The sequence below is a fragment of the Podarcis cretensis genome (genome assembly GCF_951804945.1).
Source record: "Podarcis cretensis genome assembly, chromosome: 16".
Lineage (NCBI taxonomy): Eukaryota > Metazoa > Chordata > Lepidosauria > Squamata > Lacertidae > Podarcis > Podarcis cretensis.
The window spans coordinates 2,418,139-2,490,227 of record NC_137186.1 but is presented as its reverse complement, the minus strand read 5'-3'; the positions used below and the strand labels follow the sequence as shown (position 1 = coordinate 2,490,227).

Here is a 72,089-nt window from a genome sequence, read left to right as displayed (position 1 = left end):
TAGCAGCCAGATCCTCCATAACAGCTGTAACCACTGTACCCTCCATATCTGCATGGATCATAGCACCCAGTACGACACGTTGTTGAGCCATACCAGTGCCCATAGCCGCCGCCATAGCAGCAAGGATCATAGCAGCTGGTGCTACAGGAGGAGTAGCCATAGGGCCTGCAGTAGCCACCGTAGTAAGTCATGGTCTTCGCTTGAGTTAGATCTGCGGACACAAGAGTTGAAAGCGTCATTCCTTCAAGAAATCATTTATTTCAAAGTGACATCAGAATCATGGGATCATAGCATTGTAGAGTTGTAAGGGACCTCAAGAGTCATCTAGTCTAACACCCTGTGATGCAGGAATCACAGCTAAAGAATCTCCAACAGATGACCCCCATCCTCTGTTATAAACCTCCAGTGAAGAAGACCACCCCCTCCAAGTTAGTCCATTCTGCTGTCAAACAGCTCTTGCCACCAGAGTTCTCTGCAATGTTTAACTGATTAGGGAAAAGAGAAGACTGCAACACACCTAAAAATACTCGGTTGCGGCCAATGCTAGTTTTACTCAGAGCAGACCCGTTGAAATCAATGGACCAAAGTTAGTAATGTCCATATTAGTACAACCATGAGAAAGAGGACTTCCGGGTTAGCGCCTCTGGCAATGGCGGAATTCCTCTGATCGGGAGGAATTTACTCCATGGAAACAGGGTCTGGCCGCCACGGCGAAGGCGGAGACCCAGTAAAAATCACAGGCGGGAGAAGCCTGTGAACCTGGGATTCGGCTGGCACCTTTTGCGCCTCCCCTACTCATGGGGAGACCCAGTTTCGGGGATCCGGAGCAACATGGGGTGAGCGGCGCGGTGCTTCGAATTGATTGCTTCTTTCACGGAGTGAAGCCGCATTGCTGTTGCTGGAGAGCGCTGACTTTTTCCTGTGGACAATTCGATTTTAAACAACTACCCGTGAGTAGAACGGAAAATTGGATCTATAAATGTCTTAATTTGGCACCGAAATGGGAAGGTTTTAAACAGGAAGTCCGCCTTCCCCTTTTGTAAATAGATTGAAGCAAAGACGCTGCAAGCTAAGGTCTTGGAATGTCTTCTGCAAAGGATTAAACTTCCATTGATTAAAACTTTTAAACCCCCTTGGAAGCAGGAGAAGAGGGGGGAAATTTTGGATCGCGCAAGCCTGCAGGAGAGAGTGATGAAAATTAAATCACCACCGCTCTGAACCTGCAAAGGGGCTGCCAGTAAGATTGAAGTTTTGAAGTTCATTGGCTGTGAATAGAATGTATCTTGACAGTTAGCTAAATAAGAGAAATATATTGTTTCAATTGTCCTCTTCTGCATTTAAAAAGGAGGAAAAGTAACTGAAAATTGAAACTATATTTACTGTTTGAACTGTGCTTAAAAGGATTGACACAAATAGAAACTGTTTCCCTTTAGAGGGAGCCTTTGAAACTGTTATAAGAGCTGAGCTGGGGGAACCAGCTGCAAGATAAGAGACTGTGAGAATCAGGGATTGACCTTGGACTATTTGAGAATGTCGACAGAAGAAGCTTTAGTGATTGCATTATGCAAGATAAGTCACTCGTTGGAACAACTCCACAAGAAGACAGATGTCATGAATACTAAAATTGATAACTTGGGACAAAAAGTGACTAACTTGGGACAAAAAGTGAACATCAATACAGAAATTATTCAGGATCTGATACAGGAATCTACTTTGACAGGGCAAATTGTCGAGAAGGCGAAGGAGAAAGTTGCTGTTGTTGAACCTAAAGTAATACAAGTGGGAACCCCAGCCTTACAGAGGCAAATTGAGGACTATAAGTTGAGGCCTTTCATGACTGAATTTAGAAAAAGTCAGATTTTGAGGATGGGAGCCCTGCCTGGACTGGAGAAGGAAAGTTGGATAGATCCCTTCATGCAGGGATTTACTGACTTTGGGGATTTGGACTTGGGTCGTGAGGAGATTGGAGCTGTGGGGGCCTTTGGATTTGGAGGAATTTTGAAACATGTCCTGAAATACCTTATGGATTTTAGATTTAACCATGGAGATTTGGTTGACCTGTCGAGAAGGAATAAAAGCATTGCTAGGTCGGAGCTTCCCTGAGATCTGCTCTTCAGTATCAAAGGAAGGAAAATAAGAACAAGATCAGTAGAAGACAAAGTAAAGTGCATGTATAAATATGAAGAAGACCTGCAGAAGGGACTTGGAAAAGAGTTAAGAACCTTGGACAGAAGATCACCAGGTTGATGGACTATTTGGAATTGACGAATGACTGGCAGAATCCAAGACCAGGGAGAAGAGATGGTGGAAGAAGACTGGAAAAAGTTTTAAAGTTTATTTTCAGAAATAGAAATATTGTAAAATTACTGAGTGTTAGAAAAATGTTGAAATGAAATCTTATGGCTTTAGTAGAAATGTTATAAGGAGTTAAGCATAAATAAGCATTATAGTATTAATGGAAAATAAGGGTAAAAATAAGTTAAGATATTTATCTGACAGAAAATAGAGAAAGATGGAAAGAAATTGCTGAAACAATTAATAGAAGTGGAATACAAAAAGGGAGGTGAGAGGAGGTCGATGAAATAAGGGTATGAAAGATAGACTACTGAAATGGTATGATGTATGTTTTTAAATTGTTTTTGTTTTGTTTTGTTTAGGTTAATGTTGTGTTTTGTATTGTTTATATATTGTTTGTATTGTTTTTTCCCTTTCTTGTTGTTTTTTTTCTTTTTGTCTTTTTTCTTCTCTTTCCTTTTTGTAAGTTTTAAAAGTAATAAATATTATTTTTTTTAAAAAAAAAAGACAAAGCATCTCTTTAAAAAATAATAATCATGTGATCTGCTAAGAGACCAGCATCACAACACTACTATAATCTAAAATGCTAAAATGATCCATTTCCACTTGTTTCTTGCTTATAAGAAAAAATAATTTATTATTATTATTATTATTATTATTATTATTATTATTATTATTATTATTATTATCGCACAAAACCAGGAATGGAAAAGATGAAGAAGAGTCAATCTTACCGTGATCTTGAAGCAGCTGGAACGAAGAAGTGTTTTGTTTTGTGATCAGCAATCCGCATTCTGGTTCCTTTTATACTTTGTCTCTGGCGCATAATAATAGTAATAATAATAATAGTTTTATTATTTATACCCCGCCCATCTGGTTGGGTTTCCCCAGCCACTCATGATTTGTGCCTCAAATCCCCTTTTGATGTTCTAATTAGTTACCATCCAGTTTGGACCTTGTTCATCAGGAAATATCCCTCCCAAAGAGCTGTCATTATTTCTTGCACTGTGGGTCATAATGAGTGCACCCTCCCGTGGGTTCCTTTTAATTTAAAACTTTATGGATCTCCTTTGTTCCGGTAATGTACCAAGAAGCCAGCATCTCTCCTCCTGCCTCTCATGCAGGGGTGTGGAACATCATTCTAAGACCATATAACGCAACTGCTGAATTAGGACAACGGCCCATCGAGTCTGGCATCCTGTCCACTAGACCATCCAAGTGTCCCTATTTTCCAGGGAAGTCCCTGATTTAGAGAAGCTGTCCTGGTTTCTGATTTGATCCTGGAATGTCCCCTTTCCTTTGTTGTTGTTTAGTCATTTAGTCATGTCCGCCTCTTTGTGACCCGATGGACCAGAGCACGCCAGGCCCTCCTGTCTTCCACTGCCTCCTGCAGTTTGGTCAAGCTCATGCTGGTAGCTTCGAGAACACTGTCCCACCATCTTGTCCTCTGTCATCCCCATCTCCTTGTGCCCTCCATCTTTCCCAACATCAGGGTCTTTTCCAGGGAGTCTTCTCTTCTCATGAGGTGGCCAGAGTCTCGGAGCCTCAGCTTCAGGATCTGTCCTTCCCTTTTCCTTAAAAAGGTAAAGGTAAAGGGACCCCTGACCATTAGGTCCAGTCGTGGCTGACTCTGGGGTTGCGGCACTCATCTCACTCTATAGGCTGAAAGAGCCGACGTACAGCTTCCGGGTCATGTGGCCAGCATGACTAAGCCGCTTCTGGCGAACCAGAGCAGCGCACAGAAACACCGTTTACCTTCCCGCAGGAGGCGGTACCTATTTATCTACTTGCACTTTGAGGTGCTTTCGAACTGCTAGGTTGGCAAGAGCAGGGACCGAGTAACGGGAGCTCACCCCATTGTGGGGATTTGAACCACCAACCTTCTGATTTGCAAGTCCTAGGCTCTGTGGTTTAACCCACAGTGCTGTCCGCGTCCCTTCCCTTTTCCTTGGCGTGTCTCTATTTTCATTGGAGAAATGTTGGAGGGTATGGAATTATCTGACTCCTGAGCCGTCTGAAAGCAATCCTGTATAGTGAAGGTTTTTTTTTAATGTTTAATGCTTTATTGTGTTTCTATATTTGTTGGAAGCTGCCTAGAGTGGCTGGGGCAACCCGTTAAGAAGTGCGGGGTATAAATAGTAGAATTATCATTATGGAATGGGACCTCTCTATTTCCATTGGAGAAATGTTGGAGGATATTGTTCACACCACGACTAACCAGATGCATCTGGGAAGCCTGAAACCTGGACATGAGCAAAACAGCACTGTCCCGACCCACAATTCCTTGCAACTGACATTCAGAAGAATACTGTATTTGGCAGAGGATGTGGAGCACAGCCATTGTGGCTATCAATTACTGATCTCCTTCTCCTCCATGAATTTGTCTCATCCTCTTTTAAAGCCATTCAAGTTGGTGGCAATTGCAGTCTTCTGGGGGATTGAGTTCCAGAGTTTAACTGTGCACTACATGAAGAAGGTCGTGAATCTTCCAGATTTTGGATGCCCATGTCTTCCAGTGCTATGAGAAAGGGAGAGAAAAACTTTCCTCTACCCACTACCTTCATGCTATGCATAGTTTTATAAACTTCTATCATGTCTGTAAACTTAACTTGGCTTTTCTCTTAAGGTCCCAAATGCTGAAACGTTTCCTCACAGGGGTCCTTAGGCCTTCAAGTGCCAACATGGCAAAACCACAGTAATTAACCGCTGTGGTTAATTAGGAAGGGGACCCCAGGGCAATTTCGACAGGCATCTCATCACACGTCTGCACATTCCAGCCAAATTGCCCTTGTAAAGTTGCACACGAGCTTCATCGCCACCTAGAAGTTTATACAAGCAGGTCAGCTATTGCAACCTTTTCATTATTAGTTATAGGGATGCTAACATTTCTCAAGGGAACCTATAAATGCAAGCAACGAAAATTAGTCATGTAATGGTGTATGGAGTTTTGTGCAACTCCAGTGTTAAGAGGTATTTGGTCATGTGCTTTGATTCAAACTGCGAACAAAGGAGATTCCACCATGTTCATTACAATAATGGGTGTTCGGTTCATGTCCCCAGATTGTGATGGAGCTGGCCACATCTGGAACACCAATGCTCAGTAAACCATTCTAGGCTTGAGGGAAGGATAAGGGCTGCCATTTCACAGCATAGGACCCACATCCCACATCAAACATTTAATACAAATTCAGTTTTGCTATAAGTGTTCATGTGATTCCTTTGTAAATTAATACAAGTTAACTTTGAACCTGGTGGAGTACCTTTAACGATGGAGTCTCTCATGTTGCTGGGCAGCAGTCTGGACACAGCATTCTTCATCAGCTGGAGCTTTCAAATGACAATCGAGGGCAGCCCCAAACAGAGCACATTTCACTCATCAAGCCTCAAGGGTGCCAGCATGTGGGCTACAGTAGTCAAGTGTTGTTGGACTACAACTCCCATCAGCCTTGCTGCTTGCTGGGGCTGATGTGATAGGTAGTTTAGCAACAGTTAAAGGGTCAAACATACCCCCATGTCAGGGCTACAGGTCAGGACAAAAGACGCAAGGCTTCATTGTCCATGAAATTAAATCTTTATTCAAGGAAATGGCATACTCAGCAACCCTTCCCAGCAGGTATTCCCTTATGAATAATACTAATACTAATACTAATACTAATACTAATACTAATACTAATACTAATAATAATAATAATAATAATAATAATAATTTATTTATACCCCCGCCCACCTGGCTGCGTTTCCCCAGCCACTGTGGGCGGCTTCCAACAAAATATTAAAAACACAATAAAACATCAAACATTAGAAACTTCCCTAAACAGGGCTGCCTTCAGATGTCTTCTAAAAGTCAGATAGTTGTTTATTTCCTTGGCATCTGAAGTGAAGGTGTTCCACAGGGCAGGCACCACTGCCGAGAAGACCCTCTGCCTGGTTCTCTGTAACCTCACTTCTCACAGGGAGGGAACTGCCAGAAGGCCCTCGGAGCTGGACCTCAGTGTCCGGGTAGAATGATGGGGGTGGAGATGCTTCTTCAGATATACTGGACTGAGGCCGTTTAGGGCTTTAAAAGTCAGCACCAACACTTTGAATTGTGCTCGGAAACGTACTAGGACCTAATGTAGGTCTTTCAAGACCGGTGTTATGTGGTCTCGGCGGCCGCTCCCAGTCACCAGTCTAGCTGCCGCATTCTGGATTAGTTGTAGTTTCTGGGTCACCTTCAAAGGTAGACCCACTTAGAGCACATTGCAGTAGTCCAAGCAGGAGATAACTAGAGCATGCACCACTCTAGCGAGACAGTGGAGCACTTGCCAGGACTGAAGGTCTCTGCCTTCCACCCTCTCTAAGCCTCCTCCTCTCCCAGATATTTCCCAAGCAGTCTCAAACTGTGCCTGCATGACTCTGGTCTCTATTCCACTCTTCTCATTACCCTGCGCATTCTTGGAGACCAGGGGGAGGTGAGCTTGTCACAGCAGGAGAGGGAAGACTCCCTGGATTTTTCGGCAGTCTCTTGACTCCCTTCCTCTGCTTCAGCCTCATTGTCTGAACTGCTCCCTGTTACTAGCTCTTCCTGCTCACTAAACCCTGTTGCCCCTTCATCATCCAGCCCCTCTACCCAGTCCTCTTCCTCTGACCTCTCCTCAATGTCCAACCACCAAACTCCTGGCTCTGAGCCTTCCTCATCTCAGGGTTTCCCTTTGGGGTTCCCCAGCTGGTGCCTCCCCTCTTCATCCAGTTAGTCTTTGACACCCCACTCCTGCTGTAGATAATCCTCAGCTAGATAGAGCTTTGCTTTGACGCATTATCAAGCAGCTTCACATGCTCCTATACACATTGTTGTTGTTGAGTCGTTTAGTCGTGTCCGACTCTTTGTGACCCCCTGGACCAGAACCCGCCAGCCACTCCTGTCTTCCACTGCCTCCCACCGTTTGGTCAAACTTATGCTGGTAGCTTCGAGAACACTGTCCAACCATCTCGTCCTCTGTCGTCCCCTTCTCCTTGTGCTCTCCATCTTTCCCAGCATCAGGGTATTTTCCAGGGAGTCTTCTCTTCTCATGAGGTGGCCAAAGTCTTGGAGCCTCAGCTTCAGGATCTGTCCTTCCGGTGTTTCCTGGCTTCCTGACATTTAAGTCATGCTACTGAGATGACCCAAGAGGAACTCAACAAATGGGTTGTGTTAGGAAACCATTGATGCCAGTAGAATGGTCCCATGAAATGCAGCGGTTCCCCGAAATGCTTGAGCAGCAAAGGAACTATTAATGATATCCCAAGATGCTGCATTAATAACATGGAGTGTTTTTTAATCATAAAGAACAGCTGTAACAATTAGGAATGGATGGAAAGATATTGCATACAACCTGAGGTGCTAATTAGCCATCGGATAATTAGGACAGTCTATTGCATTCCAAGGTGTTGTTCCTGGGCACAAAGAGGCCATCAGTTGGTATAAAAGCCATTGCCAGTCAGCCTTCTCCCAACTCCTGCTGACTTCTCATTTTTCTCAAGGAAGCAGGTAAGTTAAATTCTACTCACCTTCCCCGGACTAGCTGTGGGCAGGCTTCAGGCTCAGTGGCGTAGCGTGGGGGGTGCAGGGGGGGCCGGCCACACCAGGCACAACATCTGGGGGTTAGGGTTAGGGGGCGCAAATCCACGGGTTAGGGGGCACAAATCCACAGGATAGGGGGCGCAATTTACTTGCCTTGCCCCGGGTGCTGACAACCCACGCTACGCCACTGTTCAGGCTTGAACTTAGAAAGCTGCCTATGCTAAATCAGACCATCAAACCATCTTGGTAAATATTCTTTTCTGGAAGTGATTCTGTAAGATTAGAAATAGGGGTCTTGTTCTTGGGAGCTCTTGCCTGTCAGTGTAGACAATATTGAACTAGATCAACCAATGGTGTGACTTGGGGAGAGGCAGTTTTCTCTGTTCCGATTTAAATCAGCCCATTCTGCAGAATCCTTAGGACTAGAAACTGATTCCATGTTTAGTGAAAAGGCTGAAGTTTGGGTAAAGAACATCTACTTTGCAGGCGCAAGGTTCCAGATTCAATCTCTAGCAACTCTTTGTAGGGTTGTGGCAGACTTTGGTCTGAAACACTGCACAGTGGCAACCAGTCAGTCTGGAAAATGTGGAGCTGCTTCTTACTCAGTATACTCCTGTCCTCCTTTTCCACATCTGGGAGAAGTAGACTTCTTTACTGGAACTTCCTGCATTCCTGATCACACCATTGGAAGCAATGCAGAGAAACAAGGAGTGTAGAGACAGAAGAAAATTGTGGGCAGGGACAATGGCTAGATGGGATTGCTAAAGCACATGGTTTAAGGAGACAAGTCAAATCTTTGAGTCTCTTTAGCGTATTTTCCTACTCATTCATATTCTGGGTAAACCATGCTATTAACTCCCTAACTCTTCATTCCAGACCCTCCGGTGTTCCAGCCAAGATGACTTACTCCTGCAGTGTTGCCTGTAGACCATGGAGACACCAGTCTTGCTATGAGCCATGCGGTTATGGTTATGGTTACGGCGGCTGGTGCAGTTCCCGGTATTGCGCCCCCAGATGTTATGAGCCATGTGGGTATGGCTATGGCGGCTACGGTGGCTATGGTTGCTATAGCGGCTACGGCGACTGGTGTGGCTCAAGGTGGGGCTACCCCTACTCCCGCTGGGGGCGTGGTTGGTGAACACAACAATGTCAGCTGGATCACCTGCAGGAAAAGGAATCGCCGGACCTTCAACTGAGCTTGCCTAGTGATAGTCTTGTGAGAAGCTGATCGCCCAGAATGCCAACCAAAGTCAAAAGTAGCTGCAGCTTCTCAGCACCTCTAAAGTTTTCCATTAGTTGCATCTTCTGTGTATAATTCCGTCATGCTTAAGCAAACTTTTTCTGTGATTTCATCTGTATCTTTGCAAATCGGCATTATATCTTCACCTGTGTGAACTGCAGAACTATCCTCATTAATAAAAAAGCTATTGCATTTTGAGAATTGATCTCTGGTTGTCCTTTTTTGCCACCTGATCCTTGTAACGCTTGATGACAGGAGTCCATGCATCAATGATGGTGGAAACACTTGTCACCTTATTTCATAAACAGTATCAAGGGAGTCCTTTGTACAGCTAAAAAGTATCAAAAGAGATTTAGCCAGCTGACTCCTACTCAACACAAACCCATTGAAAACAATACACCTAAGTTAGCCATGTCTATTGAATAAGTCTACTCTGAGTAGAAGTAGCATTCCTAGGACCCTGTCCATGTGACTCCTCTAAGGGAGGTGAGGAGATTGGTGACACAAGTACAGGCCTCCTCAGTGGTGGCTCCCTCTTTATGGAACGCTCTCCACAGGGCCACACACAGCACTATCACTCTGGCCAAAAATATTCACCACTTCTGCAGGTCTGTCTAGCCTCCTGAACCCCTTTGCTGGTTTTTTCTGGACCACAATACCTCAAGGACTGCCTGTTTCCCTATGAACCTACCTGGACCCTGAGATCATCTTCTGAAGCCCTTCTTAGTGTTGCTCCTCCTGGAGAGGTTCGGAGGGTGGCAACACGAGAACGGGCCTTCTCTGCAGTGGCTCCCCATCTGCGGAATGCTCTCCCAAGGGAAGTTTGCCTGGTGCCTTCATTATACACCTTTAGGTGCTAGGCGAAAAGGTCCCTTTTTAACCAGGCCTTTTGTTGATTTGATTGACATCCCATGTCCTTTTAAAATGTGATTCTTTTTTGGGAGGGGAGTGCTATTGGGTTGTTGTTTTTATTTTGATTATATATATTGTGGTTTTATATGTTGATCTTGTTTTGTGAACTGCCCTGAGATCTCCAGGTTTAGGGTGCTATATAAATTCTAATTATCATCATAATGGCTGATGGGAATCACCTGAGAGGTGGGAAAGAAGGCAGAATAATATAATAAGGTTTATCTTGGATAGCCTGAAATGTTTCCCTCGGGAAAAGCATGCACCCCAATAACTGTTTCCCATGCCTTGTTGTGTTTTAGCAAACCATTCTTATCCTTGCAGCATCAAGAGCTGTAACACCAATCCCTGGGCTAATCACAGACCTATTTGCATGTCTAACAAACCATAAATCCTACACCAGAGATGCCATTTTGATTGAGGGGGCCCAACATGACGTCCTGATGTCACACACATGACATTGCGAGAAAACGGGGTGGAGCTGAACGGTCTCTGAATATTGAGGGGCCCCAGCCCCCTCAGAAAATACATTAAGTGGGTGAAACTGCCTCAGCCCCTAGGAGTTGGTGCAGGTCTTCCACAGCAAGTTAATAATCCAGGAAGCAAAGTGGTATGGAAAGGTGAACAGCCATCTTATCAGTTATAACAACTGAGGTGCAACGCAGGTTGAGAAACCAGTTTGAAGAACTTGATAGATAGAAAGTTTGGAGAACTTGATAGATAACAAATTAAGATGATGGCAGAGAAGGGCTAAGATATGCATGGAGAAACCTGTGGTGACACAGTTTTGGTATACTGTATATTGAAACAGAAATAAATAGTTGTGTGGCGATACCCGCCCCCTCCCGCAGGTGGAATAAATAAAGACACATGGACACCAGAATTTAGGTTAATGGGTGAAAAATGGCCACAACTTTATTGATTACAGGTAAGTGCGGTATTGGCTTTAGGCATTGGTCCTATCAGACTAACAGGCATAGAACCGGGAAGGTTAAGCACCAACAGGGGGAGCCCCTGAGATGCACATCTCTAGGCGCTCCCCGAGGGGTTACCGCTCAGGAGCGCACTTTAAGCCCTAGCCTCCATAGGTTTCGGATGAGGCGACACCCCTGGAGTCCTTTAACGAACTACCCGTCATCATTTGGGGGAGGTGATGGCGTTCCTCCCCCCCCAACTCATTTGCATAATAATACCCCTGCCAATGCCTAACCACCAAAACCAAAAGTGTTGTGACGTTTTGCTAGGAGGTAGGCGAAAAAACCAAGTAGCTTCCAAAATAACGCCAATTAGCCAAGTGGAAAAAACTCCTACCAGGCCCCTTGCAGCGACCAGCCGAAGCCCATAGCAAAGTCCAAATGACAACCTAGAGGGTGGGTGGGAAACCACAGCTGGCTGTAAGAAAAGAAAGGGGCGAGCACGGGCTGCCCTGACCTTAAATGAACACCTCTAAGCCTGCCCTCTGCCGCCAGCTGATTGGCTGCCACAGAAAATGATGAATAATAACTAATCCCGGGATTCCCAAGTCCCGCGGGGCTGCAGCCAGCCCTGAGAGGATGCAGGAGAGGCATGAGCCCGCAACCCCCCCCTCCTTATGTCGGGAGTGGCTTTAGGTAAGACAGATGGTTGAAAGAATAAAGAACCCATTAATGTTAGAATGTGCTAAGATAAATGATAGGGCAGAAAATTGAGGAAGATGGAAAGGATTTGCGGAAATAATTAATCGAGGTGGAATACAAAAAAGGGAGGTGTGAGGAGGTCGCTGAAACAAGTAAATGAAAGTTAACAACACTGAAAGTATTGGATGTGTTTTTTAAATTGTTTTTGTTTTGTTTTTGTTATGTATATGTAGTATTTTTGTTTTTTGTATTGTATTGTATTGTTCTGTTCTGTTTAATTCTTTTTCTTTTCTTTTTGTAACTTTTAAATTTTTAATAAATATTATTCTTTTTAAAAAAAGAAAGAATAAAGAACCCAGGTGCTTTTGGAAGAAACTGGTTTTCTGGATCCATTTCAATCGAGGTTTTGGCCTGGTTTTGGCACAGAAACTGCTTTGGTCACCCTGTATGATGACCTCTGTCGAGAGAGAGGCAAGGGAAACATGTCCCTGCTAATTCCTCTTGACCACTCAGTGGCTTTTGATACCATTGGCCATGGTATCCTTCTGGAGCGACTGACTAAACTAGCGGTGGGTGGCACCTCATTGTGGTGGTTCCAGTCCTACTTGGATGGTCGTTCCCAGAGGGTGTTGCTTAGGGAATGCTTTCCAGCCCCATGGAACCTTCAATGTGGGGTTCTGCATGGCTCAATCCTATCCCCCACATTGTTTAACATCCACATGAAACCATTGGGTGGGGTTATCCAGAGGCTTGGAGTACATGGTCAGCAGTATGCTGATGACACTCAGCTCTATTTCTCCATTACATCTGCAGGTGAGGCAGTGGAAGTGCTGGACCAGTGTCTTGCCTCAGTCATGGACTGGATGTGTTACCTCTTGTTACGTTTGCTTCATGGTATGTTTTTTCAGGTTGCGTCCCGCAGCGACCCGTAAGTACCAGAAAGGGTTACGTCCAGGTTTCGCCACTCGTGCATGCGCAGATGTGCAAAATAACATCACGTGCATGCGCAGAAGTGGTGAATTGCAACCTGCGCATGCACAGATGTGGGTTGTGTTCCTTTCAGGTTGCAAACGGGGCTCTGGAACAGATCCAGAGGTACCACTGTATTGTGGTTAACAGACAAAGGATCTACCATAAGGACAGAAGCTGAGCCAGCTGGATCAAGCCAGGGAACCATCTAATCCAGGATCCTGCTCTCACAATGGCCAACCAGATGACTGCAGGAAACCCACAAGCATGATTAGAACACAATAACAGTACCTCCTCTTGTGGTGTCCAGAAACATTACTATCTCTGACCATGGAGGCAAAGCATAGCCAGCTTGGCTAGTAGCCATTGATAGTCTTCTCTGTGAATTTGTCCAGTGACCTTTCAAAGCCATCTGTAGAAATAATAATACAATGAATCAAATATGTTTGTTTTGCTTTGTTTTCTTCCTCCTCTTTTCTTCTTTCCCCTTCCTTTTACCCCCCTCCCCCCCTCTTTTTCTCTCTTCCCTTTTGTGTTTCCTTTCTTGGTCTTTCTCTTTTTGATATATTAAGAAAAAGATAAAGAGATAAAAGTGTATTATGAAAACCTCAGTAAGTTAAAAGTGATGCTATGTAATTTCTTTATTAGTATTTATAAAATGTTAACACTGGATCATTGTAATGATTTGATGTAGCAACTACTGTGGGGTTTTTTCCCCTTTGTTGTTGTTGAATTCTAAATAAAGTTTTATTCTGCTGGGGGGAAAACAAAACAAAGCCATCTAGATTGTTGACCATTTGTCCCTCCTGTTGCAGTGAGTTCCATAGTCTTACTATGCACTGTGCGAATAAGTCCTTACTTTTATCTGCCTGGAATCTTCCAACATTCCATTCCATTTCACTGTCCATGTGTTCTAGCATCATGAGAGAAGGGGGAAAACACATTTTGTCTATCCATTTTCTCCACGGGAAAGTGCATAATTTGATCAACGTCTATCACCCCACCTCTTACTTGTCTTTTCTTTAAACTGAAAAGTCCCATATGCTCTCCTGGGCAGGGGTAGGCTGGCACAGATGAATTCTACACCAACTGGACCTTTCAACAGGGCCTCTATGTTTAAATGTGCCAGATAATGCAGTTTTTTTAATAAAAAAAATACTATTGCTCAGCAGGATAACTCAGTTGGTTAGAGCATGGTGCTGATAATGCCAAGGTAGCAGATTCAGTCCCCGTAAAAGGTAGCTGAATATCCCTGCATTGCAGCTGTCCAACTTCCAAGAGACTGTGATCTGCAACCAATATAAAAACGCTGGTGGTGATCTTTTTAGGGGACAGCTACACCACTTTTTGGGGGAGGGGAGGATCCCATGGTTGACCAGTTCTTGATGGCCCTGGATTAGATGGTCCTCAGGGTCACTTCGAACTCTATGATTTGATTCAATTGAATTCAATTCTAGCAAGCAGCTAGGAAGCATCAGTGGTTCAGGCTTGGGTGTAAATTGTTTGGGTGGATGGGATGATCAAGAAAGGGAATGGAGTGGGAAGATATTGAAACTCAGCCCAGTTACCTATTAGAGCTCATTGATACATGGGATTCTGTCATCAACTGTAACCAAGATCAGATGGTTAAAAATGACAACCTGTACTTCTGAGGTCTGTACTTGTGTCACCAATCTCCTCATCTCCCTTAGAGGAGTCACATGGACAAGGTCCTAGGAATGCTACTTCTACTCAGAGTAGACTTATTCAATAGACATGGCTAACTTAGGTGTATTATTTTCAATGGGTCTGTGTTGAGTAGGAGTCAGCTGGCTAAATCATACTTTTTTAGCTGTACAAAGGACTCCCTTGATACTGTTTATGAAATAAGTGTTTCCACCATCATTGATGCATGGACTCCTGTCATCAAGCGTTACAAGGATCAGATGGCAAAACAGGACAACCAGAGGTCAATTCTCATAATGCAGTAGCTTTATTATTAATGAGGATAGTTCTGCAGTTCACACAGGTGAAGATATAATGCCGATTTGCAAAGATGTAGAAGAAATCACAGAAAGAGAGAGATTGCTTAAGCATGATGGAATTATACACAGAAGATGCAACTAATGGAAAGCTTTAGAGGTTCTAAGAAGTCTAAGCTACTTTTGACTTTGGTTGGCATTCTGGGTGCTCAGCTTCTCTCAAGACTATGACTAGGCAAGCTCAGCTGAAGGTCCGGCGATTCCTTTTCCCTGCGGGTGACATTCCCTGCAGATGACATTGTTGTGTTCACCAACCACACCCCCAGCGGGAGTAGGGGTAGCCCCACCTTGAGCCACACCAGTCACCGTAGCCGCCATAGCAACCATAGCCACCGTAGCTGCCATAGCCATACCCACATGGCTCATAACATCTGGGGGCACAATAGCGAGAACTGCACCAGCCGCCGTAACCATAACCATAACCGCATGGCTCATAGCAAGACTGGTGTCTCCATGGTCTACAGGCAACACTGCAGGAGTAAGTCATCTTGGCTGGAACACCGGAGGGTCTGGAATGAAGAGTTAGGGAGTTAATAGCATGGTTTACCCTGAATATGAATAAGTAGGAAAATACGCTAAAGAGACTCAAAGATATGACTTGTTTCCTTAAACCATGTGCTTTAGTAATCCCATCTAGCCATTGTCCCTGCCCCCAGTTTTCTTCTGTCTCCACACTCCTTGTTGCTCTGCATTGCATCCAAGTGTAAGGAATTCTGCTTCCTTTAGATGCAGTGCAGAAGTACAGGAAGATAGGAAGCTGCCCTTATACCGAGTAGCATTCTTGATTCATCTAGTTCCATATTTTCTACACTGCACGGATCATATCAGCAATGCTGAGATGACGGTCTTATCATCTGGGCAAGCCAGGACCTCCATACGCACTGTCCAGGTTTGTGCCCCAGAGAGGTCACTTTGAAGAAGAAGAGTTTGGATTTGATATCCCGCTTTATCACTACCCTAAGGAGTCTCAAAGTGGCTAACATTCTCCTTTCCCTTCCTCCCCCACAACAAACACTCTGTGAGGTGAGTGGATCTGAGAGACCTCAAAGAAGTGTGACTAGCCCAAGGTCACCCAGCAGCTGCATGTGGAAGAGCGGGGAATCAAACCCAGTTCACCAGATTACGAGTCTACCGCTCTTAATCACTTACACCACACTGGCTATCTTTGGTGCTGCTAACACAGCGGTTTGACTTCACCCCTCATCAACAACAACAACAGAATGACCAGTGGACTGACTTGGTATAAGCAGGTTCCTACATTCAGATCTGAAGCTTGCCTATAACTGGTATGGAAAAGGTGAGTAGAATTCAACTTACCTGCTTCCTTGAGAAGGAGAAGTCAGTAGAAGTTGTTGGAATAAGGTTGAGTGGCAAGAGCTTTTATACTGGCTGATGACCTCTTTTTGCCCAGGAACCACTCCTTAGAATGCAACAGATAGTCCTAATTAGCCGACGCCCAATTAGCTCCTCAAGTTGTATGCAATATCTTTTTGTCCATTCCTAATTTTCACAACTGTTTTTGATAATTAAAGAACACTTCATGTTATTAGTGCAGCATCTTGGGATAATCATTTATATTTCCCCCTTGCAACTCAAGCATTTCTCAAGCAAAACAGTTGTATTTCATGGTACCTTTCTGCTGATGTCACTAGCGTCCTAACTCCACCCATTTGTTGAGTTCCTCTTGGGTCATCTGGGCAGTATAACTTGCATGTTAGGAAGCCAGGAAGCTTTTCAGTGAGTATGGCTAGAAAAATATGAAGTTGCCTTCAGTTTTTGCAATTCTCTGGATTTTATAGTGAAATTCTTACCTAAAATGTACCCAAAATGCAAATATCAAATGGATAGTTTAGTTTAAAATATGTGTGAACATTTTAGGATAGAATATATACAAAAAATCTGAAGTACAATGTTCTTAAAAATGCATTTTGGGGGGAAATCTCTTTCAATCATCAGGGTTTTTTGGTTTTTTTAAATCACATAATGGTGCAGAAATGGGACAAAATGGATTTATGAATGAAGGAAATGAATGGCATGGATGAAATGAGAAAAGATAGTTAAACCATGGAAGTCACTCCCACAGCAGGCAACGACTGGTTCCTTTAAAAGAGGGTTACACAAATTCATGGCGGACAAGGTTATCAATGGCTGCTAATTCCATTGACTATCCTATGCTGCCACAGTTGGAGGCAGCAACACTTTCGAATACCAGTTGCTGGAAGATACAGGAAGGGAGAAGGCTCTTGTGCTCAGTTTCTTGTGCCGGTTTCCCACAGGCATCTGGTTGGCCATTGGAAGGACAGGATGTGAGACTAGATGGGCCATTAGTCTGATCCACAGGCTCGGCTTACAATCTTAATGAACTTGCGTGATATGGGCATGTTGTTGTTGTTTAGTCATTTAGTCGTGTCCGCCTCTTCGTGACCCCCTGGACCAGAGCACGCCAGGCACTCCTGTCTTCCACGGCCTCCCGCAGTTTGGTCAAACTCATGCTGGTAGCTTCGAGAACACTGTCCCAGCATCTCTTCCTCTGTTGTCCCCTTCTCCTTGTGCCCTCCATCTTTCCCAACATCAGGGTCTTTTCCAGGGAGTCTTCTCTTCTCATGAGGTGGCCAAAGTCTTGGAGCCTCAGTTTCACGATCTGCCCTTCCAGTGGGCACTCAGGGCTGGTTTCTTTCAGAATGGAGAGGTTGGATCATCTTGCAGTCCATGGGACTCTCAAGAGTCTCCTCCAGCACCAGAATTCAAAAGCATCAATTCTTCGGCGATCAGCCTTCTTTATGGTCCAGCTCTCACTTCCATACATCACTACTGGGAAAACCATAGCTTTAACTATATGGAACTTTACTATACAGATATGGGCATAGACTAGAAATAAACCAGCTAATTCATATTCCATGTGCTTGAGCGTTGAAGGATATCTTTTGATGTGGGAATTGAATCTGTTTCCTCTTTCAATTTCTAGGGATGGGAGTGAGATTCGAGTTAGTTCACACTGAAAGGCTGGCTTATCCAATTCACATTTTCCCCAGCTTTCCCAAAATAGCAGAAAGAAAGATGAATTCATGTGATTCTAGTAAATGTTCTATCATTTTTACAATATGATATGATATGATAATCTTCATTCTCATTGCCCCATATTGAACAACGAAATTGAAAAACTCTATATCAGACATTCAGAAACCAACAAGCCTGCTATCCCAGCTATCCCAGCCTGGTTAACCCCCTAAAAACTCTGGTACCCCATAATTAAATACAATATACTCCCACAGAGACTAGCTTACACTGCATTTAAAACCAAGAACTAGAATGCCCACAGTGTTGTTGTTTTTAGTGTGGACCAATTCCATGTGTGTTATCCAGTGCTAGTCCTGCTAAGAGTTAGGGACTGGGCGGAATATTGATTCCATTCAAATTTAAAGCTGGATCTATCAAATATCCACATCCCCAAACAATATGTATTGCGAGAACCAGCCGTCCTTTGAAATTTGCACTGCTCTGAACTTTGCATTTCAGTTTTTCAACCTAGGTACCATGTACGGAAATTCTAAAGTGTTCGTACAAATACAAATAATAGCAATGGCTTTGCAAAAATGTGGCTTTGCAAAAATGTGTCTAGTGGGCAAAAAATATTTACAAAACAATGAGTGTATTGGAAGAAATTCACTCTGAAATGCTGGTGAATTTTCAATATAAAACAAAACAAAACATATAAATTGCACATGGGTGTGAGAATATGGAGAACCGAATTTAGGACTGGAAAAATGAGAAATTGAAAGAAACTGAAATTGACTTCTCCCCCCAGTCCTCTAACGAAGGCTGCCGTGTCCAGAAGCCCAGGTCAACAGTTCCTTCCGAGAGCTGTAGGAGTCTGCGTGTTGTTTTAATGAGACTTAAACGCTGCCTAAGCACAAACTAATTATCCTCTAAAACACCAACTAAAAGCTCCCTTGAAATGCGTGTCACTCATTACCTCCATTTTATGGATGGGAAAATAAGCACCCCGGGTCTATGAACAGAGAGGCTGACTCACCCAAGAATAACCAGAGGTGAGATGAGGATTAAAAAAGCACCACCCGTTGGCTTTTGAACATTTCTGGGAGTGACTGTGGATGCTTGGCTGAATGGAGGAAGTCTATTATCCTCTAAAACATCAATTGGAAATTCCTTACATCAGGCATAGGCAAACTCGGCTCTCCAGATGTTTTAGGACTACAACTCCCATCATCCCTGACCACTGGTCCTGTTAGCTAGGGATGATGGGAGTTGTAGTCCCAAAACATCTGGAGGGCTGAGTTTGCCTATGTCTGCACCATGCCTTTAAAGCACTATGGTGTCACATTAAACTATCATGGTTCCCCCGCCCCACAGCATTCTGGGAGCTGTAGTTTGCTAAGGGTGTTGAGAGCTTACAGGAGAGCCTCTTTTTCTCTGCACAGAGCTGCAATTCCTGGATTTCCTTGTGAAGAGCGATTGACTGTTAAACGACTATGAGACTTGTAGCTCTGTGAGGGGAATAGAGGATTTCCTAATAACTCTCGTCACCCTTACCGAGCTGCAGCTCCCAGAATTCTTGGGGAGAAGCCATGGCTATTTAAAGTGGTACCACTTCACAGTGCTTTAAATATGGCCATATGCATCTTACAACTGGGAGGAGTTTGATATCAGTGGGAGGGCATGCACTGTTCATGCTGAAGGGCTCAAGTTCAATCCATAATATCTCCAGTTGAAACGATCACCAAAACCCTGCTCATTGTAAACCAATTGAAATCAGGGGTCATGGGATGTCTATTGGCCCCTGACATCCCAAAAGACAACAAAAGAGTTTTTTCTGCATGCAATAATGGCTGCTAGGATAGTAAATTGCAAAATACTGGAAAAGTAACACAATTCCTACAAAAAAAGAATGGCTATTAAAATCAAGTGAATACCTCGAACTGGCGAAATTAACAGAAATAGTAGGATACCAGCCAAGTGAAAAAAATCAGGAGAGAATGGGGTGTCTTTCCAAACTATATGAAAAAAGTCGGTTCCCAAAATTAGGATTGGCTTGATCTAGACTGAAAATTCCACAGGTAAACAAATTGTCTCTCCATAAAGCTTAAAATGATTATGGACAACCAAAGATAAAGAGATCATATAAACTATGTAGAGGTCGAAGGAAGTCAATTTTTTCTACCGTTCTACTGACTTTCTATTTCTTTTTCTAGCTTTCTTTTTCTTTGATATGTATTATTTTCTTTTCTTACTAAGCCTGTGTTATTTGTATAACTGTACTTTTTGGCATGTATGTAATACGTATATAGAAAATTAAAAAATATTAATAAAAAAGAAAGAAATCAGGGGTCATGACTACCTTAGGTCCATTCATTTCAATGAGCCTACTCTGAGTAGGACTGGCATTGGCCAACTCTATGATCCTATGATCCTATGGGCCCAACTCTAAGAATCCAATCCTTGTAGTTCTGAATAAAGTGCTGATTTAAAGAATAAAGGTAAAGGGTAAAGGGACCCCTGACAATTAGGTTCAGTCGTGACTGACTCTGGGGTTGTGGCACTCATCTCGCTTTACTGGCTGAGGGAACCAGCGTACAGCTTCCGGGTCATGTGGCCAGCATGACTAAGCCGCTTCTGGCGAACCAGAGCAGCGCACGGAAACGTCATTTACCTTCCCGCCAGAGCGGTACCTATTTATCTACTTGCACTTTGACGTGCTTTTGAACTGCTAGGTTGGCAGGAGCAGGGACTGAGCAACGGGAGCTCACCCCGTTGCGGGGATTCGAACTGCCAACCTTCTGATCAGCAAGTCCTAGGCTCTGTGGTTTAACCCACAGTGCCATCCACGTTTAAAGAGTAACACTTCCATTTAGCTCAGTATTTTCTGCACTGATCGATGGTGGCTCCTTAAGGTTTCAGATGGAGGTCTATCTCAGCCTTACCTGCAGACGCCAAGGATTCAACATGGTGTCTGCTGCATGGGAAGCAAGGGCTCTGTCACTGAGTTACAGCTCTTTATAAAACATTTAGAAGAATAGGAAGCTGCCATCGAGTTCAATTTGCCCATCGAGCTCAATATTGTCAACACTATCTGGCAATGGCTCTCCAGGACTTCAGATACTTTGAGGTCCCAGCAGGAACTGAACATGTAACCTTCTGCATGCAAAGCACGGTCTCTCGCACTGAGATATGGGCCTTCCCAGTGAGAGAGGGTGTTTGGATTGCATGGTCTTGGTGCAACTACAAAGGGATGAGGGAGTGTCAACTGGGATAATTTGGCCCAATAAAGCTTCAGAATCACAGGAACCAACAGGGTGGGGAAGACTTGCTGATGGGGAGGAGGACCATAATTCGTCCTAATGACGGCAGACATCACGTTAAAACTATGGCAATAAAAATGTGATGCAGAAACCGCATTTTTTGTTGCTGGCCTTGCTTAAATAATTAGTGGTTCATATGAGGGAAGGCTCTCTCCGATGCCCTCAGGGCTGTTTCAGAAACCATATAAATGCAAGAAGAACTTTGAGCTTCCATCGACTTTTTTCAGTTCCTGATCTCTCTTGATTGTATTCTGTTCCTTCACCGTTCAGGTACGTTGTGTTTGACTTGTGGTTCTGTTTCTGTTGAGATGTAACACGGGGCTGCATTTTGTAATGAGGGGAGCAGACGTTACTGTTTAGTGTTTCTTGGTTTAAAGGTCCAGGCAATCTTGCCTTCACCAGTTGCTCTGATAAAAATTATGCTGTGTTCCAAGGTGGAAGTTATAGAGGTTTGAGAATGGGGTGTTCAGAAGGGCTTTTTCCATTCACTGAATCTAAGAGATGCTGGAACTATCTTCTAGGCTGAGGCAATGCAGGTGTTAATGTGTTGAGTGATAACTTCTGGATCACATACTGGCTTCAACCTATAGCAGGGGTGGCCAACTCTCAAGAGACTGCGATCTACTTTCAGAATTAAAAACTGGCAGGGATCTACCCACTTTTTTAGGGGTTAAAAAAGCTTTGGGGGGGGGAGAAGTTCTGTTTTTGAGGGGGTTAAAGGCAAGGGACAAAGGGGTAAAGTCACTCACAAAAAGATCGCTGTGGATCAAAACAGCAGCACAGAGAAAACTCTGTCTTCCCTTCCAGAGATCATATGACAATGGAGGGTGAGGGAGGAGTCAATTTTAGCAACACTAAGGAAAGGGAGCCAGAGATCGACCGTGATCTACCAAAACCTCACGGGGATCTACCAGTAGATCGTGTTGGACATCCCTGGCCTAGAGGATAGGGCCGCCATCTCTTAGCTTCAGTGAACAAAGTCCTTTTGAGTTCCAGAGTTCTAATCAGAGGAACCCATGAAGGCTTTTCTTATGTTCTTACAACCATAAAAAGGACTTTACATCTTCAGGAATCAACTCCACCACACACAGTGGTGATGTAATTGCTTAGATTTCAAACTAGACCCACTGCATACCTGATCAGTGAATTCTTTCATACCAGCCATTGTCCAGATAAGGGCTTGGAAGGGCTTCTCATTGGCCCAACCCATTTGCCACTTGCCACCTTTGCCTCCTGCTGGCCTCCTAGATGCTTTTGGGTAGTGGGCATCAGTTCTGTTTTAAGTCTTCCAAAATGTGACACCTAGGCTCATAGAATTATGAAATGCATTGCTTTAATGGAGGTCAACTTAGGGAAGAAAGTGATGGACACCGACTTGGATGGCTTTAGAAGAGGACTGGACAAATTCATGGAGGAGAAGGCTATCAATGGCTAATAGCCACAATGGCTATGCTCTGCTTCCACAGTTGGGGGCAGTGATGTGCCTCTGAATACCAGTTGCTGGAAATCGCAGGAGAGAGAGAGAGAGAGAGAGAGAGAGAGAGAGAGAGAGAGCTCTTGTGCTTGAATTCTGCTTGTGGCTTTCCTACACGCATGTGGCTCATAGCTGCCAACTTTTCCCTTTTCTTGTGAGGAATCCTATTCAGAATAAGGGAATTTCCCTTAAAAAAGGGAAATGTTGACAGCTAGGATCTGGCTGGTCACTGTGAGAAAAGGATGCCATACTGTCCAAGTATCCCCATTTTCCAGTGACAGTCCCAGAATTACAGAAGCCATCCTGGTTTCTGATTTGATCCTGGAATGTCCCTGTTTTGCCTTTTTTCTCCCTTCCATGTCTCGGAGAACAATTAAAGTGGTGGAGGAATCAGATCCCCAATACCTGCACCAAATGAAGCCCTTCCCATAATTTTGAAGGAAAATGTAACCATCCCACCTTAAATTCTTTAATTGCAATACTTCAGCATCCAGCAATTTTGTTTAAGGAAATGCATGGCATGTTTATTCCTTCATTTCAAATTGAGACTCGCACTGCAAGCCTTTACATGTCTACTCAGAAATAAGTCCCGCTCTAGCCAATGGAGCTTACTCCCACGTAACTGGGTAAAAACTGTGCAGCCTTACACTGGAATCCTAAGCGTTCTTACTCAGAACAATGTTTCACTGAGTTCCAAAAGATTTACTCTCTGGTATGTTCCTGATCATTTTCACAGTTTCTATTATTATTATTATTATTATTATTATTATTATTATTATTATGCCTTTTCCCTTGACAGGGACTCAAGGCATCTTAGAGCTAAAACTTTATCTCATTCCATTTATCTGTTGAAGGTGTTGTACATGATCCCTTCCCTCACCCATTTTTTTTCTTTACAACAATCCTGCGAGGTAGGTTGGGCTGAGAGGTCGCAATTGGCTCAAGGTGGGATGTGTATATGATGTCTATGTGCTCAGGAGATCAAACACAGGAGAAGCTTCCTGATGTCCTTATTTTCATCTGTGAACTGTTGAAGGGCTGGACTAGATGGTCCCCCATTGGCCTGATCCAACAGGCTCCGCTTTTGTTCTTTTTTCCATTTTTTTATTGGTTTTCCAAATTTATAGCAAACAAATAAAACAAGAACATCAAAAACAAACAAACAAACAAAAAACATTTATCTTAACTATAATAATTCCACTTTTGTTGACATTGTTAAATGACTTCCTGGGAGAGGAGACCGTAGAAGAAGATTGGAAGAATTTTAAGATTTATTTGCAAAAATATTGTAAACTGTATGAAGGTTAAGAAGGATGCTAGATTATAAATAACTTGGCACCATTAAAATAGACGAAATGAATTTTGAAGATAAGTTAAATTCAGGAAAAGACAAATTTTGGATAACTATTAGGCTAAGCTTAATTTTTTAAGGTATGAAATAAATGTATCTAAAATTTGAGATACAACATTGGAAAATTAGATAATAAGGATGGAAACAAGGTGATAAATTGCTGGTTTAAGTTTTATAATTTGGAACGCTGGAGCGGGAGATGTGAGGAAGTCCAAAGAAGATAAGAAAATATGTTATGATATGTATTATTGTGTTTATTTATTTGTATTGTAATCAAAAAACCTTTAATAAATATTAAAAAAAAAAAAATGACTTCCTCGATTCCCCCTGGCTGAGTTTCCTTATAAATCATTGTAGCAGTTTTCCAGAACTAATTTCACATAAAACGTACATAGTCCTATTAACATCTTTCTTTCTTTTCATCTTGACTTTTATCCATAATGTTCTACAACATCACATATTTAGATCCTAGGCCTATATGGTACTCGCAAATAAGCTATAATAGCATATTTAACTAAATATTCTTTAAATTTCATCCATTCTTCTTGGTGCTCCTCCTCCTTCTGGTCGCGGACTCTTCCGGTCAGGTCGGCTAGCTCCGAAAAATCCATCATCTTCATCTGCCATTCCTCCACTGTTGGTACTTCTTGTGATTTCCAGTTTTTGGCCAGCAATATTTGGTCTCTTCTGTTCTTGTGATTACATGGAGCTCAGGCTGGGAAACGGAGTGGTGTCTTGGTGTCAGAGAAGTCCTGGTTTGCCCTGACTGTTTTATCTGTGCCCATGTGCTTTCAGGTCCACCTTCTGCTTGCATCAACATGGCCCTCTGCAACTACAGCTGCAACTCTCTGTGTGGTGTCAACACCTCCTGCGTCTCCCAAATCCCACCGACAGAAGTGGTCATCCAGCCCCCGGCTTTCCACATCACAATCCCAGGACCAGTCATAAGTGCCAGCCCCGAACCAGCCGCTGTGGCAGCAAACACGCCGTGCGCCACCGGCAGCTGCTACGAGCCCTGCTACGGTGGCTATGGGTACGGCTCCAGGAAGTGGGGTTCCAGCTCTGTGTGCTCATACCCATACTCGCGTAGCTGCTACAAAGGCTGCTATTAAGTGAGAAGCTGGGTGTGTGAGCAAGGAAGTTCTTGTTGCAAAATACGAAGCAGCTGCTACTCTCCAGGCCAGCAGGAATGCAAAATCCTTGAAACAGCCAATCCAGCAGCAACTCTGATTTCTGTTTAACATCTCCCTCTTCTTTGGCGGAGGGATTTGCCAACCCCAACCCCCCCCCCATAACATGCTTTTCTGGGTTTTTCTATGGGTCCAATTTCTGCTTCCCATTTCTGAGACCTCTGATGGCCAAATTCATTTCTCACCTCTTTCCTGTTTCCTTTTGGATCATTCGGGTGCTGCAAGCTCGCCACCTTCGGGCCATGAAGTGGCACTGCAAGCTCTCTGAACCCTCCAAAGTTGTGCGATGGCCCTTGATTTGGTTTCCTTTGAAATGAGCCCATGTTCTCAACGGCTATGGAATGTTAACAAACACCCCAACTGCTCAGGGTTGGCTCTAGTCTTTGTTAACATCCGCAGGAAACATGGGGTCACGTGGTTCTGGTTTTTTTCTTTTGTTTTTTTGCTTCTCTGGGCAAAAGGGCAAATTCTCTCTCTTGAACCATCTCTGCTTTTATCCCTCCTTACCCCACAAAGCCCATCTTGAAGGTCATCACCACGGCAGAACCTTGGGACTTTAGCTTCTTCAGAAGGCACAGACCATATACCAAAGTTGGATTCTGGCATTCCAGAGACAAGAAAAATGAACAGGTCAAGTTGAGTGAGGTCTCTTGCTCAGCTTCCTCACATCCCATCATGAGCCAAAGGCAGAACCAAGGAAAACATGGTGGAGCATTTGAATCCCTGCCACAGCGGTTGGGCAGCTTGAGATAATTAAATAACCACCGTTTCATTACAAATCTGCTACTGACATCTGAGCTTCAGGGTGTGTCTGTGACATTTTCCCCTCCTGGCTTTGTATCCTGTAACTGTTCGAGTCCCTATTTACAATAAAACTCAACTCTTAAAGCATCAGAACCACTTGTTGCTTGTTTTTATTTCACTACCATGTGTCATCATGTGCACAGGCTAAAAATAAAAATGCATGCTTATACTCATGGCCCATGTTTCCCTGAAGAACAGTGATCGGGGAATCTGTGGACCTTTATATTTTACAAGGTTAAAACCATTACCATTGGCCATACTGGCTCAGATGTTGGAGTGCTACAGTAATTTTAATAATAATAATTTTATTATTTGTACCCCACCCATTTGGCGGGGCTTCCCCTATCACTCTGGGTGGCTTCTGGCACATATAAAAACATAATAAAAGGCCAAACATTTAAAAAATCCTGATACAGTATCTGAGGGGATTGCTAAAGCAACCTAAAGTACTTCCCCCTCACTTCAGACCATCAAATCCAGAACCAGAGTGCTTTGATACACACCCTCCAAGTACCTCTAAATTCCAGGGACAGTCCTGGATTTACAGAACCCTCCCCAGTTTCTAAATTGATCCCAGAATGTTCCACTTTTCTAGAACGTCCTTATTTTCATTGGAGAGATGTTGGAGGGCACGGAGTTATGTGATCCCAAAGCCAAGAAGATCAGTAACTACACAACCTTTAGAAGACACCTGAAGGCAGACCTGGATAGGGAAGCTTTTAAAATGTTTAATATTTTTAATGTATTTATGTATGTTCGAGGCTGATCACAGTGGCCAGACAAATGTGTGGGATACAAATAATAAAGTAGTTCTTCTTCCTCCTCCTCCTCCTCCTCCTCCTCCTCCTCCTCCTCCTCTTCAATAGGACACTCCTATTTTCATCAGAGAAATGTTGAAGGGTATGCAACAGTAATGGCTTCACCCAATGGGAGCTGTCATTTATTAATGAGAGTGGTAAAGGTAAAGGTAAAGGGACCCCTGACCATTAGGTCTAGTCATGACCAACTCTAGGGTTGCGGTGCTCATCTCGCTTTATTAGCCGAGGGAGCCAGCGTACAGCTTCCAGGTCATGTGGCCAGCAGGACTAAGCCAATTCTGGAGAACCAGAGTAGCACATGGAAAGGCTGTTTACCTTCCCGCCAGAGTGATACCTATTTATCTACTTGCACTTTGGTGTGCGTTCGAACTGCTAGGTTGGCAGGAGCAGGGACCGAGCAACGGGAGTTCACCCCGTCGCGGGGATTCGAACCACCAACCTCCTGATCGGCAAGTCCTAGGCTCTGTGGTTTAACCCACAGTGCTTAGGAGACCCCTATTACCCTCCTGGAGCTACAATTCCCAGAGTGGTTTAACATAAAACCCTCTTCACAGGCAATCAGCCCATCTTCTCTTGGCTGGAGAACTGCATTGTAAACTTTGTAGAAGTGTGAATTACGAAGGACGATTGAGTTTTGGATCGTGAATTGTTTTGGAAAGTGCAAATGAAACATGTTTGCCTGCAAATGCAAACTATACTGAACTTCTATCCCATCCCTACTGATTCCTCAACCCTGCTCTAAAAGTTTCAGAACAAAGGTTAGAAATCTTTTCTGATCTCGGCGTCTCTGTGTTGGCGAGAGGGGGAAAAAAAGCGCTTTGGCAATGATTTTTATCTAAGGAGAACCAGAGTGCTTTTCAATAGGGTGCAATTTCAGGTTTAATTGGTGCATTATGGCAAAATAATGATGCAGATACAAGAAAAACTTGCGGTTTCTTGAGAGCGAAGCATTATTCATGAAGGTGTTTCAACTGGGAGCAGTTTACTGCAATTATAATTTGCTGCAGAACTGGCCTAGCTGGGAAAGTGCTGTAAAAGAGCTGAATAACCTCCCCGCACTTGAAAAGAAATTTAAAGTGGTTCAACTTTAATAGGTTCAACTAAAACCCAATTAAGTATTTAAAAAACAAACAAACAAGCAAGCAAAAAAAAACCCACAACTTTTTTATTTTACAAAGGGTTGTATCCAAATTATTTAGTTAGTTAGAGCATTAGTATCTGGCTCTCCAGAGTTGCTGGGAGAGTGTGGAAAATACAAATTTGGGCACTGATTGTGAAAGAGCCAACCCTCCAAATATCCCTATTTTCCAGGGATGACCCTGATTTAGAGAAGCCGTCCCGGTTTCTGATTTGATCCTGGAATGTACTGTTTTTCCTTAGGATGTCCCGTTTTTCCACTGGAGAAATGTTGGAAGGTATGGAGTTATCCACCCCCCAAGCCATTTGAAGGCAATCCTGCATAGGGAAATTATCATTATGGAACAGGACGTCCCTATTTTCATTGGAGAAATGTTGGAGGATATGAAAGAGTAGTTTTTATAATGACTAGCTAGCGTAATTTGGGGATAGGATGTCCTTGATGGAGCTCAGTTTTCGGTGAAACTGATGGAATGAGCCTCTTGATTCCTCTGCTGTGGAAGACCAGATCCACCAGGCCTCCCTTCCCCTCAGTTGTTATCAGAAGGCAGAGATCCTATCAGATTCCCTCAGTGGGAGAGATAGGAAGCAGGTCTCATTTCTGATATATTCATATCCATGCTCCCTTTCCTCTAATCGATGCATTTTTGCAAGGGTGGCCGGAGACCAGTGCTGGATTTACGTACAGTGGTACCTCTGGTTGCGAACGGGATCCATTCCGGAGGCCCTTTCACAATCTGAAAAGAACGCAACCCGTGTCTGCATGTCTGCACATGCGCGGGTCGCAATTCGCCGCTTCTGCGCATGCACATGATGTCATTTTGCGCGTCTGCGCATGCGCGAGCGGCAAAACCTGGAAGTAACCCTTTCTGTTACTTCTGGGTTGCCGCCGAACGCAACCTGAAAACACACAACCTGAAGCAAACGTAACATGAGGTATGACTGTATAAGTTAAACAAGCTATAGCTTAGGGCCCCACTCTCTTGGGCCCCCCCCAAAAAAAATTAAAGGGGAAAAAACTGGGTGTACATTTCCAAAATATAAGATAAAAAAACAAAACAAATAAAATAAAATCTACATACAGCAACAGTGTTTTGTGCTGTGTAGGCTCCTATGATGTAAGTCATGGGCCCCGCCTGCTAGCCTGCTCCCTAAAATATCACTGGTTTGCTCCTTTCTATATCTAGGGTTATGTGCAAATGGCTTGAGATACCTGTTAGGTCCATCAATTACCATATAGCACATATTCAACACAAAAAAACAACAAATTTGTCAATTTGTTGTTGACAAAGGACAGCTGGACATATAAAGGGCCCCATTACCTTCAGTAGCTTAGGGCCTCATCCAACCTAAGTCTGGCCCTGCTGGAGGCATTTAAGCACCTGAGGCTAAACACCTCACTGCTGCCCCCATGATGGGTGGGGCAAACTCTGTAGGGCTTCTTCACAAGAAACCCTTGCAGCATCTCCCCCACCCAACGGGGGGATCCTTTCCAGATCCCCTCTTCTCCCTTCAGGAGAAGCAGGTACAAACCCTCACCGCTCTGACAGGCAGGGGTGGGAAAGTCATGGGTGGGACAGCTCTGCACTTCTGTAAAATAATTGGTTGGAGAACTGTGAAATTCAAGTCAGTAAAAAATTGATAGAGAGCTCTGTTCTGGTTCACAAAGCACAAACTTGATAGATTTGGCTTTAAACAAGATCAAATCAGGGGTTCTTTAGCTGTGATTCCTGCATTTCAGGGGGTTGGACGCGATGACCATTTGAGTCCCTTCCAACTCTACATTTTTTTGGATTCTCCCCCATCCCTAGAGGGACTGCAGATTCTTGCAGTAGGATTGGTTCATTCGTGGTTCATTCAGCAGGGCCGTTAAGGATGGATACGTGCGATGCACCCAGCTGTAACTGTTAAGTACTGAAGTTCTCACCCTGGGCCAGCAGGGGGATACTGTAGATAGTTATGCAAATAAGGGATCGAAAGTGACGTTCAGTGATTGGATAGTTTTAGAAAATTGTTACAGTTACGTTGTAGTGGAGCTCTATATAAGCAGGCTGACTGAGCCCTTCAGCTCAGTTCTGTTCTGGCCTGTGAATAAACAAGAGCTGTCTGAAGAATCGCTGTGTTGTCTGATATGTTCGCCCACAACTTAACAGTAACACTCCCTTGGAGAGGAAAACTTTAGATCAAAAAGGCCAGTTAAATAAAGAACGCCAGCCCAACCTAGGTAAGTCAAAGACAGGACACTCCAGTAGCTCCTTGGTTGATCTTGAAATTCACCATCCATTACCCTGGCTGGAGCCCAATTAGCCATCGCCAAGTGACGCTCCTCCCAAAGGAAGCGCCACACACAGACAAGCAGAGACAGATTTAATTGACAAAGACCCCCCCGATTGCCTTAGCAAATGTCACCAGGGTCCATAGATTAATAACTGACACCCTGGAGGTAGAGGACGAAATACATCAGGATCTGTCCGGGGCTTCAAGTGATAGCCAACCTTCTGATATGCTCCTAGATTGACTTTATGACACGGCTGGGAACCTGGTGCAAAATTCCTCTCTGCAGTTGTTATCGTGGAATGTGGCAGGGTGGTTTTCTAAGCTGTGTCTCCCTGATTTCACAAAAACCACTTCAAAACTCCCCTGTCACCGCATCTGCCTCCTTTGCTGCCCACTCAGCTATCTTCATGTTGTTATCTCTTAACTTTCTCCGCCATAAAGGAACCTCTCCAAAGGCATCAACATTTTGAGCAATTGCCTCATTTAACTCTCCATCATTCTTTTTGTCTCAATCTGTGGGTCCCCAGATGTTGTTGGACTACAACTCCCATCATCCCTGAGCTCTGGCCTTCCTAGCTAGGGGTGATGGGAGTTGTAGTCCAACAACATCTGGGGATCTACAGCTTGAGAAAGGCTGCTTTAGGGACTTGTAAGTTGATTCCTGCTTGCACCTGTAGTAGCATCAGTCCCCATAAACAAGGGGTCCCCTACCTGATGTTGACCTGATCAATCTGTTGTTGTTTAGTCGTTTAGTCGTGTCCGACTCTTCGTGATCCCCTGGACCAGAGCATAGAATCATAGAATCATAGAATCATAGAATCATAGAATCATAGAATCATAGAATCATAGAATCATAGAATCATAGAGTTGGAAGAGACCACAAGGGCCATCGAGTCCAACCCCCTGCCAAGCAGGAAACTCCATCAGAGCACTCCTCTGGTTGTCAAGCCTCTGCTTAAAGACCTCCAAAGAAGGAGACTCCACCACACTCCTTGGCAGCAAATTCCACTGTCAAACAGCTCTTACTGTCAGGAAGTTCTTCCTAATGTTTAGGTGGAATCTTCTTTCTTGTAGTTTGGAGCCATTGCTCCGTGTCCGCTTCTCTGGAGCAGCAGAAAACAACCTTTCTCCCTCCTCTATGTGACATCCTTTTATATATTTGAACATGGCTATCATATCACCCCTTAACCTCCTCTTCTCCAGGCTAAACATGCCCAGCTCCCTTAGCCGTTCCTCATAAGGCATCGTTTCCAAGCCTTTGACCATTTTGGTTGCCCTCCTCTGGACACGTTCCAGTTTGTCAGTGTCCTTCTTGAACTGTGGTGCCCAGAACTGGACACAGTACTCCAGGTGAGGTCTGACCAGAGCAGAATACAGTGGCACTATTACTTCCCTTGATCTAGATGCTATACTCCTATTGATGCAGCCCAGAATTGCTTTGGCTTTTTTAGCTGCCGTGTCACACTGTTGGCTCATGTCAAGTTTGTGGTCAACCAAGACTCCTAGATCCTTTTCACATGTACTGCTCTCAAGCCAGGTGTCACCCATCTTGTATTTGTGCCTCTCATTTTTTTTTTGCCCAAGTGCAATACTTTACATTTCTCCCTGTTAAAATTCATCTTGTTTGTTTTGGCCCAGTTCTCTAATCTGTCAAGGTCGTTTTGAAGTGTGATCCTGTCCTCTGGGGTGTTAGCCATCCCTCCCAGTTTGGTGTCATCTGCAAATTTGATCAGGATGCCCTTGAATCCATCATCCAAGTCGTTGATAAAGATGTTGAATAAGACCGGGCCCAAGACAGAACCCTGTGGCACCCCACTAGTCACTCTTCTCCAGGATGAAGAGGAACCATTGATGAGCACCCTTTGGGTTCGGTCACTCAGCCAGTTACAAATCCACTGAGTGGTAGCATAGTCAAGACCACATTTTACCAGCTTCTTTACAAGAATATCATGGGGCACCTTGTTGAATGCCTTGCTGAAATCAAGGTAGGCTACATCCACTGCGTGTCAGGCACTCCTGTCTTCCACTGCCTCCCAGAGTTTGGTCAAACTCATTATTTATTATTATTATTATTATTATTATTATTATTATTACCAAACAAGAACAGCAAGAAGCCGGTTTATGATGCAAAGGAAGCTTTATTAGAAAATGAAGAGTATCAAGAAAACATACAACCAAGCTATGTAACAAGAGAATAATCTCTCAGAAGAGAGGCGTGTAGACCTTTGGTCCTTATGTAGCTGGAGAGCATTGTGGAAAAGGGAATATACACTTATGGAAAGTAAATAGTTGGGAGAAAAGAATACATAGGGCTTTCATCTTTCACATATATGGCGAACCATTCATAAGTCTGGAGCTCAACATTAGTTGAAGCCCAGACCCATAAACTTGGCTACAGAGTCCGTACTGGTGGGTTGGCGATTTCTGGATAGTCCTGGTCTTCTCACAATGGCTTAGCAGGGGTAACCCTTGGATGACTGGCCACCTCTGTAGCCACCACTGAGGTAACCTCCAGAAGAGGAACCCACCCCACAGCCATAGCCATAACCAGAAGACCCATAGCCATAACCAGAAGACCCATAGCCATAACCAGAAGACCCGTAGCCATAACCAGAAGCACATGGACTGTAACTTCCCACAGACATTGGCTCGTTTGAGGTGAGGATGGGTCCTGGGATGGTCAACACAACTGGAGCTGGCTGGATCACCACTTCTGATGGTGGAACTTGGCTCATGCAGGAAACATTGGCCCCGGGGACTATGCCAAGGCTGCTGGATGATACGCCGCCACCGAAGCCACCACCTCCGATGATGCCACCACCTCCGATGATGCCACCTCCGATGCCATATCCACTGCCGTATCCACCGCCGTATCCACAATGTCCAAGGCCAATTGATGGGACAGCACAGGATTGACTTTTAGAATGCATGGCTGTGTTTTGGAAGTTGGCTGTAGAACAACAGGAAGGATAAATATTAATGGATTAGAAAATTTGGTCTGGAATAAATTGTGGATTTGTGGGGTGGGTGGGGGGGCATAAGGAACATGTTTTCTCCTAACACTAGCACTTGTGGACATCTAATGAGTCTGAATGTTGGAAGATTCAGGATAGATAAAAGAAAGTCCACAGCACAGAGTTGTACTATGAACCTGCTCCCACAGGAGGCTGTGATGGCTACTATCTTGGATGACTTTAAAAGTGGATTGTCCAAATTCATGAAGGATGGGGCTATCAATATCTACTAGTCACAGTGGCTTTCCTCTGCCCTCCCAGCAAGAGCATCACAGCAAGGGAAGACCAACTTGGCCCTGTCTATTAGCCAAAGAAGGAGCTGTCATGGTGCTTCCCTTCTTCCTGCCAAAGTGAAGATCCTTTACCTAAGAAACAGTGGGTTTGCTTTCCCCCTCTGCCTTCCTCATCCCTTTTCCTTCTTGTACCATGTCTTTGAGATTGTAAGCTTGAAAGCAAGGGTGTTCTAATTTTGAAGAAGTGTGCACGCACACAAAAGCTCATACCAATAACTAACTTAGTTGGTCTCTAAGGTGCTACTATGGGACGCGGGTGGTGCTATGGGTTAAACCACAGAGCTTAGAACTTGCCGATCAGAAGGTCGGCAGTTCAAATCCCCGTGACAGGGTGAGCTCCCGTTGCTCGGACCCTGCTCCTGCCAACCTAGCAGTTCGAAAGCACGTCAAAGTGCAAGTAGATAAATAGGTACCACTCCAGCAGGAAGGTAAATGGCGTTCCCGTGCGCTGCTCTGGTTCGCCAGAAGTGGCTTAGTCATGCTAAGTGGCTTAGTCATGACCTGGAAGCTGTACGCCGGCTCCCTCAGCCAGTAAAGCGAGATGAGCGCTGCAACTCCAGAGTCGGCCACGACTGGATTTAATGGTCAGGGGTCCCTTTACCTTTAAGGTGCTACTGGAAGGATTTTTTAATTTAATTTATTTTGTTTTGTTTTGACTACGGCAGACCAACACGGCTACCTACCTGTAACTACAACTATTTTTGATTGTTGTAAAAAGCTCTGGGAGCCTCCTCCTCGTCCCCCCCCCCCGGATGAATGTAAAAAGAGTCCTGCCAGATCAAGCCAAAAAGGGCTCATCCAGTTTAGAATCCTGTTCTCCCATTGGCCAACCAGATACCACAATGGGAAGCCCACAAACAGGACAAGTAACAGCAACCCTCCCCACTTGTGATTCCCAGAATCCCCTGCTCTTCAGAGGCATACTGCCTCCTAAAATGGAGGTAGAACAAAGCCCTCGTGGCTTGTAGTCTCATCCTCCATGAATTCCTCTAGTCCCTTGTTAAAGCCAGCCATGTTGGTGACCATTGCAACCTCTTGTGTTAAAATTTAGCCTGGAAACCTCATTTCCCTGGACATTGATGGGGTTATTAGAGGTAAGTAGATATATAATAAAGAGTTCCTCGTCAAGACAAATGTAAGAGCCACTTTGGTGCATTAAGATATTGACTCTCAACCAGGCTATGAGTGCAACCGAAGCTCCTTCAGCCACCACACCTTTTGAAAGGTTGAGTCAAGAACTGTACTGTATCATCAACAGCCAGAGCCTGAGGAGACTGCTATACACACACCCAAACATCCCTAAATATATTGCACCATGGCTGCCTGTTACAAGTTGGAAGCAGCAGAGGAAGGGCCATAGCTCAGTGGGTAGAGCATCTGCTCTGCATGCAGAAGACCCGGGTTCAAGCCCCAGCATCTCCAGTAAGGGTTGGTGTAGATCCCCTGCCAGTAACGCTGGAGAGCCACTGCCAGTCTGTGTAGACAATACTTAGCCAGGTGGACCAATGGTCCATCTTGGTATAAGGCCAATTCCTACGTTAGGAGTCAATCTGCCAAACATAAGTATAATAAACAAAGAAATGAATAGATTATCAGTCTTACCTGGTTAGAAGAAGTTTCGTTTGGATGTAGAGAGGAACGGAGCAATCTGAAAAGTCCAGGGCTCCCCTGTCCCTTTTATACAGTTTCATGTTTGGGCCCTGAACTGGAAAGAGAGACACCCATCTTTGCCTGAGGGCTTAATTAATCTGGGATGATATGAGCAGTTGAGAGCCAGAAATCCCAAATTGCTTTGTTGTGTTCTGGATTCCAGGCCTCCATCAGCCATCTGAAAACCGCACATTCCACCTTTGAATTTATCTGTCTCATCTTTTGTGAAATTGCCTTGGATTTAATTGAGGTTCCACCAATGATTACCCACAGCCCTGTCATTTAGATCTAGCGCTTCCTTCTCTCTCTTCTCTTTTAACCAGACAGTCAGCATTAATCTCCCCAAGAAAATTGCAGAGGTTAATTGCCTTCTACTGAGTCAGGTCAATGGTCCATCAGCCCAATAATTGTCTGCTCTGCCTAACAGGAAGCACCTTAGTCTTGGGCTGAGGGGTCTTCCTTGGCCCTGAAACCTGAGATGCATTCACGTTTGAAACCATGTGAGCCATGATGCCCTCTCTTGTCAAACAATGTGCAACTCAGAACGTCTCTTGCAACCAAATAAGGAACAGGAAATAAGGGAATTGGTACACTGCATCAACAGAAAGTGGAAGAGGTAGGATCTCACTGAGGCCTCAACATTAGAAGAGTCCTGTTGGATGGAGCCAAAGGCCCATCTAGTTCTCATAATATAGACCATAGAGCACCACAGTACCATCAACCTATTCTCACATTGGCCAATCAGATTCCTCCAGGAAACCCACATGCAGGGCAAGGACACCAGAGCCCTCCCTCTTTGGTACCCACAAGAGCGTATGAGGAGCCCCACTTGATAAAGTTCATCTAGTCTAGCACCATGTGCTCACAATGGCCAACCTGATGGCCTTAGGAAGCCCACAACCAGAACATGGGCACTAAAGCAGTCTCCCCACCTATTTTCGGCAACTGGTATTCAGAGGCATACTGCAACAGTGGAGGTAGAGCTTAGCCACTATGACTACTCGTAAGCTTTTTGCCCTCCATGAATTTGTCCAGTCCTCTTTGGAAGCCATCAAGGTTGGTGGCCATCAATACATTGTGGTGCTATCAAGTTCCATGGATTCAACTGTGCTGTGTGAAGAAGTGTGTTATTTTATCTGTTCTGAATCTTCCAGCATTTAGCTTCATTGGATGGCCCCATACATGGAAGAGGAAAGAAGAACTTTTCTCTATTCACTTTCTCTGCACCACCCATAAGTTATGTCCCACTTACTTGCATATATATATATATATATATATATATATATATATATATATATAGCTTCAAAGGTTGTAACCTCTTTCATAAGGGAGAATCTTGGGTAGGGAACGTCCGCATTCCTTGCCCTCAGTCTTCAGTGCCACGCATACCCATTACTGCTCTCGCCCCTCCTCCCACCCCGTTGACTCTAAGGAAGCAGTGTAGGAGGCAATGCTCTGAAACCAGTCTTGGATCTGAAACCAACCCTTGTCATAACAAAAATGTTAAGCACATGATAAACCAATTAATGGCAATTAAAGGCATGGCTCAGAAGTTAGTGGGAAGGGAAATGAGGGTTGCAACCCATGGGCTGTATACAATGAATACGTCCCACTGGTGGTAGCCCACACAAGGACTTCAGCTAGCGCAATGGGGTTCCCCCATTTTTCTCCCCCTGCAGCCCCAAAATTGGCTCGGAAGAGGAGGTAAGGGAGGTTATTCTGTCTGGCAATCTGGAATGTGCACATTGATGATTGCTGTAGTATTTTTTTTTTTTATGTCAGTTCTGCAAGGAGAGCTGAACTCTCCACTCTTATTTGGAAGCAACCAGTTGTGTGATACTACTTTCCTTCATGCCTGATGGAAATAGTCTGGATAATTCAGATAATTTCTGGATAATTTCTGAACCAGGGACCTCTCCATTTCCTATGTTTGCTAGGCTGAAGGCAAACCAATAAAAGTCAGCACTGCCATGGATTGGTGTTCCACATGTTTGTGTTCCGGCAAGGCTGTTGTGAAACTTTTCCAAAGCCTAGTAGCTCCCCATAGGAACATATCTCCATAGCGGGGTAAGAGAGCTGGAAAATAAAATGACATCTGGCAACCCAAGTGCCCGTTGGGTTTCAGATAGTTCATGGGTAGACAAGTCTAAAAAGTCCAAGACCCAAATTTTCACAGCCCTCCAGCAGCTATGGTGTCTCATTTACCAGAAGTAATGTATTTACTGTTAACTCTGGAGGTGTATATTCAATTCTGACCAAACGGAAGCCTCCTGTTGTATATTGTGCTCTATGCTGCTTAGTTTGGTCATAATTGAGTATACACTTGGGTTGCCAAGTGTGAAATATATTGGCATTCTTTTCAGCTCTCCTATCAAGCCCACAGAGGCTAACTCAAGAATCTGTGACTGGAATTAGATTTCTCTCTCTTTTGATTTCAGCAGTCTCTCTTATCTCTTATTTACACACAATGTAAAAACAGGGCCTTCCTTGTGTTGGCAGCTACCCTTTGGATGTCCTTCCCCTCGAATATTAGACAAGTGTCTTCCATGTTGTTATTTTTGTCACCTGTTGAAGACCTTCCTCTTCCAACAAGACCTTTGAGCAGAGGTGCTTCCCGGTCTGCATCCATATTATTATCATTTTTAAGAAGAACTTACTGGCCTAGGCCAGTGACCCATCTGGTCCGCCATCTTGTTCTTAGAGTGGCCACCATATGCCTCTATGGGAAACCTGCAAGCAGGATTTGAGCATAAGAACACACTCAGACTCAATCCAAAATACCTGAAGGAGCGTCTCCACCCCCATTGTTCAGCCCAGACACTGAGGTCTACCTCTGAGGGTCTTCTGCCAGTTCCCTCACTGTGAGAAGTGAAGTTACAGGGAACCAGGCAGAGGACCTTCTCGGTAGTGGTAGTGGCAGCCACCCTGTGGAATACACTCCTATCTGATGGAAATAAACAACTATCTGACTTTTAGAAGACATCTGGAGGCAGCCCTGTTCAGGGAGGGTTTTATTGTTTCATGCTTTATTGTGTTGCTGATATTCTGTTGGGAGCCGCCCAGAGTGGCTGGGGAAACCAAACCAGATGGGCAGGGTATAAATAATAAATTATTATTATTACTCCTCTTCTGTGGTTTCCAGCAACCCATATTCAGAAGCATTAATGCATTGACCATGGAGGCAAACTATAGCCATCATGGCTAGCAGCAAACCATTGCCTTGCCCATCACGAATGGTTCCAATGCTCTTTTGAAGCCCTCTAGGTCAGTGATCATCGCTTCCTCCAGCAGATGTGAGTTGCATAGTATAACTAAATGACGTTTGAAGAAGTACTCTCTTTTGCCTGTCCCAATCAACATTCAGCTTCATTGGATGTTGACAAGTCCTAGTGTTATGAGAAACTGAGACATTGTTTTCTCGATCCACTTTTTCCATACCATGAATAAGATGTATTTTTTATTGTTTTATCACAGACTGCTTGACACTCTGGGCTCCTTTGGAAGGAAGGGCAGGATATAAATTTAATAGATGAATGAATGAATGAATGAATGAATGAATGGATAGCTAAAATCATATCACTGGTGATCTGCACTTTACAACCTTTCTGGGTTCCTGCACTTATTGAAAACCCTGAGGCATTTTCAGCTGGGCTTTTCTGCAAGCCAGGACAGGGAACCTCAGGAGAATGGTGTGTGCAAACATGCCCCCCCAGGCTTCTCTTGTGCTTCGAGGCCCTGTAATCACCCTGTTTCCTAAGGTGCAAGTAACTAGACAACACATGGCATATTGGTTCAGTCACAACTTTATTGGTTACAGATGTGAAGACTTGGTCATAGGCATTGTGGTAAGCAACTGTGTGTGTCACTCCTGCCTGACCACTGGGAGTGTTACTAAGGGTGAAGCCAGTGGGGGGAAATGACCCCCTATGACCTACGTCAAATCAGAGCATCCCCCAACTGGTCCCCTTTGGAGAAGAAGTATGGTCCTTGCTCCCATCTGGGCATCGGACAGGAGCCACTCCTCCCAGATCCTTTTAACAGGATACCCTGTTAACAGGTCCCAGGTTCAGACCCTGACATCTTCATGGCTAGGGAAGACGCCTCCCTGAAACCCTGGAGAGGACACTGCCCCACCAGTCTCAGTCTGCCTGCCATTTGTCTTCCACTGCCTCCCACAGTTTGGTCAATCTCATGTTGGTAGCTTCGAGAACACTGTCCCACCATCTCGTCCTTTGTCGTCCCCTTCTCCTTGTGCCCTCCATCTTTCCCATCATCAGGGTCTTTTCCAGGGAGTCTTCTCTTCCCATGAGGTGACCAAGGTATTGGAGCCTCAGCTTCAGGATCTGTCCCTCCAGTGAGCACTCAGGGCTGATTTCCTTCAAAATGGATCAGTTTGATCTTCTTGCAGTCCATGGGACTCTCAAGAGTCTCCTCCAGCACCATAATTCAAAAGCATCCATTCTTCGACGATCAGCCTTCTTTATGGTCCAGCTCTCACTTCCATAGATCACTACTGGGAAAACCATAGCTTTAACTATATGGACCTTTGTCAGCATGGTGATGTCTCAGCTTTTTAAGATGCTGTATTTTTACTTAGAACCAATTGATTACTTAGCCCTGCCTGCCAATCTTCCTCTTCCTTAGTCTCAAGCAGGGAGGAGAATGGAGACAAAGCTAAAAGCTATTGTTGACTCTCTGGTGTCACCTATTACTAGTATTCCTGCCTTCCACCTCTCCACCCTCAACCTAAGCAGGACTGTACCTATCATGAGACTGAACGAGATAATTGCCTGAGGCAAATAATACTGGAGGGCAGCGGTGGCAGTCCCCCACTCCCAACCTTTCCTCTAGAGCTCCCTAAGACCCCTTGTGTTGGAAACCAGAGCTATGTATGCTACAGATCTGTTCTGCACCTGCTAAACTATGGTGCTGCCTTCCAGGGCTGGAAACTAGCGTGCTAGTCACCTGTTGCTAGAAACATTGTTTTCACATTGCATGGGATAAAATAAGTCTCAGCTTCCAGTCCAGCCACCTTCCATGCATGGAATTAGGGGTAGTGGTAATGTTTGCACTATCCTGTTCTTAGATTCAGAAGCAGCACAAGACATTTTGCTGCCTGAGGCTAAGAACTCAAATAGCTCTTATGCCAATAACAATGCAAATAGCTGGTGGCAGTTGAAATAGTTCACCGATGGTCTGGTTTAGTGAGAGGAAATGTCTCATATTTATTTGCATATATTAATTGGAAGAGGGGAGCACACTGCTCAGGAGTAGAGCACACACAGTTTCCATTCAGAATATTCAAGGTTCGGTCTTTGGCACCATTTACAGATTGCATTCAGGGAAGGTGTCATTCTTAACTAAAATGGCTTATTGTAATACGTAAATCAAACAGATTAAGTTGAAAAGTTGGAATCTGGGGACAAAAGTTGGAATCTGTGGAGAGACCTCAGTTTCAGGGAATCTTGGATGAAATGGATTATTTAGACCCATTTCAAGCCACCTTAGACTTAGCTTTGGTCACCCTGGTAGACCTGATGCCAGCAACCACATGTTGGGGAGGTCCTTCAGAAATACCCTCACCTACAGTGGTCCCAGTCCTTCCCTAGGGGTCAGTTTCAAAAAAATAAAATCATTGAGGCACCCCATAGAACCTTTGGGGATTCCACTTTCTGGCACTGTCCATTTATTTCTACTCTCTCTGCTTCCCATTATTTTTACCATAAGACAGCAGGTCCGCTCATTCCATGACTGATACATTTACTGAGAGGGGAGATTCTTCTCAAAAGCACACAGTCTTAGTACAAAGTATCTTCAGAATCACCCCCATCCACATGTTTCTTGACATTCTCAAAGAATTTAAAAACATTTATGAGATAGGACTCATGTTGGCAGAAGCCATGCTGATTCTTCTTCAGCAAGAATTGTCCTTCTGTTTGCTTGATTCTCTCTGTCTCTCTTTCTCCCTCTCTTTCATATTTCATACTGTTAGAAACTATTTTACTAAGAGCATATTTTAAGCACCCCCAATCCCTTTTTAAAACTTGGCTTCTTTCCAGGAGGGACAAAGAAGGTTAGTGTGTTTCTCTATAAAATATATAAATATTTTAAAAAGATGTGGTGATGTGATCATGGCAAGCATTGAATGTTAGATCCACAAAGCAAGTCTTCAAGATTGCTGTTTTTATTTGTATAAATATCTCCAAGACATTACAGTGTATATACAACAAATCAACAATAACCACTAAGCCTGGAGTAATGTACCACTGCCATAGCAGACCAGAGCTATTATAAAATCTTAGTAATTTACACTTGCTGGCCCTTAGTACAAACACTTGAATTTAGATAATTTCAAAGGGATCCAACATGTAAAATAAAGAGGATCTAAGTTGTATTGATTGGCACTAAATTTAGTGCAAATATTTTAAACTCACAATTTAAAAACTACTGTTTCATAAAATAAATAACATAGCCAAGAACTATCAAATGTTGCATCTCCATTCACAATCACATAAAATTCACTATGCATTCAAAACAATTCAGATAATTTTAGACCAATCCAAGCTAAGGTGGGTGGGTATATCCAGCTTACACGATACAAATATCTTCCAAAGTGAAGCTTCCATAGGCAGATGTGTTTCAACCCAACTGTCCTCCTAAATGGCAAATCAACAAGTCGAAAAAAACCAGCTTGAATCTGAATCCATGGGCAGGGAATACACAGATTTTTTGAGATTTGTGTTGATTGTATCGACTTCAGAAACACTTTTAGAAAACTCCATTTCCAAACCAAGGGTTGTATCCAACCAAATCATACTCAGAGTAGACCCACTGAAACAATGGGTTTAATTTAATCATGTCCATTGATTTCAAAGGGTCCGTTCTGAGTAGGACTAACACTGGATCCTACCCTATGGCATATCATCCCTGTAGATTCATGTCCCAACCAATCAGGGATCACATATTAAATGTACTTCCAGAGGTATAAAGCAAGGATGGGAACCTGTGGCCCTCCAGATTATGATGAACATTGGGGTCCTCACTCCTTATTTTGACTCTATTTATACTCTACTCTTTTTAAAAGGTTCTGAGAGAACCTATGAATGTCATGAAGAACTCCTGAGCATTTGTTTGCTTTTTTATATGGTGGGGTATAAATACTTTTTAAAAGTTAGGAAGACATAGAAATGAAGCATATGTGGGAGAACCTTTGGCCCTCTATATGTTGCTGAACTATGAATTTCATCAGCCACAGTCAAAGGTCAGGGTTGATGGAAGTTGTAAGGTTCCTGCACCCTTGCTATGTCACGTGAAAATATACAGTGGTACCTCGGCTTACATACGCTTCAGGTTACATACACTTCAGGTTGCAGACTCCGCTAACCCAGAAATAGTACCTCGGGTTAAGAACTTTGCTTCAGGATGAGAACAGAAATCGTGCTCCGGCGGTGCGGCAGCAGCAGGAGGCCCCATTAGCTAAAGTGGTACTTCAGGTTAAGAACAGTTTCAGGTTAAGAACAGACCTCCAGAATAAATTAAGTACTTAATTCAGGTACCACTGGACAGGGTATCTGTGTACCCAGTGCTATTTTTCTAGAAAAAGAGGTGCAGGAACTCACCCTTGTCCTCTTATAATGACACCCACCTGAGAGGTGCTGGAACTGATTTCTGGTGAGTTCCAGCCTGAAAAAAGCCCTGTGTCTACCTACCAATTCTTCGGAGTCCTTTCATGTTCGTCAACTTCCTCAAAAATGAATGTCTTGATGTTGCAATGCCTCGTTTCTGGGTTCACTGCACAACGTTTCACAATATTTCCCCCCCCCCCTCCTGCCAACAAACTCCCTTTATGACTTCATCTTGCTGAGCCTTGGATGATTCTGAGATATTAATGGGAACAACAGCCAGAGGTGGGGCGGAGGCTGCAATTTTTCAGCCTCCTGTTACCGAAAGGATTTCAGACGGCTTTGCGAACCCTTTAATTAGTCAGATGGCAGTTCTTTTCTTCTTTCCATGCCTGCAATATTATGATTACTTCTAATGGAATGATTTTAAATTCAACACCCCACTAATGAATGGCAATAAAATTTTCTTTGACGAGGGGGGGAATGCCTGCTTAAGACATTCCAGATCTATCTCACGATCACAGCAAATAATTCACTGCGGTGGCATCGAATGAGATTTGAATTAAATTCAAAGAGAGTTAGGAAACGCTTCTAGAAACTTTTGTAGAAGCGGCCTGTGTTGTAAACAGGTGGTAGTCCAGTGGTTTTTGTGGGCTGATGATGACTTTTTCCCACATGGCATTGGGTGGAACGAAGAGTTCCATGAATTAAGGCCTCCTGTTTTCGAAAACAGCTCCGTGTCGGTTTCCTCACCTCCATAACTTCTGACACAACTGACCTGCATACAGTGATGCGGAGCAGAGGCTGATCAGGTATGACCAGCCCATTGGGATTTATGATACGTTTCATGGGTGACCAAAAGATTTGAGCAATAAGTGCTTCTCTCCCTAAGACCAGATTTTATTTTTTTATTTTTTTAAAATGTCGTTTCTAATATTATTGGTCAGTCGTTGAAACCATGTCCTACTCTGGCCCTTTTGGACCTAACTGCCATGCTGTTTACCACTGCCCACTTAGATATCACCTTCCATTGGAAAGCACCCCAAAGGTCCATCTCTGAAAGGATGACAAGGGAACATTTGGGATCTGACTCTTTCCAGGCATTTAAACTAGGCAAAGGCAAACTTGGCCCTCCAGATGTTTTTGGGACTACAACTCCCATTTCCCCTAGATAACAGGACCAGTGGTCAGGGATGATGGGAATTGTAGCCCCAAAACATCTGGAGGGCCAAGTTTGCCTATGCTTGATTTAAACCAACACAGAAGGGTTGTTAGCAGACAACTTAAACATGATCATTTTGTCAAGGTATAGCTCCCTAATATTAACTATGTAAACATACAAAATGTCAGTGTGAGACCTCCAGCCAGTCATGCTTACCTATGGGGAGGCTATGTCATGGATAGTTGAAGCCTTGGCAATGCTTTTACAATGAGACAGTTATTTGACAGTGCCTTTGCTCAGTTTCCTTTCTCATATTCTAAAAAAAATATATAAATAGTTCAGAGGTTGCCCTTCAAGCACTGTTAGAGTCCTGCTCTCCCTGATCATTGAACAAAGGCCAAATAGTGCATCTTTGCTCTATCTTGCTCAGCAATGTCCACACTGATACACAGTGGCTCTCTGAGGTCTCAGGCAGGGAGTTTGCCTTTCCCCTAGCTGGAGATGCTGATGGTTGAATTTGGGACATCCTGCATGCCAAAGAGGTGTTCTGTCACTGAGTGATGGTTGTTCCCCTGCTCAAGGAAGATCCCGGTCCTCATGACCTTCCAGGTGTTGTTAGACTCTGTCAGGCTCAGCTGATCAGCATGGCCAATCGTCAAGGATGGTGGACTCCAAAAACCTCTGTAGGGTCAAAGGCTTCCCGCTCTAGACTGACCTTCCCCAGCTTGATGCCTTCCGCAGTCTACAACTTACACTCTCCCTGACCACTGATGATACTGGCTGTGCTGCTGAGCTATGCCTGTTCTCCTGCTTAACTAGGGTTGGTTTCAACAGAAAGATAAGAATCTGCCTAATAACAAGTCAGATCTACCTTCGTGTGACGCGGCAGCTAAAAAAGCCAATGCAATTCTGGGCTGCATCAATAGGAGTATAGCATCTAGATCAAGGGAAGTAATAGTGCCACTGTATTCTGCTCTGGTCAGACCTCACCTGGAGTACTGTGTCCAGTTCTGGGCACCACAGTTCAAGAAGGACACTGACAAACTGAAACGTGTCTAGAGGAGGGCAACCAAAATGGTCAAAGGCCTGGAAACGATGCCTTATGAGGAACGGCTAAGGGAGCTGGGCATGTTTAGCCTGGAGAAGAGGAGGTTAAGGGGTGATATGATAGCCATGTTCAAATATATAAAAGGATGCTACATAGAGGAGGGAGAAAGGTTGTTTTCTGCTGCTCCAGAGAAACGGACACAGAGCAATGGTTCCAAACTACAAGAAAGAAGATTCCACCTAAACATTAGGAAGAACTTCCTGACAGTAAGAGCTGTTTGACAGTGGAATTTGCTGCCAAGGAGTGTGGTGGAGTCTCCTTCTTTGGAGGTCTTTAAGCAGAGGCTTGACAACCATATGTCAGGAGTGCTCTGATGGTGTTTCCTGCTTGGCAGGGGATTGGACTCAATGGCCCTTGTGGTCTCTTCCAACTCTATGATTCTATGATTCTATGATTCATATACACTGACTGGCAGAGGGTCTCCAAGGTTTTGAGAAGGGCTCATTTCAGCACCTACCCAGAGGTGCTGAGGATTGAAATCAAGGATGACTGAGTACAAAGCTGTTTCTCTGCCACTTAGCTATCTCATTTCATTTTCATTTATTGAATTTATATATCTCCCTACTCTTAAGCAAAAGAAGGTGTCTTCTATCACACCAGAACACTGGCCTGTCTTCTTCCATATTGGCCATGTCAGGGATGGGGAAACTGTGGTCCTTCAAATGTTACTGGACCATCACCATTGACCATGCCAGTGAAGGCTGTTGGGCATTGTGAGTTCAACAACATCTAAAGTCCAGATTAGGGAAGACTATCCTAAGATATAGGTGAGCAATTTGCAATATGGGAGTCAAAAGTGCTTTGATAACACTTTTGCCTGGGTCTGTAACCCATGTGGTATGAACAGCACTGTATCTTGACAACTGTTAACTGGACTCAAACTCCCATATACCGTACATGACAAAAATGCCATACTCTATTTTGAAGGCTTGCTTCCCCTCTGCCAGGCTTAGGCCAGCTCAGTCAGCAATATCCCCATTCCTAAATGGAGTTTGTATCTAGCATACTTTGTAGCAGCTCAGTTAAACCAGTGTAAATTAAATTGGCTTTCCATACTTAAGATTGCACCCTAACTTTGTTGGCAGTTTTGTTGCTAGTAACAGCTGCTCTGCCCAAGGAGATGCTTTAGGGATGGGCAAATCTGTCAATTTTGCTTTCTCTTCGTTTTTTATCTTTCCTAGCCTTAAGTTCAATTCTCCACATTTCTGCATTGGTTTGCAATTATTATTTTTTCCTTTTAAAAGTTCTCGTGAAAGTTCATCAGCAATATTTTTTCTGCACATTTCTCATAATATACACATTGATTGGACACACTTTCCCCTAATATGTATATATTATTTGCATAGCTAATTTCTCAGCCATAGTTGGGATTTGATATCCCACTTTATCACTACCTGAAGGAGTCTCAAAGCGGCTCACAATCTCCTTTCCCTTCCTCCCCCACAACAAACACTCTGTGAGGTGAGTGGGGCTGAGAGACTTCAGAGAAGTATGACTGGCCCAAGGTCACCCAGCAGCTGCAGGTGGAGGAGCGAGGAAGCAAACCTAGTTCACCAAATTATGAGACTACCGCTCTTAACCACTACACTACACCGGCTCCCGGTGCATTTTTGTAAGCTCATTTCACTGATATATGCTTCCTATTTTCACACTTTCTGCAAATATATGCATTTTGGTACACATTACTTGGCTGTGGACTTGCATTGCAAAACCTAAAGAAATGCAAGTTTCTAATGGAATCAAATCTTCATTGTTAACAGTCAATGACTGTTTCAAAGGACATCTGTGTTTTGGTTTATACACTGTTTTTGGAAAGTGTGGATTAGGTTGGTTTACCATTACAGTGGTACCTCGGGTTAAATACTTAATTCGTTCCGGAGGTCCATACTTAACCTGAAACTGTTCTTAACCTGAAGCACCACTTTAGCTAATGGGGCCTCCTGCTGCTGCCATGCCACCAGAGCACGATTTCTGTTCTTATCCTGAAACAAAGTTCTTAACCTGAAGCACTATTTCTGGGTTAGCGGAGGCTGTAACCTGAAGTGTATGTAACCTGAAGCGTATGTAACCCAAGGTACCACTGTAACTGAGAGATGAATCTAATTTCTTCCCCATCTCTCCTCTGCCAGTGATGGGTCTGGAAGGTGGGAAAACGCCTATTGCCCATCACTTTCCTGCTGAATATGAAGTTAGCCCAATGAAGAAATGGTTGCCTAAGACATAATCTGGTGTTGACATTCCCGCTTGGACATGTGTTTTAGATCCAGTTCAGATACGTGCCACCAAGTTGATTCAACTTGCCTCTCTCTCAACAAGGGTGGGGATAAACTGCTGCCCTATTTACTAGGGTTTTTGTTTTTTTGTTTTTTAGTCATGGGAATTTTACCAAGGGCAAATGACAAATAAAATGTAGGGTGGAGTTTAAGAAGAGCGAGTGAGAGAGATTATGATATACCAGGAAGGCGAACGACTCATACTTCATAATAAGCAAAAAATAAATATGTCCAATTAATTGGGGCAAAGATAGAGATAATAGATCAAATGCTTGTTGAGAAATAATTAAATCTCAAAGTGGAAGGCGGTACGCCTCTCATCCTGTGGCCTGCGCCTTGGAAAAAAGGTATAAAAGGCCAGGCTCCCCCACAGTCTCTTCAGCAGCAACTCTCAAGCGCATCTCTTCATTTCTGCACTCTAGAGAACCGGGTAAGAGGAACATTCTTGAGAGTCTCCCTGTCTGACTCTCTCTGTCTCTCTCAAGTTCTGCCTCAGAGGAAGCAATAATCTTGAGTGCTGGGATAGGCAAGTGGGGAGAACTGCTCTTGCACACAGGTGCTGCTTGTGGACTTCTCCCTGGGACCTTGGTTGGCCATTGTGAGAACAGGATGCCAGGCTAGATGGGCCACTTTTGGCCTGATCCACCAGGGCTGTCCTTATGTTCTTTTTGGATTAGGTAAATCCATGGAGAATGTAGCTATCAGCAGCTACCAGCCATGATGGCAATGTTCTACCTATACTGTTGGTGACAATATGCCTCTGAAAAGCCATTTCTGGGGACCGTGAGTGGGGAGAGGGCGGTTGCCTTCTGGGTGGTTGCATTCTGGGTGGTCAATGTGAGGACAGGAAGCTGGACTAGATGGGCCTTTGGCCTGATCCATCAGCAGAGTTCTTCTTAGGTTCTTAAGCTGCCACTGAATGTTGCTTGAAGTGAAGTTCTGAGACTGATTTGAAGGTTCCTGATGGGGTGAGAACCTGCAAAGAATTATGAGAGAGGGAAAGAAAGCTTTGCTCAGTTCAGAATATAGATAGATAAATGCTAGATACATAGATGATAGATATAGATAGAAAGATAGAAAGGAGAGAGAGAGAGTCCATATGCCAGGGATGAGGAACCTGTAGCCCTCCAGATATTGTTAGACTAGAACTCCAAACAGCCCCCAGCCAAAATATGGACAATTGACAGGAAGGATGGGAATCAGAGACCAACATATGGAGGGCCACAAGTTCTCCATGCCTGCAGTCCAGTAATAAGTTAAAGGATAGCTTTTAGGCGAGTGATAGAGCCTGTTGAAGGTCCCAGAGGAAAACCACTCACCCCACCCCAGTTCAAAGAGTTCTCAGATGACAGAAGCCGAGCCCTTGGAACATAGTCAATCAACCAGAAGAAACCATGCTAAGATAGACCCAGTGGGCTGTATGCAATATTAATACTACTCAGGGGAGACTCAATGGGCATAACTCATTCCTTATCTCCATAACAAGAATCCCAAATTGTTTCAATTTTTTTAAAAAAGATAATAATCAGGTGGTTGTGATTTGTTGCTTTTTTATTGGGAGGTTTGTAGATTTCTTGTGGGTTGGAGATGAACAACAACAAAACTTTATTCAAAAATTAAATCTGGCCTAGTGAGAAGATTGAACTTGAACAATCTCTCTCTCTCTCTCTCTTGTGTGTGTGTGTGTGTGTGTGTGTGAGAGAGAGAAAGTTAATTTGCTCCTGTGTTACCATCTCTTGACAAAGAAGCTCAAAGCCACGCCTGGTGTCAGTGAATAGATGTACCATACCAGCCTGTTGTTTTACATCAGTTAAGAATTTTGCCCTTGAGGTCTCACAATTAAGATTGTGTGTGCTTACTCATTAACTATTCTGGCTCACCTCCTAAGCTTTCGAAACCAAAGATCGTTGCTTTGATGATTAATTTTTTTTAAAAAAAAATGCTCTTGTTTATTTTTCCGAGATAACATCGCTGTGTAGAGATAAATTGCCATAGTTAATGTAGGATGTAATTTCCATACTAGAAGAGTGGATAACATAATAATTGCCTTGTTGGGTCAGGCTAAAGATTTGCCAGCCATAAATAAATAAATAAATAAATAAATAAATAAATAAATAAATAACCTACAACCTACAACTTTCAGCGAATAAATAAATAAATAAATAACCTACAACTTTCAGCGAAATTGGGGAGGACTAGAATTTATATTGGGAAAGTGAGAAACTTAAAAGTGGTGGATTCAACCTGCCCTGCTCCACGCTACGTGGCCTTTCTGCACCTCCTTCCGAATTAATGAATTGCTTTTCTCCTTGCTGTTGTTCCCCAGGCTCACCTATATTCTTCAGACATGTCTTTCTTCTCTCAGTCATCGTGCTCCATCCCATGTAGCAGGCCTTCCCATGGTATTGGACAATGTGGCATCAGCGGTGGCATCGGTGGTGGCATCAGCGGTGGCATCGGTAGCATCGGCGGTGGCATCGGTGGTGGCATCGGCGGTGGCATCGTCAGCTATGGCGGCGGCGGCGCTATGTCATCCGGCAGCCTTGGCATCGTCCCCGGTGTCCCCCAGTCCTGTATGAGCCAGATCCCACCGTCCGAAGTGACGGTCCAGCCAGCTCCAATTGTGGTGACCATCCCAGGTGCCATCCTGTCCTCCAGCTGCCAGCCGTTGGCCATCAGAGGCTATTCCCCGTGTGCTAGCGGCTATGGGTATGGCGGTGGCTATGGCGGCGGATATGGGTATGGTGGTTCCGGAGGTTACGGCTATGGTTCCTCCCGCTACGGACTGGGGAGCTATGGGTCAAAGCGCAGGCAAAGCATCTGCGGGTATCCCTGCTAAGATCAAGTAGATTATCCATTGGGATCTGGGGCAACCTGGGAATCTGACAACCGTGACCGAAACCGGCAACTGAATTTAAGGACCTGAGCTTTCACAAGTGCTGAGCTGCTGCAGTTTCAAGCAGAAGCCGTGAGTTGCTCCCTGCCTCTGAAATCTGTACCATGACATTCACACATTGCACTTTTACTGAGATACGTTGCATTGTCTCTGGTATTTATTTTCCACCCCCTCTGCTTGCTTTTTTTGTGCTAGATGCAGGAAAACCTTCCCCAAAGGAAGGCAGGACAGAACGTGCTTCACCACATGCTAGTTGTGTCATGTAAAACTATATTCGATGCTGTTGTAATACAAACATCTCCTCTCCCCATATCGCTCTTTCCCCTGCTCCATTAAAGCTTTTGTTGCAGCACAGTCTTTGTTGTCCTGGAATGCTTTCTCTTTCCTGGGGGGTGAGAGGGGTGGTTTAAGGTAAAAGTAAAGGGACCCCTGACTATTAGGTCCAGTTATGACCGACTCATCTCGATTTATTGGCCAAGGGAGCCGACGTACAGCTTCCAGGTCATGTGGCCAGCATGACTAAGCCGCTTTTGGCAAACCAGAGCAGCGCACGGAAACACCGTTTACCTTCCTGCTGGAGTGGTACCTATTGATCTACTTGCACTTGGACATGCTTTTGAACTGCTAGGTTGGCAGGAGCAGGGACTGAACAATGGGAGCTCACCCCATCACAGGGATTCAAACTGCCAACCTTCTGATTGGCAAGTCCTAGGCTCTGTGGTTGAACCCACAGCATCACCCAGGGTTTAGGTACTGTAATTTTAAAGTTCCATGTAGCCTCCAGGGGTTGTCCCCACTTAGAATGAATTGCAGTAGTCAAGCCCTTGAAGGAACAAGCTGCCGGTGTAAGGAAAAAATGGAGTTAGAAGCTGCGCCTCCTGAAGACTCTCCTGGCTCTACAAGCATTGTGGTGATACTCAACATCAACCCCCTAGGATAGGCAGGTAGCACAAAAACCTTCCACTGACTGAATCTGCTTAAAAAGTCACTGCAGCCAAGGGCTGGAGATGGGTGGGGTTTCTGCCTTCTAGATCAGGCAAGTAAAAAAAAAACAGAGACTCCTAATATTTGCTTACACCAGCCCTGGCCAATCCAGTACTGCATGCCTCTACCATTAGCCAATGAAAAGGCCCATGCTCCACATTCCTATCCTCACAGTTGCCTGAAGAGGACTCTGGATTCCATTTCTCCCCTTCACGTCTTCCCACGTCCTAATCCCTGAGCATGTTACACATTATCTTTCCAGATCATTTAATCCTTCAGCAGACTTTCAAGAAAGACAGTTCTTTTTTTCCTTAATTCACTCAAGTTAAACAAAGTGCTCCTCCAGCCCACACAAGCTATTCTCCACAGCCCACACATCCTTAAACTTGCTCGGCTGCTTCCCTGGAACAACAGAGGCATCTCACCTGGAGCAGAAGGTGCACATTCAACTTGAGGAACACTTACGATACTTGAGTACAGGTTTTACATCTTAGTAGTTACACTTTGCATTCAGCGAGGGCTGTGAACCTCTGTACCCAACTAGGTGAGCTGTACACCTGTCTGCTATTATCTTATTTTATTGAATAAAATGTGTACAACTTTTGATTGCAAAAACACCACCACCACCACCTCAAACTGGCTTATAGAAAGATAAACATTGCTGGTTGCGTTCAACTAGTGTACCACCGGTGTACCTCTGTAGTGTTTCACCCTTCTATGTTACTCACATGTAACCTCCGACAAGTGTACAATTTGTGTACCTCTGTATGCGAACATGAGTTTGACCAAGCTGTGGGAGGCAGCGGAAGACAGGAGTGCCTGGTGTGCTCTAGTCCAGGGGGTCACGAAGAGTTGTACATGACTAAACAACTAAACAAGTATGCACCAAGATGAGCTGTACATTCATAAGTTATTCACATGCAATATACAATGGGTGCACAGTCTCCGCGTACACAATTAATTGACCTGTTCAACAAGTTACACTCTTTCACACTATTGTCCACATGTAGAGTCAGCTTGTATCTGTGTTCAATGTAACATGTGAACAAGCCTTTCATCTTAACTGTCTCAGGTTCCAGTTTATAGAAGTCAGAACTAGAATTTAATAATTCCAGGTCTGATCCATTCTAGTCCAGTTCTGCTCAGTTGGACTGGGTCTCTTTCTCTTTCCCATTACCTAAAATCCTTTTTATTTTATTTTTTGAACCAGAGATCCCAGGGATTCGACCAGGGATCTCCTACTTGCAAAAAAAATGTGTTCTACTCCTAAGCTGTGAGCTCTTGAAACAAGAATATAGGAAGCTGCCTTTGACTGATGATTGGTCCATCCAGTCCAGTACTGCCGACTCTGATTGGCCACTGCTTCTGAGAGTGACAGTTGAACTTAGCTATAATAGGAACATAGGAAATGCTCTGTCGCTGCATCAGGCCAATGGCCTTTCCAGTCCAGTTTCCTGTTTTCACAGTGGCCACTCAGATGCCCACAGCAGCAAATCTTTCTTTCCATATTCCCCAGAAATTGTTATTCAGAGAGATACTGCTTCCAACAGTAGAGGTAGTACACAGCAAATAAATTTAAGAAGAGTCGGCTGGATCAAACCAGTGGCCCACCTAGTCCAGCATATCACAGAAGCCAACCCGAAGCCTCAGAGGGAGAGCTGGAAACAAGATCTGAGCTCAACAGCACTCTCCTCTCTCACGATTGCTGACCACTTGGATAGCTCAGCTGGTTAGAGCATAGAGCTGGTGAGTTGCAGGTTCGATCCCCTTATGGGACAGCTGCACATTCCTGCTTTTCAGGGGGCTGGACGCTAGATGGTCCTCAGGGTTCCTTCCAACTCTACAGTTCCTTGATTCTATGAATCCACACGGCCTCCAATGGATGCAGATCATAGTGATCATGCCTATTAGCCATCTAACCTTCTTTTAAAGCCATCCAGGCTGGTGGCCATCAATGCTATTCATGGCATTGAATTTCCCAGTCTAACCCCAAAACTAAGGTTTTGTCAAGAATGTATAACTTGCTGTTGAAATGGAACACTCAAGATGAAACGGTGAAATCTGCTATGATTAAATGGGCTCAAGATGTTGGACACAACATTATGTTGGCTGACTGGGAACAGTTATGGACCACAGGTATGAAGTTCACGGCATGTAATGCCTTAAGAGAGAATATAATGAAAATGATATGCAGGTGGTACATGACACCAGTCAAGCTTGCTAAAATATATCATTTGTCTGATAATAAATGTTGGAAATGCAAAGAGACTGAAGGTACATTCTTTCACCTTTGGTGGACGTGCCCAAGGATTAAGACATTCTGGGAGATGATTTATAATGAAATGAAAAAGGTATTTAAATATGCCTTTCTGAAGAAACCAGAGGCCTTTCTCCTGGGCATGGTCGGCCAATTGGTGTCAAAGAAGGATAGAACTTTTTTTATGTATGCCACAACAGCAGCAAGAATACTCATGGCAAAGTATTGGAAGACACAAGATCTACCCACCCGGGAAGAATGGCAGATGAAGGTGATGGATTACATGGAACTGGTGGAAATGACTGGCAGAATCTGAGACCAGGGAGAAGAGTCGGCGGAAGAAGACTGGAAGAAATTTAAAGTCTATCTACAGAAACATTGTAAAATTAAGGAATGTTAGAAGGATGCTGGAATGAAGCTACGTGGTTTTAGCAGTAATGTTATAAAGGATTAAGTAAAAATGGATTGTTAACAGGTCAGAATGTAAAGTTACAATATATTAAGATAAATTAGTAAGATAAAAACAAAGAAGGAAAGGATTTGCTGAAACAACTAATGAACTAGAATACAAAAAGAGAGGTGTGAGGAGGTCAAGGAAACAAGCAAATGATAGATAAGATATGGAAAGATGGATTTGTTTTTAATTGTTTTTTTATTTTTTCTGTATTTTGTATTTTCTGTTTTTCTTTTTCTTTCTTTTTTATTCTTGTAACTTCTTGAAACACCAATAAATATTATTTTTTTTAAAAAAAGAATTTCCCAGTTTAACTATCATTATAATTCTTTCTGTTTGCAGTCTTCAGTGGATGAGTGCCACGCCTCATGCAAAGAAGTTTATCACCACCCACATGCAAGAGGGAAGTGGAACAAGGCTTGTGGGTAGGGATGGTCTGTACTGCCTTTAATTGTCCTGTTTCAGTTTTACTGGCACTCCAATTATTGGTTCAGCGTTTCCTGTGGAGTTTTTGAAAGAATGTACAGAAACTCCACACTGAAAAAGCATGCCTGGGGTACCCACCTTTTGCATAACATAAACATCTCCAAATCATTTCACTATACCTCATATGGTAAAATACCTGCTTTCTTTCCATATTTACCAAAATATATGCAATGTGTAAGCACTTTCTGCGTTGCAGAATCCAAAGGATGCACACACTGACTAGGAGTTGCATTCTGATCTGCAAGCATGTTTGGAAGCATCAGTTTGCATCGGTCAATAGTATTTGTGGTTCTCTACCTTTTATATGGCCACTGCTCTTCATGTGACCCTTGCGATTTGGGGCAGATCTACTTGACAGGGCACTGCTCACAGTTTGAGTAACAGAGGTATCAGATCATTCTTCCTGGCGAATGAGGAGGCCCCCTGCATGTGAGGACCATTTGCCAGGATATCTGAACTCCACTATGGCTTGCTCCAATCCAAGGAAGCTCTATGGCTTTAGAACCTTTCCACATGAACGTTGGCAGAATTGGGTATTTCTGCACTCCTTTGTGGCAATGGGACACTTCTATTTTGAAATCCCACATTGTGGACCAGACACCTGACTTTCTCTGTTTCTCTCCTACTCTTCCCTCTACCCCATTGTTGTTTCTGGTGGAGTTGAGTGAATCATTGTTCTTTTTTTTAAAAAAAGATACAGGAGTGATTATTATGATGCTGCAAAAGCTTTAATAGTAAATAGGGAAATCAAAAAGATACATGTTCCAACAGTAATTTATACAACAAGAACAAGAACAGTGATCAAGCAGAAGGAGAAATAAATTGATGTGCTGTGCTTTGATCCTCTGGCTCTAGCAAGTGCAAGCAAGTTGTACAAACATATTCTAGCAGGGGTGGCAGACACCCATTCAAGGACAAGTTGTAACCTCTGTCCCCAGGATTCCACATACACAAACATTTGGACGCTGGAGCTAGATCACTCTATGTGCCCCATGTTTGTGTGTCCTGTCTATGTTTGTATCCTGTGTGTGTCAATGAATGTGTCTATGTGTAAGCAGGGGTGTTGCCACAACCACCATGGGCATGGAGCCCTCCCACCCTAAGGTGGGGTTGGACAAGGGTGAATGCAGCCCCCACACTGAAAGAAGCAGCAAGGTTATCCACCAATGTGTTAGAGGATGAAACAGCAGAGAGCAAGAGACAGATACCTGGGCTTGGTTCTCACAGGTGAAGAACACCTTGAACCTCAGCCAGGTATGCACAACACCTGAAACACTATGGATTCAGGCATGGATTCTTCTTTGTCTTGACAGTTCCTGGTTGTTCAGACCATCATGGCTGAGCTTGGGTTTAGCAGGGGTACTTGCAGATGCTTTGTCTACGTCTTGGTCCACAGATGCTCCCAAGGCGTCCATAGCCCCCTCCGTAACCTCCGTAACCTCCATAACCTCCAGAAGCACATGGTGAGAAGCCTCCGACTGCCACGGGCTCACAGCTGGCAGACAGGATGGGTCCAGGGATGGTCACAACGACCTGAGGTGGTTGGATCACCACTTCAGATGGTGGGATTTGGTTGAGGCACGAGGGGTGGACTCCAGACAGCACCCCGAGGCTGCTGGCTGAGACTGCGCCACCGCCTCCAAGGCTTCCATAGCCAATGCCCCCATATCCAGAGCCAATACCACACCGTCCGAGACCAATGACAGGTTTTGAGGCGCAAGATGGGATGGCGCAGGATGGGCCACAAGATGAGATGCAGCAAGACATGTTTTGGCACGGGAGGTGAATCTGAAAGGACATGTTGAGAAAGGCCCATATTAAGCAGATGCCCATTTGGGGAATCAAGACATAATTTAGAGTAAGTCTATATATGGCAAACATGGATATTTACTTATTTAAATTATTATTAGTAGATGTCAAAGAGAAAAACAACTACCAGACTTTTAGAAGACACCTGAAGGCAGCCCTGTTTAGGGAGGTTTTTAATGTTTAATAGGTTATTGTATTTTAGTGTTCTGTTGGAAGCCACCCAGAGTGGCTGGGGAAACCCAGCCAGATGGGCGGTGTATAAATAATAAATTATTATTATTAAAGTATTATTATTATTATTATTATTATTATTATTATTATTAAATTATAAAACTGAGTTACTCACCTTCCTGCCACCCAAGCTGGTACACTATGAAGATGGATTGTATGGTTCTGGGATTCTTGAACTGACGGATCTCTGGTCAGTGATTTGGGTTGAAAGAAAAGCTGTTTGGAGGTGGGGGCTCAGTTATAAGAACATGAGAAGAGCTTGCTGGATTAGGCCAATGACCCAACTAGTCCAGCATCCTGCCCTCACTTTTTCCACTCAAATGCCTCTGTAGGAAACCAGCAGGGAGCAGCCCTCTCCTCTCTCCTGGTTTCTAGCAACTGGCATCTAGAAGCTTTGCTGCCTCCAACATTGAAGGCAGATCATAGCTATCATGGCTTGTAATCATCAAAAAGCCGTAAAAGAGGATTTATCTAATCCTATTTTAAGGTTATCTAGGTCAGTGGTCACCATTGCCTCTTGTCGGAGTGAGTTCCATAGTTTAACTATGGGCTCCTTCAACAAGTACTTTCTTGTACTGAATTGAAATTGTAATCCTTCCTTTTTTTGCCAGGTAGAGATTTTTGCATAGAAGCTAAACCTTCTTGAAAGATCTGCATTGGCTCCCAGTATGTTTCTGAGCACAATTCAAACTGTTGGTGCTGACCTTTAAAGCCCTAAATGGCCTCGGTCCAGTATACCTGAAGGAGTGTCTCCACCCCCATCGCTCTGCCTGGACACTGAGGTCCAGCTCCGAGGGCCTTCTGGTGGTTCCCTCCCTGCGAGAAGCGAAGTTACAGGGAACCAGGCAGAGGGCCTTCTCAGTGGTGGCGCCTGCCCTGTGGAACGCCCTCCCATCAGATGTCAAGGAAATAAACAACAATCTGTCTTTTAGAAGACATCTGAAGGCAGCCCTGTTTAGGGAAGCTTTTAATGTTTAACAGACCACTGTATTTTAATATTTTGTTGGAAGCCACCCAGGGTGGCTGGGGAGACCCAGCCAGATGGGCGGGATATAAATAATAAATTATTATTATTATTACTAAAGCCTCCAAGACCTCAAATCTAACTTGAAATACTCACAAGTGACTATGGGAAGGAGATGGTTAAATGTGTATGCGACAAGAAGAATAAGAAGTTCTGATAAACCTGTAACCCTCGAAGCTGCAGTGCTGCTGACAGCTGCTTGTTTTCTCTCTCTAGGAAATGCCACTGGTTAATTCCTTATCTAGAAATATGCTCATGGAATGCAGAGTACAAGCTATGCTTGTCTGAAATCTGCCTAGGGCAGAGTGCTGTGGGAGTGCATTTGGGTGGTCTAGCAATATTGCTTTGAAATAAGGTGGTATTGGCAGATTTTTATCCCTAAATTGAGGCGGACGTCTTGTTTTCTTCAACAGCTAGTTTCTGCACGCACGCACGCACACACACCTTCCTTCTTTTCCCAAGGACAACATTAACCATCTCTTGTTCCTCATCAAGTAATTTAGGACTCTATCCTCATCAGGGCATTCGGTTTTGTCCGACACCAACTCTGTTTCTGCTTGAAATTGGTTTTATTTTTGCCTCTGTCACCAAATTTGGTGGTCCTTGGGGCAGAGAAGGCAAAATGCTTGAGGCTGATGATGGATCAAGTCACCCCTGATTTTTTTGTGTGTATGTGTGGTAATTGTTTTCCACCCCCTAAACAAAGCTCCCAGTATGAACTGCAATAGTCCGTATCCAACGAAATTCTACTCAGAGCAGAGCCATTGAAATTACTGCATCTAAGTTAGTCGTGTTGATTAATTTCTTTTCTTTAGCTCTCCATACTCCTAATATGTTCATTAATTTCAGTCGGACTACTCTGAGTGGAATTAACGTTGTCTACAACCCAGTAGATCTAACGTACAATGAAATAGACAAGAATTGGGGGGTGGAGGGGGCAAATGCATGCATTAAAATAAATCACAAGAACAACATCACCTTCCACATATATGTCACAAGGCAATGCTCACAATATAATAAATAAGCTAAAAACAGTTTAAAACGGCACAGGAAAATAACAACAAGTATATAATAAAAGCAGTAAATTTGGGTAAAGAATAAAATGAGGATTCCCTGGGTACTTAGTTCCAGGTTTAGGGACAGGTACTATTTGGTGAGAGAGCCCCAGCAGAGATTTAAAATCAGAAAACATGCAGCAAAGTAAAGCGTGGAAATAAAGGCTGTTAGACCTTTAAAATATCCCCTTCTAAGTTCTTTCCAAAAAAAAAAAAATCACTTCCCTTAATATAGAAAGAGACCACATGTTTTGTAGGTTTAAAATGCTTTACTTACAAACTCTTCAAAAGGTCAGAGCCGTGCTTTTCCATACAGCAGCAAAAAAATGGCAGGCAATGCAACTGAGTTTCAAAAATGGTAAGAGTTTCTAAATTATTTGTATAGAAACACAAAGATGACTTGCTAAAGGCGCACCGTTTGAGCTGTGTGCCCAGAACAAAGAGCCTTTCAGTCCAAGATGGGGGTGTGTGACCTAGCTAAGCCTGGCAGAACAGCTTACTCTATGGCCTTAACCCCTTCATGCATTAATTAGAGTTGAGCATGTTGATTATACGAGGCTGGGTTTGCCCCACAAAAAGACCCTTGCTTGAAATCCTGGCTAGCCACTGAAAGTGCAGATGATAGCAAAACAGATGGTCTCACTCAGTATAGGGCAGCTTGCTGTGCCCCTAACATTCGGAGAGCTTCAGGTTTCCCCAGCCCTGGGTGGACTGCTTTGACCTTCAGAGAACAGAACTCAATTCACAGAACATAGAATGTATCACAGCCACTGATAGAAAGAATGTGAATGGACTTACCTGAATCTTGAGAGTGCTGAAATGAAGAGAAGTGGTGGAGAGCTCAGGGATGCTGTTGAACGTGTCATGGTGCCTTTTATATCCTTCCAGAGGAATTCTAATGGGTGTGATACATGATCTGTGCCTGAGGATTTAATTATTTCACAACTAGTTGTTTCCTGAAAATGTTATCTGCATGTTTAATCTTAAACCCCTATGCATTAAATAATGGTACGTTACAAATTATTATGCGGTGGGGATTTTTGTTTTTGCCACCTTTGCTCATTTTAGTTCCACCCTAACCTATTTCTTTCCCTCTATTATACCATGCTTATCTCTCTGTTTTTAAATGATCAAGGTTTGGATGTTCCCGTAAAAGTGCGGCATCCATCCTGGCCTTTGGCAAAAAGGTTACAAGTCAAACTGGCTATGCGGCCCACATCTTCTGGGAACCAAAACCATTGTCCGCATCCTGGATTTGGAGTGTGCATAATTTTTTGCACGACAGCACAAATGGGTTGTCTGTTATGTGAAACTCGAGACAAACATCTTTTCTGGGAGTCCATAATGGAACTCTGATGAATCAGATCAAACGCCTAGTTTGTCCAACATCCTGGTTCTCACAGTGACCAACAAGATGTCCATGGGAAGCCCACAAGCAACAGTGTTCTCCCCACTTGTGAACCTCAGAAACTAGCATTCAGGGGCATATTGCCTCCAACCGTGGAGGTAGAATCTAGTCATCATGACCAGTAGCCTTAGCTTCCATGGATTTGTTGAATCTCTTTTAAAGCAAACCAGGTTGGTGGCCATCACTGCCTCATGTGGAACCAAATTCCTTATGAGCTGTGTTTCTTGTGTTTTCTCTGTATCTTCCAACTTTCATCTTTGTTAGATGGCCCTGCTGGATTCTATCATTATGACTTCTGATCCCATTTACATCACAGACTTGTAGAGTTGGAAGGGTCATCTTGTCCAACCCTCTGCAATGCAGGAAGCTCAACCAAAACATTCATGGCAGATGGCCATCCAACCTCTGCTTAAAAACCTCCAAGGAAGGAGAGTTCACAACCTCCTAAGGGAGACCACTGAATGACAGCTTAAAACTTGGCAGGTGCAGACCCAGAAAGAATCCCACCTGTGTCAGGGACTGGGCAGGTGAGGAGGACTAGTGGAGACTGCCACCTCAAGAGGCTTCCAGAGAAGGTCTGAGACAGGTCAAACCTCAGAAGAAGAAAGGAGCTGGGAAATAATGTATGGTGAAGAACAGGAGAAGGGGTAACAGGTGCACTAGCCCTGAACAGAGACAGGAGTCAGATGTGTTAGAAACAGTACAGCAGCCAAGTCACATGCTTTCTCTGGACACTGTGTTAGACCTTACCCTAGAACTCTAGAACCAGGCATTTCCTGCATGTCACAGAGCAGAAAGCCAAACAGAGACAGAGGGATTCCCTTAGTGGCCACCATAGACAGCAGGACGGCTCTGAGAGATAGGAGTACCTGCTGGAGATGGGGAGAAGGCACTCTGAGCAACAGTTCAAGATTGGGGAAGCACATTCCATGGTCTCCATGTATTTCTGTTGATTTAAGTAAAAGAACTGAAAGACATTCTCTGCGTCTCTGATTTCACCAGGCAGTTAGCCTAGTGAGCTGTTGATGGCTTCCTCAGAACAACCTGTGAATCAACCAGCCAATTGTTGATTTCACAATAAAATGTATACATCCATTAATGTACAAAAGAAGATGCACCTATAGGAACATAGGAATCTGTCTGAAACCAAATCAGATCATTGGTCCATCTATCTCAATATTCTCTAGCAGTGTCTCTCCATCATTTCAGATAGCAGGCATTTCCAGCCCTATCTAGAGATGCTGGGGATTGAACCTGAGACCTTCTGCATGCAAGACACATGCTCTACCACTGGGCTATGGCCCTCTCCTGGATCTACTATGTGTGTGACTAACATTGGATACAATTCTAAGTCTACAGTACCATTTATAATTTACAAGATTTATATTCCACTTTTTTCCAGCATGGACCTCAAAGTGCCTTATGTAGAACCAGTAAGTTGGAGAGGTCCTTGTAGCTTATACTCTTTAAACCTCTCCTGAATGCAGAAAGATCCTTAGCTAGAGCTGCACAGCCTCTGTTTGAAGATCTTCAACAAGGGCAAATCCAGCACTCCTCTAGATAGGCGATCCCAATATCAATCAGCACATATCAAGAAGGTGCTTTGTAACGTTCAAACTGAAATCTACCCATTGGTGTCTTAAACCCACTGGGTTGCGTGCAACTCTAGTTGAAATGACTAACTTAGGTTCATGCATTTCAATGGTTTTATTCTCAGTAGTGATGTAATTAGAGATCTCATGTCACTTTGTTCAGTTTCTGTGATTTAGTGAACTTATCCCACTTCATATTTCTTCGTCCCAGTGCACTGAGATAGGATTCATAACTGCTATCAGAAGTAATACCCACCTATATAGCAATCACTTGCCAAGTAATTTAAACATTAAAGTCCTTAAGTTTAGTATATTCAGTGTGGTGGAATGGGTAGAGTGTTAGACTAGGACCTGGGAGACCAGGGTTCAAATCCTTACTTAACCATGAAGCTCACTGGGTGTGAATTTGGGGCCAGCCTCTGCCTCTCAGCCCAAACTATCTCACAGGCTCATTGGGGGAATAAATGAGAAGGGGGGAGAACCATGAGTGCCTTGAGCACCGTGGGGGGAAAGGTGGGATATAAATGCAATAAACAGATAAATGAGTTTCATGTTTATGAGCAAACACACCAAGTAGTGATTTAAATGAGAAGGAAAGGAAATGTAATGAGGCAGCCACTGGCAATCTGAATGTCGCTGGAATATATATATATATATATATATATATATATATATATGTGTGTGTGTGTGTGTGTGTGTGTGTGTGTATGTATATAATGTTGTTGTCGTTTAGTCGTGTCCCACTGTTTGTGACTCCCATGGACCAGAGCACGCCAGGCCCTCCTGTCTTCCACTGCCTCCCGCAGTTTGGTCAAACTCATGCTGGTGGCTTCAAGAACACTGTCCACCATCTCGTCCTCTGTCATCCCCTTCTCCTTGTGCCCTCCATTGTTCCCAGCATCAGGGTCTTTTCCAGGGAGTCTTCTCTTCTCATGAAGTGGCCAAAGTCTTGGAGCCTCAGATTCAGGATCTGTCCTTCCAGTGAGCACTCAGGGCTGGTTTCCTTCAGAATGGAGAGGTTGGATCTTCTTGCAGTCCATGGGACTCTCCAGAGTCTCCTCCAGCACCAGAATTCAAAAGCATCAATTCTTTGGCGATCAGCCTTCTTTATAGTCCAGCTCTCACTTCCATACATCACTACTGGGAAAACGAGAGAGAATCCTTGTGTGTGCCTAGAGGGGTGAGAACAGCCAAGTAATTCAGAGAGATAAAGGGAGCCTACCATAGCAGAATTGACATTAGAATATTTACATAATTTTTGGAGGAAAGTATGGTCCAGGGCTCTGGAATCTCACAAATACTCTTTCAATGCTCAATCGCTTCATTGAGGGCATGACACAGCGAATCATGCAATAGTTCCTAAGTGATTTCATAAAGGGTGAACTTTGTATGCATCCCTAACTTGGAGTAGAACTTGGCTGAATGAAACTTAAAAAGGACCCCTGACCATTAGGTCCAGTCATGGACGACTCTGGGGTTGCAGTGCTCATCTTGCTTTATTGGCTGAGGGAGCCGGCGTACAGCTTCCGGGTCATGTGGCCAGAGCAGCGCACGGAAACGCCGTTCACCTTCCCGCCGTAGCGGTACCTATTTATCTACTTGCACTTTGACGTGCTTTCGAATTGCTAGGTTGGCAGGAGCTGGGACCGAACAACAGGAGCTCACCCCATTTTGGGGATTCGAACCGCCGACCTTCTGACCGGCAAGTCCTAGGCTCTGTGGTTTAACCCACAGCGCCACCCGCGTCCCTGAATGAAACTTAGTTTGCTTCAATCATCTGTCAGGGATTCTTTAGCTATGATTCCTGCAATGCATGGGGTTGAATTAGATGCTGACACGTTGGGTTCCTTCCAACTCTATCATTCTACGATTGTGACCCACAATCCAATCCATTCTGTTAAGCTTGATTGCTATTATGGATTATTTCAGGTATCTTCTCCATTTGGGAACATAGGATGCAGCCTTATATTGAGCCAGAACATTGCTCCATTCAGCTCAGTATTAACCAACACTGACTGGTAGTGGCTCCTCAGTGTTCCACCCATACCTGAAGATGCTAGAGATTTATCCTGGGACCTTCTACATGCAAACAAGGTTCACTCTGAGCTACGTCCCATCCTCATGGTGCACTTAACACGCTGCCAGGATTCTTCAGAGGAAGCCATGTGCAACTGGAGTTGTAGTCAGCTTAATTCTACTCAGAGTTGACTCACTGACATTGATGGATTAGTTAGTGATGCCTCTTAATTTAAGAACATAAATGCTGGATGAGGCCAATGACCCATCTAGTCCAACATCCTGTTCTCACAGTGGCCACCCAAATGCCTCTGGGAAATTGTCGAGCAGAACCCAAATACAAGAGCCACTCTCCCCTCTGACGGCTTCGGACAACTGATATTCAGAAGCGTTACTGCCTCCCACCCAATTTTAATGGGTCTGTTCTGGGTGTCACTAATGTTGGACACCACCCATTAGATTTAACTGTGCCCTCCATGGCGGCAGAGAATGTCACAACGCTTCTGGTCTTTGAAAGGTGCTGAAGGTTCCCAGCTGAACTTCCACCTAGGCCTTGACGAAACCATACTTATTCAGCAGTTGCATGTATTAGGTTTAGGCCAGGGTAGACAACCTCTGGGTGTTGCAGGACCCAATCTCTCCTCCTACATGACAATTGGCTATGCTGTCTGGGACTGGTGGGAGCTTGGTTCCAAAAACATCTGGAGGTCCACAGATTGCTCACCACTGCTTTATAGTAACAGATGTTCTGGTGTAGGGTAAAGTTGGATCCCGGTAAACCCTGGGTTTAGAAATGCAGGTCCATCCATGATAGCATTAGGTGAGGTATTGAATATCTGCCCGAATGATCAACAGATCCCTTCAAGTTTAAAGCCCTTGGATTTCAAGGTCAAAATTGCTACATGCAAAATAAAAAAATTGAATGTAGAGCTCAATTTTGGATTCATCCCTCCTCATTCCTGCAAATTCTGAATCTCTGTGAATATTCATTTCATCTGTACAATGTCCTAGCATGTGATGTAGTGACTAGAGTGTTGGACCTAGCAGAGGTAAAGGTAAACGTAAAAGGACCCCTGACCATTAGGTCCAGTTGTGGCCGACTCTGGAGTTGTGCGTTCATATCACTTTATTGGTCGAGGGAGCCAGCGTACAGCTTCCGGGTCATGTGGCCAGCATGACTAAGCCGCTTCTGGCGAACCAGAGCAGCACACGGAAACATCGTTTACCTTCCCACCGGAGCGGTACCTATTTATCTACTTGCACTTTGACATGCTTTCGAACTGCTAGGTTGGCAGGAGCAGAGACCGAGCAACAGGAGCTCACCCAAAGTTCAAATCCTCACTCATTGGGTGGTCTTGGGCCAGCCATTGCCTCTCAGCCTAACCTACTTCTCAGGGTTGTTGTGGGCATTGAATGAGGAGGGGGAGAGCCACACATGCCGCCTTGAGCTTCTTGGAGGAAGGTGGCATAAAAATGCAATAAATAAATGAAGAGAGATCTAAATTAAAATCTTATTTTTGAATATTTGATAAATGCATTGAATGCAAAACTCAGGTTTGAACACCAGCCTTGCTTCTGGCTCATGATGTATTTGCTGAATAGATAGTTTCACCCGTGTGCGTTTCCTGTTTACCACACAATTTAAACGATGGGAAAGGGGACAATAGAACATGAAATTAAAGGAAGTTTAAAATATGTGAACCTGATGAACAACTAATAGCAGAAAATTATTCAATTAGCATGGGGGGGAAATCAAGATACAGATAGCAAAACAAGCCAAAAAGTAATTAAATCCTTGGGCAGAAATGTTGTCACCTATCATTAACCTGTCACAGAACTGTTATAAAAGCACTCCATCGTTTCCATTTCTTCAGCAACAGCTCACCACAAGACACTCGTTCCTTCTCTTCGGTCGACTAGGTAAGTCCATTTTTTTTGCTCACTCTCATTCCATCTTTAGCTTGGTGTGTTTGCGTTTATAGCAGAAGTCTTCTTCTTCTTCTTCTTCTTCTTCTTCTTCTTCTTCTTCTTCTTCTTCGGCAAACCCTCTTAGCAGAGTAAGATTGTCTTCCATAAATACGGTTTTAACAATGAGTCCGTAAGTGACTGTGGAGGCCAATTCTGGATCCACACATCCTTCCACAGTGGGGCCATTGGTTTCTGGGAAACTTTGGCCCTCCAATTGTTGGCCACACTAGCTGGGGTGGATGGGAGCTGGAGCCCAACCACCTCTGGAGGTCCACAGGATTTACACCTCTGTAAGCACATTTAATATGTGGTCCCTGATTGGTTTGGATGTATGTCTAGGGCAGCAGTGAGGATCCTGTGGCCCTCCAATTGTTCCTGGACATTTGTTCCCATGACATTTGGCCAGGCTGGCTGGGGATGATGGGAGCTGGAGCGCAGCAACACTTGGATGGCCACTGGTTGCCCAATCCTGGTGCCTCATTGCCAGCTAAACAGAAACCTTTGTGGGTCTTCTTCTATGCTGGTAATGTGCTTTCCTTAGGATTCTTTACTTGCCTCCCATATTCCCCGGCATAATTCTTCTTGTTCAGTAAATGTGCGGCAGATACTGGCAGAGAGCATTGGGTCATACTAATATTTTAATAAGAGAATTTCATTTATAAAAAGATAGAGTGAGAGAGAAAAAAGAATAGAAGGGGAAAAGTGATTGAGAATGAAAAGGATAAAATTCTGTTTTCATTACCATACAGTTGTGTATATTCTTGTTATCCTAATACACATATAACTGTCAATAATCTAATATATTCTGTGTAAACTCATTCCAAATATCATTGTATTTATCCAAAGAAAGTCTGAGTCTATAAGCTGTCTATCTATATGTTGCCAAATGTTACCATTTCTCAAGCCATTGATTAAGGAGAATCGTAGCTCTATTCTTCCAATTCATCAGTATCAGTCTCTCGCCACCATTAGGTCACGCAGAATCCATTTTCGCTGTCCTGTTGTCAATTTCCATACAATGGGTATATAGTTCAAGAGCATATTCACCTCTGAAAACCTTAAATTTTCCCATAGTGTCTTGTTTGTGTAGTCTAGCATGTTCTCCCAGAACTTAGTAAGTGTGGGACACAGTAAAAGCATGTGTTTCAATAAAGCATTGTCCATATTACATCTCCAACCAAGAGCTACATTAGATAGTCCTTTCTTATACAAGAGAAGGTTGGGTAGCAAAAGAACATAGGGTGTAGACCCACAACATTCAAGTCAGGCCCAGTTCAAATTGTCCCAGCCCCCTGGACCATTCTCCATCAATTAACAAGAAAAAAAGGCGTTCAAAAATTATCAATGGTGAATGATGGGCAGGGGGAGGTAAAATTCTAAAACATGGGAAGGATGGTTTTTGTTGTTGCACCTCCTTTGTTTTCAAGGTGGTCAAAGGGTGAGTGTACTTTCTTCCATTCTACAAACGATCTCTCTGTGGGGTGTGTGCTCTGCAGCTTCTCTATTTCATGAATTCTGTTTGGCAGCCTCGGCTGGGGTTTACTGTAAACCAGCGGCCCAACAACTCCTAAAAAGGGCCACCAGTTCATCATCCCTGTTGGAGATGCTGTTTCGTGAAGCCCAGTGGTGGAACACAGGTCCTGTCTCCATATAAAGCACTGTTGAGGGAAGCTGATGACTCTTCCTGCAGTCCATTGACTACTGCTTCCATCGTCATCCTTGGTCATCTGCCCTACTGGATGGGAGCAATGGGAGCTGGACTCCAGTAACAGCTAGAGAGGGCTATATTGTACTCCTGGTACAATACACAGCAACTGTTGCCCCTTGAACTGTGTGAAGGTTTTCCCTAGATAAACTCACATTCCCTTTCTAAGGAAAAAGAAAACTTCTGTCTGCCAAGATTTCAGAGTTTCAGTCTATATTCTTGTTATTTTTTCATAGCATTTTAACACTTTTCATTATTTTATACATAAATTGCATTGTGACGATGGTTTAGAAGGTGATTATTACTATTCTTAGTATTGCTTTACTTTATTACTTGCCCTTCATCCTATAATCCATGGTGGTTTACAACAATTTAAAATGCAACATTAGAAAGCAATTGGGGGGGGGGGCACTTACAATTAGAAAAAACTACTTCCAGAAAAAATAACATCTAAAAAAATTAACGATAGCATCCAACAAAAGTAGCAAATGCTTAGACAATTGTTTATATTATATTTATATGTCCTATTAATAAATAGATGATGATTGTGATAAACCCACCACCACTCAAGCTCCTCTGATTTTAACAGCTGCATAGTAGCTAGAAATTTCTTTCAGCTCTTGCTGCTTCACCTGGCAGAAATATTAAAAGGGCAAGCTCCACTTATAAACTTGCAAACTTCTCATAGGCAAGCTTTTAAAAAAGCTTCCCCTTTAAGTGGTATTTAGGCAAAACTCTAATTAAACTTGCAAGAATGTGAAAACACTGGGTTTTTTTGTTTTTTTAAAGTGAGGAGTTAAGGCAATTGTGGGCAACCTGTCACTCTCGAGATATTGTTGGAGTGCAACTCCTATCAGTCCCCAGCCAGCAGGTCAGTTGTCAGGGATGATAGGAGATGCGGCCAAGAAACACTGGGAGAGATTGCCACTCTTTACTAGACACTGACTGTCCCCCTCTCTTGACATTTTTCTATTTAAGGGACTACCTCAAACAGGGCTTAGAATTAGTCAGGGCAACAACCACTGAGAAACAGGCATGCTGGGCCTCTCTGGGCTTAGGGTCCAGATGTTGCTACAGAAGAAGGTCCAAACAATCAGGGATGCAAGGAAGAGTCTTTGTGTATAATCTTAAGCAACAAGGCAGTCCATTCATGAGAAAGTGGATGTTTAAGGATACAGCGGTACCTTGGGTTACAGACGCTTCAGGTTACAGACTCCGCTAATCCAGAAATAGTACCTCGGGTTAAGAACTTTGCTTCAGGATGAGAACAGAAATTGCGTGGTGGCAGCAGTGGGAGGCCCCATTAGCTAAAGTGCTTCAGGTTAAGAACAGTTTCAGGTTAAGAATGGACCTCCGGAACTAATTAAGTTCTTAACCCGAGGTACCACTGTATTGGTCCTTAATCCACATCATTCAACAATTTTGCAGAGTCCAACATCCCCACCTGGTGGGAAGGAGTGGTACTGTTTAGGGGTGGCTTCAATGAAACACTGGTTTTTCTCCCTATATACATAAGAATGTAACAAGTCATCAGGGTCTGCATAGACATGGGAGTTTGGCAAGCTATTTAAGGGGGACTGGAGAGTGCCACAAGCAGGGACAGAACCCCTAGTTATTGTTTTTCCCAAATTAGCCTAACTCTTCCTTAATGTTTGTGTCTTTTCCCCCAGATTCATCCCCAGAACTCAACATGTCTTGTTGCATCCCACCTTGTGGACCTTCATGCACCATCCCATCCTGCGCCTCTACTCCAGTAGTTGGCCTTGGACCGTGTGGGCCTACCTCTGGCATCGGCGGTGGCCTCATTGGCGGCGGCATCATCGGTGGTGGTGGTGTGTCAGCAAGCAGTCTCGGCATCTATCCTGGTGCCCAGGTTGGATGCACCACCCAGATCCCACCATCCGAAGTGGTGATCCAGCCACCTCAATATGTTGTGACCATCCCTGGAGCCATCCTGTCTGCCAGCTGTGAGCCCATGGCAGTCGGAGGCTACTCACCATGTGCTTCTGGAGGTTACGGAGGTTACGGATTAGGTTACGGAGGGGGCTATGGACGCCTTGGGAGCATCTGTGGACCAAAACGTAGACAAAGCATCTGCAAGTACCCCTGCTAAACCCAAGCTCAGCCATGATGGTCTGAACAACCAGGAACTGTCAAGACAAAGAACAATCCATAGCGTTTCAGATATTGTACATACCTGGAATTCTGGCTGAGGTTCAAGGTGTTCTTCACCTGTGAGAACCAAGCCCAGGTATCTGTCTCTTGCTCTCTGCTGTCTCATCCTGTAACACAGTGGTGGATAACCTTGCTGCTTCTTTCAGTGTGGGGGCTGCATTCACCCTTGTCCAACCCCACCTTAGGGTGGGAGGGCTCCATGCCCATGGTGGTTGTGGCAACACCCCTGCTTACACATAGACACATTCATTGACACACACAGGATACAAACATACAAAGGACACACAAACATGGGGCACACAGAGGGACAGTGTTCAGTCTCCTTTAAAACATGTTTGTGTTTGCTGTCACCACCAAAATTTGTGGAATCCTGGGGACAGGGGTTACAACTTGTCCTTGAATGGGTGTCTGCCACCCCTGCTAGAATATGTTTCTACAACTTGCTTGCACTCGCTAGAGCCAGAGGATCAAAGCACAGCGCATCAATTTATTTCTCCTGCTTGATCACTGTTCTTGTTCTTGTTGTATAAATTACTGTTGGAACATGTATCCTTTTGATTTCCCTATTTACTATTAAAGCTTTTGCAGCATCATAATAATCACTCCTGTATCTTTTTTTTTTTTAAAAAAAGAACAATGATTCACTCAACTCCACCAGAAACAACAATGGGGTAGAGGGAAGAGTAGGAGAGAAACAAAGAAAGTCAGGTGTCTGGTCCACAATGTGGGATTTCAAAATAGAAGTGTCCCATTGCCACAAAGGAGTGCAGAAATACCCAATTCTGCCAACGTTCATGTGGAAAGGTTCTAAAGCCATAGAGCTTCTTTGGACTGGAGCAAGCCATAGTGGAGTTCAGAAATCCTGGCAAATGGTCCTCACATGCAGGGGGCCTCCTCATTCGCCAGGAAGAATGATCTGATGCCTCTGTTACTCAAACTCCCAACAGTGTCCTGTCAAGTAGGTAAAGGTAAAGGTAAAGGTCTTGACAGACTCTGGGGTTGTGCGCCACGTGGCCAGCGTGACGAAGCTGCATCTGGCAAGCCAGCGCAGCACACGGAACGCCGTTTACCTTCCTGCTGGTAAGCGGTCCCTATTTATCTACTTGCACCCGGGGGTGCTTTCGAACTGCTAGGTTGGCAGGCGCTGGGACCGAACGACGGGAGCGCACCCTGCCGCGGGGATTCGAACCGCCGACCATGCAATCAGCAAGTCCTAGGCACTGAGGTTTTACCCACAGCGCCACCCGCGTCCCCTATATAGAAGGTAGAGAACCACAAATACTATTGACCGACCCAATCTGATGCATTCAAACATGCTTGCCGATCAGAATGCAACTGCTAGTCAGTGTGCACATCCTTTGGATTCTGCAACACAGAAAGTGCTCACAAAGTGCATATATTTTGGTAAATATGGAAAGAAAGTAGGTATTTTACCATATGAAGTATAGTGAAATGATTTGGAGATGTTTATGTTATGTTAAAGGTGGGTACCCTAGTCAGTGTGGTGTAGTGGTTAAGAGCGGTGGACTCATAATCTGGTGAACTGGGTTCGCTTCCCCGCTCCTCCACATGCAGCTGCTGGGTGACCTTGGGCCAGTCACACTTCTCTGATGTCTCTCAGCCCCACTCACCTCACAGAGTGTCTGTTGTGGGGAAGGAAGGGAAAAGAGAATATTAGCCGCTTTGAGACTCCCTAGGGTAGTGATAAAGTGGGATATCAAATCCAAACTCTTCTTCTTCATCATGCTTTTTAAGTGTGGAGTTTCTGTACATTCTTTCAAAAACTCCACGGGAAAAGCTGTACCAATAATTGGAGTGGCAGAAAAACAGGACAAGAAAAGGCAGTACAGACCATCCCTACCCACAAGCCTTGTTCCACTTCCCTCTTGCATGTGGGTGGTGATAAACTTCTTTGCATGAGGCGTGGCACTCATCCACTGAAGACTGCAAACAGAAGGAATTATAATGATAAAGGAAATTCAATCCCTTGAATAGCATTTTTGGCCACCAACCTGGATGGCTTTAAAAGAAGATTAGATGGCTAATAGGCATGACCACTATGATCTGCATCCATTGGAGGCCGTGTGGATTCATAGAATCAAAGAACTGTAGAGTTGGAAGGGACCCTGAAGACCATCTAGCGTCCAGCCTCCTAAAAAGCAGGAATGTGCAGCTGTCCCATAAGGGGACTGAACCTGCAACTCACCAGCTCCATGCTCTATCCAGCTGAGCTATCCAAGTGGTCAGCATTTGTGTGTGAGGAGAGTGCTGCTGAGCTCAGATCTTGTTTGCAGCTCTCCCATTGAGGCATCTGGAGGCTACAGTCCATGTGCTTCTGGATATTCTGGCTACGGAGTGGGGTCTTATGGAGGGTACCTTGGTGGGCGCTACAAAAGCATTTGCCAGCCAAAACAAGTTCAGCATCTGTGGTCTCTTTGTTAAGCCCGGAAAGACTAGACCCAGCTATGTTTTGACAATCATGATATGAACACCTGATGGAGCTTAAGGACCTGTCCTTCAGAAATGCTGAGCACCTGAGCTTCTGACCGAAGACTGTCAAAGCTGAGGGTCCTCAACACCAGTCAAGACCTGATGGATCTATGATTTACTCTATGTCAAGTTTAGCCAATATAGTGGACTACAGCTCCCATCACCCCTGAGCACTGGCCCTGCTGGCTTGGACTGATGGGAGCTGTAGTCCAACAATATTTGGAGGGGAGGAAAAATGACCTTGGCCATTCATATCCTATACTTCCCCTGCCCTGTATGTTTGCTTTTCTTTAACCACTTACACCTGTGCAATTATCTTGATAACACCACAAGACCTTGTGTACTTTTTGCAAGAATTTCCTTGTTCCTCTGCATGTTCAAGGAATGGAGACATTCATGCTCGTTGGTTTTGGTGCATTGACATTTCATTCAGCTGGACCTCTTGTCTTCATTCTTCCTC

At 44.1% G+C, this 72,089-nt stretch overlaps 2 protein-coding genes and 3 long non-coding RNA genes across 5 annotated transcripts; 2 read left to right on the top strand and 3 right to left on the bottom strand.

The window, feature by feature from the left end:
- Positions 1-32,075: 32,075 nt before the first annotated feature.
- On the bottom strand, positions 32,076-35,038 carry LOC307205806. The gene is made up of 2 exons (XR_013834063.1): positions 34,867-35,038; positions 32,076-32,907 (listed from the first exon to the last, which is right to left on the bottom strand). It is a non-coding gene; the product is annotated as an uncharacterized lncRNA (long non-coding RNA).
- Positions 35,039-47,354: 12,316 nt separating this feature from the next.
- Positions 47,355-50,329, top strand: LOC307205745 (uncharacterized protein). The gene is made up of 2 exons (XM_079958517.1): positions 47,355-47,509; positions 49,406-50,329. Exon 2 carries the CDS (start codon positions 49,427-49,429, stop codon positions 49,916-49,918), a length of 492 nt encoding a protein of 163 aa, XP_079814643.1. The 5' UTR covers positions 47,355-47,509; positions 49,406-49,426; the 3' UTR covers positions 49,919-50,329.
- Positions 49,018-49,399, bottom strand: LOC307205900. Its single transcript, XR_013834173.1, has 2 exons — positions 49,254-49,399; positions 49,018-49,209 (listed from the first exon to the last, which is right to left on the bottom strand). It is a non-coding gene; the product is annotated as an uncharacterized lncRNA (long non-coding RNA).
- A 4,533-nt stretch (positions 50,330-54,862) lies between the features above and the next one.
- KRTAP1-4 (keratin associated protein 1-4) lies at positions 54,863-60,614 on the bottom strand (the record flags this gene model as incomplete). The annotated part of the gene is made up of 3 exons (XM_079957427.1): positions 54,863-55,944; positions 59,074-59,197; positions 60,553-60,614. 3 exons carry the CDS (start codon positions 60,612-60,614, stop codon positions 55,507-55,509), a joined length of 624 nt encoding a protein of 207 aa, XP_079813553.1. The 3' UTR covers positions 54,863-55,506.
- Positions 60,615-65,125: 4,511 nt separating this feature from the next.
- LOC307205181 lies at positions 65,126-69,738 on the top strand. Its single transcript, XR_013833942.1, has 2 exons — positions 65,126-65,211; positions 68,635-69,738. It is a non-coding gene; the product is annotated as an uncharacterized lncRNA (long non-coding RNA).
- The last annotated feature ends 2,351 nt before the right edge of the window (positions 69,739-72,089 follow it).

Bases quoted from the DNA above. Each gene is read 5' to 3' on its own strand.
- LOC307205745 (XM_079958517.1), top strand. From the start codon at position 49,427: ATGTCTTTCTTCTCTCAGTCATCGTGCTCCATCCCATGTAGCAGGCCT.